Source organism: Hylobates moloch, unplaced genomic scaffold (genome assembly GCF_009828535.3).
Source record: "Hylobates moloch isolate HMO894 unplaced genomic scaffold, HMol_V3 SCAFFOLD_17, whole genome shotgun sequence".
In the NCBI taxonomy this organism is placed as follows: domain Eukaryota; kingdom Metazoa; phylum Chordata; class Mammalia; order Primates; family Hylobatidae; genus Hylobates; species Hylobates moloch.
The window spans coordinates 52,697,914-52,770,002 of NW_026652292.1; the positions used below are offsets into that span (position 1 = coordinate 52,697,914).

A 72,089-nucleotide genomic window follows, 5' to 3' on the forward strand; every position below is an offset into this window, starting at 1 on the left:
GACTTTAAACGCTGACTTCCTGAAGTGAGGAATAATTATTTTCATATGTGAACCTGGAGAAATGTAGATAATGATGGCAATGAACAAATGCAGGTTAAAAAACAAAATTTTCTCACTGCCAAAAGAATTCTTTCAAGATTCTCTCATATTTTCCATGCATTCACACAGCAAAAGAACTTAAGGCAAGGCAAGTTAATTAAGCTAGAAGAAACAACACTTAAGATTTGCTAAAATACAACACGGATCCCAAATCTGGTAATATGCAATACCTAAGAGTACTGAGCTTCCCCGTCAGGTCTCCTGGAATCTACGTTATGACCTTATAAGTTAAAGAGGTTGTGTGAGTGTGTGTGTGTGTGAGTGTGTGTGTGTATTATCTTTCACTGGGCTCAGAGATGACTATTTAATGATTGTACCTACACAAATGATACAAATATTTGTGCTTATCTGATTAATTTAGAATTGTCCAGCAATTCAAGGCAAATGATTCTCCAAGATCTGATTTGCCTCAGCTGACTTTGGTCAAATTAACACAATCACCATCAGTTCTCCCTTGTGTAATGTGACATATGGGCAGAGCTAGAAGTATCCTATCCACATATACCCTAACAGGGTACTATCTGGAAAGTTATCTGTTGCTTTAGTTTAGATTTTCTCCACTTGGTTCTGTTCTGCTCACCCTATGGGGTACCCATAGTTGTAGACTATAAATAATAAGATTGATTTTTCTATAGCTTTTCCCTGTAGTGAAGGACTCTAACTGAAATCCACTTTTCTTCTATTCTAATAACTTTATATGTCACTCCTTACTTTGCAACACACACACACACACACACACGTACTAAGTTCAAGATACTTCAGTGAGTCTGTGGTTGAAAAAGGTTTCAGTCCCAAGATTTAGTCATAGAGCTTTTCAGGCAACCTATTATAGTATTTATAGTAGTTGCAAGAAACGCCTCAAGGATGAGACAGGTCACAAAAAGGAGTAGAGAAAGCAGAAGGAGAAAGCAATGAATAGCGGGGCCACAAAGTCTGACAGCAACGCTGTCCAGTTGAACTCTCTGTGATGATGGGCGTAGTCTAGACCTGTGCCGTCCAGTGCGGTAGACACTAATTACATGTAACTATTGAATGCTTGAAGTGTGGCTACTGTAATGGAGAGACTGGATTTTAAATTTAATTTTAATTTAAAGAGCCAGCTATGCTACTGACTCTCCCATGGGACAGCTTGGGAGAGAACTTTTGCTCTTTGACTCCAGCCCACTGTTGCCATGTATGATTGCCGGTTCAGAGGTGCCAGGTCTTCCGATTTTTCTAGAGAAATTGGAAATCCCTATTTTGATGGGAACTTCATAATTTTTAAAATACCAGACCAGTCAAATCTGACACGACTGTGGTTCGGTTTTGGCCAACAGGCATCACTCATCAGTGTAGGTCCATTCTCCTCACCCTGTTGCCTCTTGTATCTTGTTCCTTATCCCCTACCAGCAGAACGTTTTCTCCATCTACCTTCATCGGCCATTTGCAACTTGGCCCCTGTGTTGCTGCTCCTCCGCTGTCACACACCACACTCTATTGTCAACATTGCTGACTTGTTTCCTGCCCTCTCATCGTCCTTCCCATGACCCCCGCCCCAAGGAAGCAATTCCAGTTTCTCCAGCTGTGTTCCCAGCATCAAGCACAGTGCCCAGTGAAGGGTGAGGAAAGGCCACATTGGAACAACGTGGAGGCAGAAGGGCAGGGAGAAGGCAGAGTGGGGATGGGGAGGACACTTGCCCCTTGGCTAAATCCTCCTCTTCCTGCAGACTCAAAGAACGCTTTCTCAGAGAGCTCTTCCTTGTCCCTGAACTAAATTTTCCCACTTTTATTATTCTCCCAGAAAACTCTATTTTTTTCCATCATAACACATAACAATTGGTAACTACAAGTTTATTGGGCTCCCTTCTTGCTTATTGTCTGTTTCTCCAACTGAATTATAAACTTCAACGGGGCAAGAGTCTGTTCTGTGCTCCATTCAAAATCTCAAACAATGCTTGTAGGTGCTCAATACATATTTATTAAACAAATGAATGGATGCTAAAGTAAGCCTAGTAATTTCCATGGGCTGTGATTGCAGATCCCTGCTCTAAGCAGAAGTTTTGATCACGCCACTCACACTTTACCCCAATCTCCTGCCGGAGTATTCCCACAGCTGTCAGGGAACTACTATGCCAGGTCAGAGTGACACCTCTGATTGGTATTCCTGGGGACACCTGCCAACCGATATAAAAAGAAAGTGTTTACTGGTTGACATACGGTCTTAAAAAATGAGACCATAACCCCATATAGATGAAGATGGTTTCATCTCATATTCATTTTTTAATGAATTAATAAAAATAATGGCCCTCATTTTTTGAGCCAAGTATATGATGATACTGAGTCTTTATGGAGCATGTACCATGTGCCCAACATTTAAAATTACTTCATGTATTATTTCATATAAGCTTTCCAACAACGTAAAGAGCTATAATTGTCACGTGACAGCTAAAACTGAGCTCAGATTAGTTGCATCTTTTGCTCAAGGTCTCACAAATGGTAAGTGGTCATCCAAGGTCAAGGCTCTCTGTCTGTCCTCAAAACCCATTGATACATTTCCTGCCATCCATTTTCAAATCTGCCCTGAGGAGGAGGAAGAGGTACACTCATTCCTAGGTGGGAGGGATGAGCAGTTCTCCCCTTCGTGGAGGTGAAGGAGGGAAGAGGTACGAAAAGGAATATAGGTTAATTTCCTACTTTGTACCAGGCACATGTGACACTCACAGTCAGGAATTACAGTCTGTCTTTTTCTTAGGGGAGGAAACAAAGCCCCACAGGAATTGAATGACTATTTCTAAGGAGCAGATCCAGGCCTTCCTACATTCCCCTTTCACATTTGGATTCACCCTAATGTGAATCCCTGTGCCCAGCTCAGGTCTCAGACACTTTAGGGACAGTCTGGGCCTGAACCTTCTAGTCCTTTTCATGCTTCCTTTGACAGGAGCACCCTGCAGCAATGTGGCTGGGTATCGAACTCTGCTTAGCAAAGTGACCAAAATATATTACAATTCTGACTCCATCTCTTAATTCTAGAGTAAATTCTTTGTTGTATCTCAAGGAAAGTTGCTATTATCCAAACATGTCCCAGAATATACAACTTTGATAATGCTTTTGTTTCTCAGAAACCTTGGAGGTGAGACAAGTAGTGTTAGTTACATGGGACAAATCCTATTTGCTTTGCACATATTATGTCCCTTAAAGTATGGACATTTTACATTTACATCGTATCTTTCCTCTCTTTCTCTTTCCTCCCTCCCTCCTTTTCTTCCTCCCTCCTTTCTTTCCTCCCTTCTTCCCTTCCTTTCATCCTTCCTCTTTCTCTCTTTTTTAAAAAAGATATTATTAAAAGTTAGATATTGTTTGCAGAATATTTAACTTTGAACTGTCTTGACCTATTGAAAATAGTTATTATTAAATTATTGATTTGACCATGTACTGTTAGAACTTTTGACAAGGGCTCTGGCTGAAGTTAATTCTAGATGTACTTATTTCTTTCCTTCTTTTTTCTTTTTTTTTAGACGGAGTCTCGCTCTGTCACCCAGGCTGGAGTGCAGTGGCGAGGTCTCGTCTCACTGCAACTCCACCTCCCAGGTTCAAGCAATTCTCCTGCCTCAGCCTCCTGAGTAGCTGGGATTACAGGTGCCTGCCACCATGCCCAGCTAATTTTTGTATATTTATTAGAGATGGGGTTTCACCATCTTGGCCAGGCTGGTCTTGAACTCCTGACCTCGTGATCCATCTGCCTCGGACTCCCAAAGTGCTGGGATTACAGGCGTGAGCCACTGTGCATGGCTTAATAAAGCCACTTGGCCTGCAGTCTAAGGTGGAGTTCTTAATGTGTCCCAAAATCATTCCAAAGAGTTTCTTCTCAATAATTTAACTTTTCAATGTTTCCTCAGAAAGTTCAGTTCTCAGATGGGATATCTTATCTTTCTGCTCAAATATTTCTCTGTGATTTCAGAGGGAACTCAAACCATGCAAGAGAAACAGCAGGAAGAACAGATCACCCAGATCTGTTCATCTCAAGCTATTCCTACCATACCTTGTCCCCAACCCCCCATCTATCTCCTAAGCTTGATTTCTTCACTGTGTTTCACCCAAGAGACGGATAATCAGCCGGTGGGCTTTCAGTCCTTTAGGCTTAACCTGGAAGCAAGGCACTACCTGCCCCTGAGTTGGCAGCTAGCAAGATAGATGAAAAGGGAAATAATGTCTATTTTATAAAACATTCACACCCCAGTTCACATGAATACTAATCAAAGCATGCACAAATTCATAGCACATCATGTTTGAGAAAAAGATGTGAGTTATAATAGATCCTATTTCCATAATTCTAACATGCTGTAATTTCCATCTGATGAAATGTGACTATAAAATTAAAAGTGCCATTTTATGTGAGAACGTTCTAAACCTAGGCTAAAACTGGAGGAAGATATCTTTTAGAGTTTTGAAAAGAGGGTAGAAATATGGCAGAAATATGAGATACTCTCTAAAATGTATCAAAAATTTAGATGATATAGTAAGAAAAAAAACCAAAACTTTTCATGATCACAAAGAGAAAAAAAAGTCTTTAAAGATGTCACCATGTCACTAACTCTTGGAACAGTGCCTGGCATATAGTAGGACCTCAATATATACTCAGTGAATGAATTCGTTGAGCACAAGTTGGGGAAGAAGGCGGGAGGGAAAGGACAGAGAGGTCTGAGAACCAGACTTTCTGAGAATCAACAAGAAAGGTCTTTTCGGGAACTGAAGAGGATATGAGAGTTGGACTTCAGAAGTAGGGTGGATATATTAGTTTATCAGGGCTGCCATAATAAAATATTCTGCTACGAATTGGATGGCCTCAAAAAATAGAAATGTATTGCCTTATAGTTCTGGAGGCTACGAATAAAAAAATCAAGCAGGGCTACGCTCCTTCTGAAACCTATAGGGGAATCCTTCCTTCCCTCTTGCTGGTTTCTGGTAGTTTGTTGGCAATCTTTGGCATTCGTGGGCTTACATCTGCATAACTCCAATCTCTGCCCTTACTGTAACATGGTGTTCTCCCTGTAGACAGAGGTCTTCAGATGCCATCTTCACGTAAGGACAGTAGTCATGTTGGATTAGGGGCCTGCTCTACTCGAGTATGACTTCATCTTAATTAAATACATCTGCAGCAACACTATTTTCAATCAAGGCCACAATCTAAGGTACTGCAGGTTAGGACTTCCGCGTATCTTCAACTATCTTTTTACAGGCAACATAATTCAACTCATAATAGTGGGCATTAAAAAGTCAAAATGAGGCCCACATTAGGATGGCTATTATTTTTTTAAAAAGAGAATAACAAACAATGGCAAGGATGTGAAGTAATTGGGAATTTCTTCCCAATTTCCTTGTGCATTGCTGGTGGGAATGTAAAATGTTGCAGCCACTGTGGAAAATAGAATGGAAATTCCTAAAAAAAATTCAATGTAGGGCTGGGCACAGTGGCTCACAACTGTAATCCAAGCACTTTGGGAGGCTGAGGTGAGAGGACTGCTTGAGGCCAGGAGTTTCAGACCAATCTGGGCAACACAGCAAGACCTGTCTCTAAAACCTGTGCCCCTCGGCTGGGCGTGAGTTCTCTGATTGAAAGTTGGACCACATGACTTTCAAGATCACTTTTGATTCTTGGAGATTCTATCATTTTAGGGAACTTATCCAAGGCTACACACACTAGGCCCAAACTGGGTGTATTGTGGTTCATGGAAAGAGCCCAGGACTTACATCAGAGCCCTGGTTTGGGTCCATGCAGCAGTTTCTCTGCCTTTAATAACCTGTGTTTCTCATCTGTGAAAGTGTGCTAATAATTCTTAACTTCTCAGGGATTGTGGGATGCAATGATATATATGAAAGCAATTTTTTACCAACTCAGGAAGTTGTTTATTAGACCTTATTTGGGACTATTCATAATTCACCTCAAAAGTTCAGGATATCTAGTAATATATAGCAAGGACAGCAATCTTACTTTACTGAGTGGCTGTAAAGGTAAAATACATATAAATTTTACGGTGAGAAGCACAGGCAAGCCCTAGCCCTGTGGGGTAGGGCTTAGGCATCCTCACAGGTTTCTAGCTTCATTCTACTTGTATGCCATGGATCTATAATTATTCTTTACAGTCTATGGCCCAATAATACGTTTTTGTTTTGCAAGACTAGAACAATGAATTTTCTTCCTAAATGAGTTTTGAGTGAGCAGTCAACACAATGCCTCATCATCTTCATCTTCAGTGTTTGAGTGTGATTTTCTAAGAGGCAAGTACATGATCCTACATAATCACAACACAGCCTAAAAGTCAGAAAATTAACATTGATACATCACTACCATCTAATCCTTGGGCCCACTCAAGACTTGCCAATTGTCTCAATAATGGCCTTTTTAGCAAAAGAATTCAGCCCAGGATCACATGTTATATTTAATTGTCAAGTCTCTTTAGTCTTCTTCCATTTGGAATGATTCCAAGGTCTTTCCTTAACTTTCATGACCTTAATACATTTAAACTTTTAAATAGGACAAATCCAGCCTGGTCACTCATCTTTGGAAATAAAATTTTATCGGAACACAGTCATGTCCATTCATTTACACGTGGCTGCTTTTGTGGTACAACAGCAGAATTGAGTAGTTGCAACAGACACTGAAAGGCCCTCAAAGCCTAAAATATTTACTATAGGGACCTTTACAGAAAATGTATGTGAGAAACGAAAGGCATAAATGTTGGAAAGGAAGAAGACTGGCTTTAATTTGTTTTCTTGCTTAAGTCTTAGGAATCTATAAAATAACTATTAGAACTCTTAAATAAATTTAGAAAAGTTGGAGGGTATAAAACCAGTATTTAAAATATCTATTTCATTTTTGTATGTATTAGCAACAAACATTTGGAAAGTAATATTTTAAAAATATCATTAAAATAGCATTAGGAAACATAAAATACTTAGAAATAAATTAATGAACAATGTACAGTACCTCCACACTGAAAACTAAAGAACATTGCTGGAAGAAATTAAGGGAGAGCTACATAAAGAGACACATCATGTTCACCTATTTGTCAAAATAGATAAGATATCAATTTTTCCCAAATTTATTACAGACTTCATGCCATCCCAGTGAAAATTCCAGCAAGATTGAAAAAAAAAACACTAACAAGCTAATTCTAAGATTTATATGAAAACGCAAAGCAGTCAGGCATAGTGGTGTGCACCCATAGTCCCAGCTACTTGGGAGAGTGAAGCAGGAAGATTACTTGAGCCCAGGAGTTTGGTGCTGCAGTGTGCTGTGATAGCACCACTGCACTCCAGCCTAGATGTCAGAGCCAAACCGTCTTCAAAAAAAGAAAAAGAAAGAAAGAAAGAAAGAAAAAGAAAGAAAGAAAGAAGAAAGAAAGAAAGAAAGAAAGAAAGAAAGAAAGAAAGAAAGAAAGAAAGAAAGAAAGGAGGGAGAAAGAGAGAAGGAAAGAAGAAAGAAAGAGAGAGAGAAAGAAAAAGAAAGAAGGAAAGAAAGAAAAAGGGAGAAAGAGAGAAGGAAAGAAGAAAGAAAGAGAGAAGGAAAGAAAGAAAAAGAAAGAAAGAAAAGAAAGGGAAGTAAGGAAGGAAGGGAGGGAGGGACGGAGGGAGGGAGGGAGGGGAGGATGGATCTAGGGCAGCCAAAACTATCTTGAAAAAGAAAAGCCAAGTCAGATGTCTTACACTACATGATTTCCAGACTGTGGTAGCCAGCTTACAAGATGGCCCCAAACACTGATCCCCACTTCCTGATACTCGCATTCTTGTTTAGTGCCTTTCCACACTGCATCAGGGTTGGTCTGTGTGAACAATAGAATATGGCAGAAATGGTGGTATGTTGCTTCTGAGATTAAGTTATAGAAGACATGGTGACACCTATCTTAGTGTCTCTTTCTATCTCTCATTCTCCCTTTCTGGCCACTTGTTCTGAGGAAAGCCACATGCTCCATCATAAATAGCCCTGCAGAGAGGCCCATATGATGAGGAACTGAAGCCCCTGAACAAGGAGCCAGCAAAGAATTGAGTCCTCTCCCAACAGCTACATTAGAGGGCTTGAAAGCACACCCTCCAGTTTCAGTCCAACGTTCAGATGACTGCAACTCTGGGCAATAGCTTAACTGCAACCTCATGAGACCCTATGAGAGAACTACCCAGCTTGGCTGCTCTCAAATTCCTGACCCCGAGGAACGGTGTGAAATGATAAGTGTTTGCTGTGTTGCACTTTTGAGGATAATTTGTTACATAGCAAATAGGTATATTTGCTATGGACAATGAATATAAAGATTTACTTTTCACCTACAGTAGTCAAGATGGTGTTGTATTGATGTAAGGCTTGGCAAGTAGATCAATGGAACACAAAACAGTCCAGAAACAGATATCACACACATATACTCAATTGATTTTTGACAAAGTCATCAATATAACTCAATGAGGAAAGAATTGTCTTTCCAAAAAATGACTCTGGAAGACAAATGATCTTCACGATAAAACAGAGAGAATATTTTGAAGTAAGCAAAAGTTTCTTAGGATAATAAAGGCACTGTGATGGTTAATTTGGGGTCAACTTGACTGGACCATGGGGTACCCAGATATTTGGCCAAACATTATTCTGGTGTGTTTGTGAGGGTGTTTTGGATTAGATTAACATTTGAATGGGTAGACTGAGTAGAGCATACTGTCCACTCTTTGTAATGCCTTTCATTCAATCGACTGAAGACCCAAATAAAACAAAAAGACTGAATAAGAGGGAAGTTTTTTGACTTGACTGCTTGAGTTGGGACTGGTCATCGTTTGCACTTGAACTAGAATGTAATGCCATCAGCTGTCCTGGTCTCCAGCTTCAAATCTTGGAACTTCTCAGCCTCCACTAATAACATGAGCCAATCCCTTATATTAAATATCTCTCACATGCACTCTGTCTCTCTGGCTCTCCATATATGTGTATACACACACACACATATGCACATGCACACACACACACAAATACATAAATATGCTATTGGTTTTGAGAACCTTAATACAGATACTGATCATAAAAGAAAATAAAATTGCCATATTGGATCTCATCAAAACTAAAAACTTCTACTTCTCAAAAGTACCATTAAAAAATGAAAAACAAACCACAGAATGAGAGAAACATTTACTTAACAGGAGATTTGTATCTAAAATATATAAGGAATTCCAACAACTTAATAGTTAAAAAGATAAAACATTGCATTAAAAAATAGAAAAAAGATTTGGACAGATACTTCATAAGACACAGAAACTGTCAGAAGCATATGAAAAAGTGCTCAATGTAATTATTCATCATGCATAACGAGAAATTATTTCACATTGATTAAAATGGTTAAAGTACACACACAATGTTGAAGCACCCCGATTGGTAAAACAAGTACTTCTAGACCTATGAAAAGACTTAGATAACCACACAATAACAGTGGAGGACCTCAACACTCCATGGAAAGCATTAGATAGATCATCAACACAGAAAACTAACAAAGAAATTCTGGACTTAAATTCGACACTTGACTAATTGGGCATAATAGACATCTACAGAATACACCACCCATCAATCACAGAATAGACGTTCTTCTCATCTGCACATGGAACGTACTCTAAGATCCACCATATGCTTGACCATAAAGCAAGTCTCAATAAATAAAAAAATCAAAATTATACTAAGCATACTCTGATCACAGTAGAATAAAAATATAAATCAATATCCAGATTTCTCAAAAACCACACAATTACGTGGAAATTAAACAACTTGCTCCTGAGTTACTTCTGGGTAAACAACAAAATTAAGGTTGAAATAAAAAATTATTGAAATAAATGAAAAAAGAGACACAACATATCAAAATCTCTGGGATGCAGCAAAAGCAGCATTAGGAGGAAAGTTTATAGGGCTAAATGCCTACACCAAGAAGTTAGAAAGATCTCAAATTAACAACCTAGCATCACACCTGGAACTAGAAAGAAGGAACAAACTACCCCAAAGCCAGCAGAAAGAAAGAAAGAAGTAAAACCAGAGAACATTGAGACCCAAAATGTCATAAAAATTATCAATGAAACCAAAAGTTATTTCTTTGAAAGGATAAACAAGATTGATAGACTGCTAGCTAGATTAACAAAGAAAAAAAAGAGAGAAGATCCAAATAAGCACAATCAGAAATGACAAAGGTGACATACAATTGACCACACAGAAATACAAAAGATCTTCAGAGACTACTATGAACATCTGTATGCACACAAATACTGTGAACATCTGTATGCACACAAACTAGAAAAACTAGAGGAAATTGATACATTCTTGGAAACATACTCTCCCAAGATTGAACCAGGAAGAAATTGAAACCCTAAACGGACCTATATCAAGTTCCAAAATTGAATCAGTAATAATAATAATAAAAACTTACCCACCAAAAAAAGCCTCAGATGAGAGAGATTCACGGTAGAATTCTTCCAGACATACAAAGAACTGCTGGTAGTAATTCTACTGAAATTATTCCAATAAATCAAGGAGGGAATCCTCCCTAACTCATTCTATGAAGCCAGCGTCATTCTGCTACCAAAACCTAGAAGAGACACAATGAAAAAAGAAAACCACAGGCCAGTATCCGTGATGAACCTAGTTGTGAAAATCCTCAACAAAATACTAGCAAACCAAACCCAACAGCACATTAAAAAGTTAATTCACTGGCCAGGCACAGCGGCTCAGGCCTGTAATCCCAGCACTTTGGGAGGCCTAGGTGGGCGGATCACGAGGTCAGGAGATAGAGACCATCCTGGCTAACACAGTGAAACCCCATCTCTACTAAAAATACAAAAAATTAGCTGGGCTTGGTGGCGGGCCCCTGTAGTCCCAGCTACTCAGGAAGCTGAGGCAGGAGAATGGCGTGAACCCTGGAGGCAGAGCTTGCAATGAGCCGAGATCGCGCCACTGCACTCCATCCTGGGTGACAGAGCAAGACTCGGTCTCAAAAAAAAAAAAAGTTAATTCACCATGATGAAGTAGGCTTCATTCCTGAGATGCAAGGTTGATTCAACATACACAAATAACTGTGATTCACCACATAAACAGAATTTTAAAAACAAAAACCACATGATCATGTCAGTAGATGTGGATAAAGTTTCTGATAAAATTCAACATCCCTTCATAATAAAAGAAAACATCAAGAAACCAGGCACAAGAGGAACATACCTCAAAATAAGAGCCATCAATAACAAACCCACAGTCAACATCACACTGAATGGGAAAACTGAAAGCATTCCTCTTGAGAACTGGCACATGACAAGAACTCCCACTCTCACCACTCCTATTCGACATAGCACTGTAAGTCTTAGCCAGAGTAGTCAGTGAAGAGAGAGAGATAAAAGGCATTCAAATAGGAAAAGAAGAAGTCAAATGATCTCTCATCACGGCCGATATGATTCTATATCTAGAAAACCTTGAAGTCTTCACCAAGAAGCTCCTGGACCAATAATAACATGCCAATAATATTCAAGCTGACAGCCCAATCAAGAATTCAGTCCCATTTACAATAGCCACAATAAAATAAAATACCTAGGAATACATCTGCCCAAGGAGGTGAAAGATTCCTTCCAGGAGAACTACAAACCACTACCAAAAGAAATCATAGATGACGCAAACAAATGGAAGATATTCCATGCTCATGAGTTGGAAGAATCAATATTGTTAAAATGGTCATATTGCCCAAAGCCATCTACGGAATCAACACTATTCCTTTCAAGCTACCAATGTCATTTTTCACAGAATTAGAAAATAACTATTCTAAAATTCATATGCAACAACAACAGCAACAAAGGCCCGAATAGCCAAAGCAATTCTAAGCAAAAAGAACAAAGCTGGAGGCATCATATTATCCAATTTCATACTATTCTATAAGGCTACAGTAACCAAAACAGTATGGTACTGGTACAAAAACAGACATATAGACCAATGGAACGGAATAGTGAGCCCAGAAATAAAGCTGCAGATCTATAGCCATCTGGTCTTTGGCAAAGTTGACAAAAAAAAAAAATCAATGGGGAAAGGACTTCCTATTCAACAAATGGTGCTGAGATAGCTGCCTAGCCATATGCAGAAGACTGAAACTGGACCCCTGCCTTTGAACATATATAAAAATTAACTTGAGATGGATTAAAGATTTAAATGTAAGACCTCAAACTATAAGATTCCTAGAAGAAAACCTTGGAAACACCATTTTGAACATTGACCATGGGAAAGTATTTTTGACTAAGTCCTCATGAGCAGGGGTCCCCAACCTTTTTGACATCAGGGACCGGTTTTGTGGAAGACAATTTTTCATGATGGTGGGGCAGGCTGGGGGTGGTTTCAGGATGAAACTGTTCCACTCAGATCATCAGGCATTAGATTCTCACAAGGAGCGTGCAACCTAGATCCCTCTCATGTGCAGCTCACAATAGGTTTCACACTCCTATGAGAACCTAATGCCACTGCTTATCTGACAGGAGGTGGAGCTCAGGTGGTAATCCTCTCTTGCACCTCCCCTCCTGCTGTGCAGCCAGGTTCCTAACAGGCCATAGACTAGTACCAGTCCACAGCCCAGGGCTTGGGGAACTCTGCCCAAGAGCAATTTCAACAAAAAAAAATTTCACAAGTGGGACCTAATTAAACTAAAGAGCTTCTGCACAGCTGAAGAAACTATCAACAGAGTGAGTAGACAATCTACAGAATGGTAGAAAATATTAGCAATTTATGCACCCAACAAAGGTCTAATATTCCAAATCTATGAGGAACTTAAACAATTAAACAAGCAAAAAACAAATAACCTTATTAAAAAATGGGCATAAGACATGGGCACTTCTCAAAAGAAGACATACAAGTGACCAACAAACATGAAAAAATGCTCAACATCACTATACATCAGAGAAATGCAAATTAAAGCCACAATGAGATACCTTTTCGCACCAGTCAGAATGGCTATTACTAAAAAGTCAAAAAACAACAGATGCTACAGAGTCTGCAGAGAAAAGGAAACACTTATACACTGCTGGTGGGAATATAAATTAGTTTAGCCACTGTGGAAAGCAGTTTGTAGATTTCTCAAAGAACTTAAAACAGAGCTGCCATTCAACCCAACAGTCCCATTACTGGATATTTATCCAAAAGAAAATAAATCATTCTACCAAAATACACATGCACGCATGTTCATCATAGCACTATTCACCGTGACAAACACATGGAATCAACCTAGGTGCCCATCAACAGTGGGTTGTGTAAGAAAAATGTGTGTGTATATATATATATATATATACACACACACACACTATGGAATACTGTGCAGCCATGATAAAAAATGAAATAATGTCCTTTGCAGCAACATGGATGCAGCTGGAGGCTATTATCCTAAGTAAAGTAACGCAGAAACGGAAAACTAAATATTGCATGTTCTCACTTATAAGAGTTAAACACTGGGTCCTCATGGACATAAAGAGGGCAACAAGAGAAACTGGGGATTACTAGAGTTGGGAGAGAAGGAGGTGGACAAGGTTGAAAAGTTAACTATTGGGGTACTGTGCTGAGTACTTGTGTGATGGGGTCAATTATACCCAAACTCCAGCATCACACAATATATCCAGTAAAAAAACTGCACATGTACCCCCTGGATCTTAAAGAAAAGTTGAAATTACTGGAAAAAAAATGGTTAAAAGTAAAATACCCAATACCAAGTGAGGATGTAGAACAACTGAAAACTTCACACATTATTGGTAAGAGTATAAAATGTTACAACTCACTTTGGCAAAAGTTGTGGTAGTTTCTTATAAAACTAAACATATACCTCACTACAATTCATCAATTCTACTTCTAGGTTTTTACCTAAGAGAGATAAAAGACATATATCCACAAAAAGATTTGCATGAAAACATTTATAACAACTTTATCATAATAAACAGAACCAGGATATAAGACACATAGCTATCAATAATCGAATAGATAAACAAATTTCAATATATTCATACAAGGGAATACTACTCAGCAAAAAAATAAAAATAAGAAGAAGCAAACAAACCAAAACCCCCAAATCATACTATTAATATATGCAGCAAAATGAATGAATCTCCAAATATTATGTTGCAACAAAAAAGCCAGACACGAAAGAGTATATACAGTACATACTACAATAAGACATTATCTCATGGCTATTACCAAAAGACAAAAGATAAGCATTGGTAAGAATATGGAGAAAAGGGAACTCTTGCACACTGTTGGTGGGAAATTGGTACAGCCATTATGCAAAACAGTATGCAGATTTCTCAAAAAATTAAAAATAGAACTATCATATGATTTTGCAATCTTACTTCTGGGTATAGATCCAAAGAAAATGAATGCATGAAAATGAATGAATGAATGAATGAGAGATGTCTGCACCCCAATGTTCATTGCAGCATTATTTACAATAGTCAAAAGATGTAATCAACCTAATTGTCTGCTGATGGGTGAATGGATAAAGAAAATGTGGTATACATAATGGAGTATTACTCTGTCTTTAAAAAGAAGGAAAAGAAGAAAATTCTGCCATTAGGGATAACATGGATGAACCTGGAAGAGATTCTTAGAGGGTAAGGAGAGTGTAGAAAGAGAACAGCCCAGCTGGGCATGGTGGCTCAGGCCTGTGATCCAAGCACTTTGGGAGGCCAAGGTGGACGGATTACTTGAAGTCAGGAGTTCAAGACCAGCCTGGCCAACATGGTAAAACCCCGTCTCTACTAAATATACAAAAATTAGCAGGGCGTGATGATCGTGCCTGTAGTCCCAGCTACCTGGGAGGCTGTGACAAGAGAATCACTTGAACCTGGGAGGCAGAGGTTGTGAGCCAAGATTGTGCCACTGCACTCCAGCCTGGGTGCTAGGGTGAGACTCCATCTCAAAAAAAAAAAAAAAGAAAAAAAGAAAAGAAAGAGAAAGAAAGAAAGCAGCCCAAATGGAAAAGAAACACAAACGAAAGAGAAAGTTGAATGTTCACTTGGCATTGGATCTTACGCTGCCTTGGATAGTTTATGCTTCTCCTATGTCTTCTCTTTATGATGAGATTCAAACTCTTCAAGGGTAGTGATGTGTCTCATAAACGTTTGTATTTCCCAAAGTTACCCACGCTGTCTGATGTACAGACAGATAGACAGAAATGAGAGGGAGCTGTGATTCAGAATATTTTCCACTGGATTTTACATGTCATGCCTGGAATGGCTGACTGTAAATTTCATGAGAATGAAGACTTCTATGTTTCCCATAGCCTAGCACAGCGCCTAGCACATAGAATAATAAATATTCATTGATTAACTGAAGGGTACACTAGAGAGAAAAATAAATGCTCTCTTCTCAAGGCCCTGTTGTCTCCCCCACCACCATCTCCTAGCAGTGGAAATGTTTAAATATGCTTTTTGTTGTTTTACAGCCTTTTGCATTTAAATTGGGCGTGTCATTATCACGTTTCATTAGCTATTCCTCATACCAGCCCTGTGAGGTTGGCTCTGTTATCCGCATTTTACAGGCAAGGGCACTGAGAGGTAAAACAACTTGCCTGGGTTCAGATGGCAAAGTGAGCTGCTAAAAGTGGATTTCAGTGTACAGCTTTGCCTTCCAGCCTGCTTGGCTGGTTCACAGAGGTCTGTGACTTTGAACATGGTAATAAAATGTAGATTTTCTATATTAGACTTTGAAAATCATTTTAATGACACTAATTCCAGAAAAGAGAATTGAGGTCAGATTTTAACTATTTGGCTTGATTGTTTTTTTATGAGGAGATTTTTTAGATACTTTAACTGGACTGCCTAGACCCGAGGTCCTTGAAATGTTCACCCTGTCCAGAGATGTAGCACCATTATTTCCTGCTCAACTGCACTGCCTCTCAGAAGTCCCTCTTTCTTCAGCAACCTTCCAGGAGAGCCCACCCATATAATGGAACCTGTAAACAATATTTAAATAGGAGTAAAATACTTTTATGAAGCTGGAAGGGATTCAGGGCTTATCTATTTAAGAAAAATGTACCATGGCCCATGAACTTCCTAAAATTCTATGTATAAACATTATGAGTGCAGATGCATATGCCTTTTTTTTTTTTTCCTGAAAAGCTTAAGCTTTTGGACCATTCTTTTAAAAAGTTTTTATGTCCCTAACAGACTGGGAAATTGAAGCTCAGAGAGTTTAAGAAACTTGCATTAAGCATCACACAGCAAGGTGAGAACATGCTCAGTCCAGAACCTCAGCTCTCCCTTGTGACAGCAGAACTCTGACCATTATCTTGATTCCTGGAACATGCGTTTACCTTGAAGAATTACACCCATGGGCTCTTTAAGCCATTTACTTTATTCTAAAGAATAGGTTTCCCCAAAATGGCATCCTCTATCGAGATAAAACCACTGGCACTCCCCTATAGGACAATTGGCTGAGGTAGCTCTTTTTATTAAGGGAAAGGTTACCCATTATTATATATCTCATCATTAAGGGAAAGGTTACCCTTTCCCTTGATAGCAGAAGGGAGCAACCACAGTTTCTAGAATTCCCATTTCTGATAACTCTGCCCAATGTGATTAACAATTCTATTATTGCATCACCCACTAACTCCCTATGTGATACCAGGTGATTCAATGAAGACAAGTGATTTTTGACCTTGGCAGCACTTTAGATTCACCCAGAAGAGCTTTTAAAGATCCCCATGCCCATGACCAGACCACACCCTGGACCAATTAATCCAAATCCCTGGAGGAAGGACTCAGGTCAGAGGGTTTTTTTGGTTGTTGTTTTTGTTTTTGTTTTAAAGATCCTCAAGTGACTCCAATGTGCAGCCAAAGTTGAGAACCACTAATAGAAAGAAGTAAGAGAGGAAAAGAAATCATGTTTCTAAGGCACCTATTACATACCAGGTGCTTTATATTTGTTAGTTCATTTACTCCTCACTGACTCAGAGAGGCTGTATAACTTCTCCAAAATCACACGGCTGGGAAGTGGTAAGGTCCAGTTTTAAGTCCAGGTTATTATAATTGCTAAGGCTTCCTTTAACACAGGAACAGATGGTTTCTTGAAGGCTATTTGTAAAACATAGATTTAGTGAGCATTAAACGAGGTGCCACCCATTAAGCACTTGACACATAGTCAGTGGCCCTGAAGACTCTTTCTGTCTCCATCTCTCAGCCTATGCATTTTTCTTAAATGCTCCTCTTGACCCATGCTATGACACGACACCAAGACACCAAGGTCAGGGAGCTTCATGTTAACCCCAGCAGTTATGCAGTTATAACACCTTCTTTATACACAAACCATGTTTTATTAGAATTTCTTTTTTCTTTTTCTTTTTTTTTTTTTTTTTGAGACAGATTCTTGTTCTGTTGCCCAGGCTGGAGTGCAGTGGCGCAAGCTCTGCTCACTGCAAGCTTCGCCTCCCAGGTTCACGCCATTCTCCTGCCTCAGCTTCCAGAGTAGCTGGGACTACAGGCGCCCGCCACCACGCCCGGCTAATTTTTTTGTATTTTTAGTAGAGACGCGGTTTCACCGTGCTAGCGAGGATGGTCTCGATCTCCTGACCTCATGATCCCCCCACCTCGGCCTCCCAAAGTGCTGGGATTACAGGCATGAGCCACCACGCCCGGCCTATATTAGAGTTTCATTGTATGGAGATGTTAAGTTTTAGGGGACATAAATTGATGGAATGTGTAACTGAAAATATGTCCTACCTATTACACGCATTTTATAGAAGCTCTTGGGTTTATATATGTTAATGTCCTGTAGTCATTATTTCCCTCTCTTGTGACTGTGGGATAAATGGAATTCTTCATTTAACTGATGGGAAAGTTAGCAATGGTGGCATGGCCCTGTTATGCAGTTGAAACCTGGTGTAAGGTTTCATCCATCCATCCATCCATCCATCCATCCATCCATCCATCCATGCATCCATGACTTTCACAGGATAAGGGCAGGGGGCTGTGCCCTACCAATTGTAAATATTTGCTGTCTCTTCCAGTCTATATGAGAGAGTCATAAACCATTAAATTTGTTTTTTTCTGAATTAGTGGTACTCAAACAGTAATGGATGGAGCAGGGTCCTCTGCAGGGTGAGACCTATTTTGGCATCTGAGGAGTGGAGGCAATGACTTTGTCCACCATGTCTCTCTGTGCTAACTAGTGCTGAAGGAATCACAGGCCAAGCATTGTCCTAGATGCTTTGTGGCAGGTGAGTCAGTAAGTATTCAAACCAGGCAGTCTGGATCCAGAGTATGGTTTCTATGTACAGCGCTAATTCTTGGGAGCCACAAGAGAGCTGGGGGACTGTCACAGAGGGAGAACCTCAAAGGAGATGGGCATTAGGCATGTGGCTGATCATGTCCATACCCCTTTCCTTCTTTGTCCCCTGTTCCTCCAAATCACTGTTCACCAACCTCCTTCTGAGAAAGAAGGAACCACGAAGAGTCAGAAATAGTCTTCTCTGAAGAGAGGAGAGGAGAAGGACCAACAATCTATCTCCTCTTCACACTTTATTCATTTCTTCAGCCTGCATTGAGAGCTGGCTATGTGCGTGACATGCTTTTCAACTCTTTGCACACATTAACTTGGAAAAGTGCTGTCACTTGCCTAAGGTTCACTGCTATGAGGGGTGACCCAGGCAGTCTGACCCTGCAGTTGTACTCTGAGCACGGGCTAATGCAGGCACCAAACCTTATCAAACTGATGACGTGCAGTGCCAGGCTTCTGACTTCTGGTAGTTTCTATTCTTTTAAAGGAATTTTTAGTAGAGCTCTTTGGTAGAATATAATAATTCATGTAAACTGAAATTAAATTTTTATCAGAGAAAGATCAGTGGCCTTATGTATTAGTCCACTCTCACATTGCTATAAAGAAATACCTGAGACTGCATAATTTATAAAGAAAAGAAGTTTAATTGGCTGATGATTCCACAGGCTGTACAGGAGGCATGTCAGAATCTGCTTCTGGGGAAGCCTCAGGGAGCTTTTACTCATGGCAGAAGGGAAAGTAGGAGCAGGAGTCTTACATAGCAGGAGCAGGACAGTGCGGGGGAGGCACCACCCACTTTTAAACAACCAGATCTCATGAAAAATCACTTATTGTGCTGTACCAAGGGGGGATGGTGCTAAATCATTAATGAGAGCCTCACCCCCATGATCTTATCACCTCCCACCAGGCCCCACCTCCAACATTGGGGATTACAATTGAACATGAGATTTGGGTGGTGACGCAGATCCGAATCACATCATTCCACCTCTGGCCCCTCCCTAATCTCATGTCTGCCTCAAATTACAAACTACAATCATGCCTTCCCAGCAATCTCCCAAATTCTTAACTCATTCCACCATTAACTTAAAAGTCCAAAGTCCAAAGTCTCATTTGAGACAAGGCTAGTTCCTTCTACCTATGAGTCTGTAAAATCAAAAACAAGTTAGTTACTTCTGGCTGGGTGCGGTGGCTCATGCCTGTAATCTTAGCACTTTGGGAGGCCGAGGCAGGAGGATCACGAGGTCAAAAGATCGAGACCATCCTGGCCAACCAACATGGTGAAACCCCGTCACTACTAAAAATACAAAAATTAGCTGGGCATAGTGGCACACGCCTGTAATTAGCTGGGCATAGTGGCACACGCTACTCAGGAGGCTGAGGCAGGAGAACCGCTTGAACCCAGGAGACAGAGGTTGCAGTGGGCCAAGATAGCACCACTGCACTCCAGCCCAGGTGACAGAGTGAGTCTCCATCTCAAAAAAAAAAAAAAAAAAAAAAAAAGTTAGTTATAGGCATTGGGTAAATACTTCCATTCCAAAAGAGAGAAATTGGCCAAAAGAAAGGGGATACAGGCCCCATGCAAATCCAACTTGTGGTAGTGTAGTCATTAAACCTTAAAACTCTAAAATAATCTTATTTGACTCCATGTCTTACATTTAGGCACATTGTTGCAAGGGGTGGGCTCCCAAGGCCATGGGCTGCTCTGTCCCTGTGGCTTTGCAGGGTTCAGACCCCAAGGCTGCTCTCATGGGCTGGTGTTGGATGCTTGCAGCATTTCCAGGCTCAGGGTGCAAGCTGTTGGTGGATCTACCATTCTAGGGTCTGGAGGAGGGTGGCTCTCTTCTCACAGCTCCACTAGGCAGTGCACTAGTGGGGACTCTGTTTAGGGGCTCCAACCCCACATTTCCCCTCTGCACTGCCCTAGTAGAGGTTTTCCATGAGGGCTTTGCCCCTGCAGCAGGCTTCTGCCTGCACATCCAGGCATTTCCATACATCCCCTGAAATCTAGGTGGAGGCTCCCAAGCCTCAACCCTTGCACTCTGTGTGCCCTGGGGCTTAATACCACATGGAAACCCTCTGAAGCAGTGGCCTGAGCTGTACCTGGGCCCCTTTGAGCCATGGCTGGAGCTGGAGCATTTGGATGCAGGGAGCAGTGTCCTGAGGCTGCACAGGGCAGTGGGGCTCTGGGCCTGGCCCATGAAACCATTCTGTCCTTCTAGGTCTCTGGGCCTGTGTTGGGAGGGGCTACCAAGTAAGTCCCTGAAATGCCTTCAAGGCCTTTTCTTCATTGTCTTAGCCATTTGGCTCCCTTTTATGCAAATTTCTGCAGCCTGCTTGAATTCTTCCCCTAAAAATGGGCTTTTCTTTTCTACCACATGGCCAGGCTGCAAATTTTCCATACTTTTATGCTCTACTTCCGTTTGAAATGTAAGTTCCAATTTCAGGTCATTTCTTTGCTCACACATGTGAGCATATGTTTTTAGAAGCAGGCAAGTCACATCTTGAATAGTTTGCTGCTGAGAAATTTCTTCCACCAGACACCCTAAATCTCCTCTCTCAAGTTCAAAATTCCACAAATCCCTAGGGCAGGAGCACGATTCAACCTAGCTTTTCCCTAAGGAATAACAAAAGTGACCTTTTCTCCATTTCCCAATAAGTTTCTCATCTCCATCTGAGACCACCTCAGCCTGGTCATCTCTGTCCATATCACTATCAGAATTTTGGTCATGATTACTCAACAAGTCTTTAGAAAGTTCTAACCTTCCTTAATCTTTGTGTCTTCTTCTGAGTCCTCCACACTCTTCCAACCTCTGCTCATTACCCAATTCCAAAGTCACTTCCACATTTTCAGGTATCTTTTTAGCAATGCCCCACTCCTTGGTACCAATTTTCTGTATTAGTTTGTTCTTGCATTGGTATAGAAAAATACATGAGACTACGTAATTTACAAAGAAAAGAGGTTTAATTGGCTCATGGTTCCACAGGCTGTACAGGAAGCATGGCAGCAACTGCTTCTGGGGAGGCCTCAGGGAGCTTTTACTCGTGGCAGAAGGCAAAGCAGGAGCATGCATCTTACATGGCAAAAGCAGCATCAAGAGGGAGAGAGAGGAGGTAACTAAATACTTTTACACAACCAGATCTCATGAAAACTCACTCATTATACAGTATCAAGGAGGGACAGTGCTAAACCATTCATGAGAACCCCACCCCCATGATCCAGTCACCTCCCACCAGGCCCCACATCCAACAGTGGGGATTACAACTGAACGTGATATTTGGGTGTGGACACAGACCTAAACCATATCACCTTAAAACATAAGGGCTCCTTCTAGAGAAGCCTCATTATGCACCTTTTTTGTTTCTGTCAATCCTGCTCTGGGTCCTTGTCTGAGCTTTGCACTCATATGTTTGTTCCTTGTATTAATGAGGGTGCCACTAGCTGCTATTGCAAAACTCTGATATATAGATTGCTTAACAGCATCAGCTTTTATTTCACATTTCCATAAACAGCTAAGGCAATTTCAGGTCAGGCAGGGTTGGATGAATCAGGGACTCTGCTCAAATACAGACAGACAGGAGTTCCATCTTTCTCAGAACAGGGATCCTGAGGGTGCTGTATTAGTCTGTTCTCACACTGCTATAAAGAAATACCTAAAACTGGGTAATTTATTTTTAAAAAGTGGTTTAATTGGCTCATGGTTCTGTGGGATGTACAGGCTTCTGCTCCTGGGGAGGCCTCAGGAAACTTACATTGATGGTGGAAGGTGAAAGGAAAGCAAGCACCATCTTCACATGACCAGCAGGAGAGATAGAGTGTCAAGGGGCAGGTGCTACACACTTTCAAACAACCAGATCTCATAAGAATGCTATCATGAGAGGGGGATGGTGCTAAATAATTAGAAACCACCCAGTGATCAAATCAGCTCCCACCAAGCCCCACCTCCAACACTGAGAATAACAATTCAACATGAGATTTTGGTGAGGACACAGAGCAAAATCATATCAGATGGTCTGTTCATTGACATTGAACTGGCAAAGGGGAGACAGCCTGGGGGAATGCACAGGAGAGGTTTATATAGGCCAGGCCTAGAGGTTGTGCTTCTCACCTCTGTTCACATTTCATCAGCTGGCATTCAGTCCTAGGACCACACCTTAGAATGAGGAAGACTGACTGGCAAATGTGCCCAGCCATGTGCCCAACAAGGAAAAACGTTTCATTTTATCCCCGTTCCTTTTCTTTCTTTTGTTTTGTTTTTGGATTTTATGGTTGTTGTTTTATGGCCAATAGTTTGAGGGCTGAAAGTTGCCAGTAGAAAAAAAGATAAGAAGTAGAATCTTCTGGTATGATTTGTGTAGAATATTAATTCTAAATGTGAAATAATCATAACTCATTTTTATTGTGTGCTTACTATGCACCAAACTGTACTAGGCCCTTCCCCTACATGGCTGCATTTAATCCTATAGCAGCCTTGCACGTGGGTTTTGAAGTATATCAACAGTTCATTGCAGGAGGATATGGCTCTGCTCTTCTAAAGCGAATAGGGAGCAAATGGGCTGGAGCACTGCAGGTTCATTCTCCACTCTACTTTCCCTTCTTGTGTGTCCAGGAGGTTGATTTTCATGGACAATACTTCCAAGTTTCATTGTCCTCTGGCTTCTGGTTGGATTTGGCTAATAGGAGGCACCAATAGGAGATCAGAGTTGGGTATAACGTCTGTAGGCTGCTCTGTGGTTTGACAGTACCTGTGACTCTATGGTCACATAGCTGCCACTCTCCCACTGCTGCAGATCTCAGCAGATTGCCAAAGAGGCCCTCTTTCTACCTCTCCAGACCTGGGATTACAGCAGCTTTCTGCTGCTGATACTGCCTTGGTGTTTCTCTACCCCTTGACTGGTCCCTTCTTCCTCCCCACACCTCCACAAATAGTGCTTTCCATGAACTCTCTTCAATTACTCCTTGGAGAGAGCTGTCTCTCTCTCACTGGTTCCTGATTGATTCAACCAGAACTTGGAGAACTTATGTAGCATCTTTAAAAAAAAAAAAAAAAAAACCTTTATTTATTATAGTTTCTGCTTTGGAGTCAGGCAGACCTAGTTATGAACCCTAGTTTGATCACTTACCAGTTTGTGTGATCTTGAACAAGTAACTTAGCCCCTTACTATGAGTAAGCCATAGTTTACTCACTCAAAATAAAAGATAATGGTTTGTGAAGACTTTAGAAACAGGAATATGCAAACTACCTAGACGAGTGTTTGGCACATAATAGGTAATTCATAGAATTGAAAATGGGAAATGATGTCATGGAAATACGTCTGATATGGTTTGGCTGTATCCCCACCCAAATCTCATCTCGAATTCCCACGTGTTGTGGGAGGAGTCCAGTGGGAGGTAATTGAATCATGGGGACAGTGGGAGGTAATTGAATCATCTTTCCCCTGGTGTTCTCCTGATAGTAAGTCTCACAAGAGCTGATAGTTATTTTAGAAGGGAGTTTTGCTGCACAAGATTTTTTTGCTTGCTGCCATCCATGTAAGATATGACTAGCTCCTCCTTGCCTTCCACCATGATTGTGAGGCTTCCCCAGCCATGTGGAACTGTAAGTTCAATTAAACCTCTTTCTTTTGTAAATTGCCCAGTCTTGGGTATGTCTTTATCAGCAATGTGAAAATGGACGAATACAATGTCAAACAATAAATTATTAAATTAGTTTAAATTAATCTATACATTGCGCATTGAGCTGACAGACATTTTTAAATCCCAGTGTTGATAACGATATAACAAAAAGGCACACAATATAAGTGAATGCAGAAAATCTGGTAAAACCTTTATGAAGGGCATTTTATCTATAGGTCCGTAAAGCCTATAAAATGTGCATTCCCTTTAATCCAGCAATTCACTGCAATTTTAGGAATTTATCCTAAGGAAATAATCAGATAAAGATGCATCTACAAACAAGTTCACACTATTATTGTTTACCATGGTTAAAAATGGAAAATAACAAATATTTGACAATAGGGAATTGGCTAGATAAACCTTGGAACATCCATGCAATGATGGGTAGATGAATAATTGATATAGAAAAATGGCCATAGCACATTGGTAAGTAAAATAATCAGTTACAAAACTATTTCTGGAGCGTTACTCCAAATTTTTGTAAAACAATAAAAAAGAGGAAAAATTGAAGGACTATAAGTTGAAATATTGATTTTGGTTATTTCTGGATGGTAGGATTACAGGTGCTATTTTCCCCCATTCTTATTATTTTTCCCGTACTTTCTAACTTTTTAAAATAGTGAACTTTGTAAACATAAGATTGTCCTTGGCTGTAAGTAACAAAAATTCAAACAATAGTGGTTCAGCAGCTCAACAATGCCAAGACCAATGTCTGAAATGTTTATGGCTTTTCTTTCATGGCCTTCATGTGGTCATTGTACCCACCAGTTATCACATATTCATTCAAAGAGAGAGGAAAGAAACAGGAAGGACTGTCTCAGGAAAACACGAACGAGAATGCCATCACAGAGTTAATGTTAACTGGCCAGATTTGTGTCATATGGCCATCCCCAGCTGGAAAGTGGAAGGAGGGATGGGGGTGTGCATGTGTGTGTTAGGAACTGGGGCTGAGTCAGCCACTTTACAATGTCTGCTGTAAAGAGGTATCGCTGGGAGGCTGAGGCAGGAGAATCACTTGAACCCGGGAGGTGGAGGTTGCAGTGAGCCGAGATCGTGCCACCGCACTCCAGCTTGGGTGACAGAGTGAGACTCTGTCAAAAAAAAAAAAAAAAAAAAAAAGGCATTGCTTTGATAATTTTAAAAATTAGAGTTATTAAAATGTTAAAACAAGTTGTTTCTTTTTTTTTCTTTGACTACTTTAATGCTCTCCTTCCTCCAGCCACCCTTCCACCCACTTAGGCTGCAACAGCCAGCAATTTCACATTCACTGAGCCAAGGGAGTGAGGAAGAATGAAGAAACCTGAGAGGAGGCTGCACCCTCTTATGTGGTAGGAGTGGAGAGAGGGCAGTGTGCCAAAGGACTGGAAATCAGCTTGCTTGTTCAGTCAACCTCATCTAGATCTCTCTAGTCTGAGGTTCTGGCAGTGAAAGCTTACCAGCAGAGGCTTTTGCAACTTCAGTACTTCTGGTCCTGCTGTTATTTTTTAGTCTGTGCAGAACTGGCCCTGGTATTTCATTTGGCTGCTTTGGTCTCAGCAGGCCTTCCAAATAAATAACATACCCATGAGACCTACTGAGGGAATGGACTAGATTGTCTGGGTTCAGTTCCTGGCTGTGCAGGTACCTGTTATGGTCCTTGGACGAGTTACTTAAGCTCTCTGCGTTTCTGCTTCCTCAAATGTAAGATGGGAATAATAAATAATAGTATATATTTCATAGGGTTGTTATAAAAGATTGGATGAGTTGGTATTTGCCAAGTGCTTAGAATATGCCTATCACATAGTAAGCATTATACAAGTATTTGTTTAAAAAATAAATAAATATGAGAAAGGCAGAAACAGCCATAAGCTGTCTGGGCCCCATTTGTTTGAGGTTACAACTTACTTAGCATAAAGCTGAGGCATCTAAAGCTACAAAGAGGGTCAAATTTTCTTTTGTTCCATGCTGGCTGAACCACGTGCTCCCAGAAGTAGGAAGGAAAGAGAAGGCTTAGGAAGCTAAGAGCCATGAAACACCTGCTGAGTGGCAGGACTTCCTAATGGCTTTCTGTGTAGCAGCTCAGTTAAGTCTAATCAGGCAGGTGCTATCACTGCCCTCATTTTACAGATGGGGAAACTGAGTCTCAGAGAGGTGAAGTAACTTGGCCACAGTCACACGCTATGAGTGGTGAAGCTGAGGTTGAACCCCAGCAATGTGTGACTTTCAAGTGTGGATATTCCACATTAAGAATGATGTTTACACAGGAGACTTCACTTTACGTGGTTCTAAAAGGTTAAAGTATACATCAATCTCTAGTTTAAAGATACTGAGGGCACTTTTATTTAACAGGCCCTAGTAGCAAATTTTCCTGTAAAATGTTTAATTTCTCTCTGTTTAGTTTGGCAAGTTTGAATTTTTACATGTTGTGTTTTCTTACAGTATAGTGTATCTCTATTGTTCAAAAAAATAAATTTCAGGCCTGGAACTTAGTTAAATTCTGAGGTTTTGTGAGTTGGTCTTTAAAAAAAATTTTTTTTTGTCTCTTTTCTTCCTTTCTTTCTTCGTTCCTGCCTGCCTTCCTGCCTTCCTTTTTCCTTCCTTCCTTCTTTCTTTTCTTTTCTTCTTCCTATTCCTCCTCTTCCCCTCCCTCCCTTCTTTCCTTCCTTCCTTCCTTGCTTAAGTCAGGAATACATGATCTAAAGATCTCTGTGTATCCTTCTAAAATAGCTGAAGCTCAAAGCCAGTAATTACTAGCAAAAAATGACCATTTTTCTTGCCAATTCTGGGCACATTATCTTGAAGCTCAAAGCCTGGCCTAAACCAACTGAAATTATAAATAATTAACATCATGAATACCTCACAGGTCCAAATTCCTCCACGAGTAACCGCAGAATTCCTTTCTGTTCTCTGATCTGTCAATGCTGCCAGTTCCAAAGACATAGAAGCAAATATTGCTCAATGTTTTTATTAATGACTATGATCATGTTCAAGCAAATTGTGAATATTCAAGGCACATTCCCTGTTCTTTCTCTTTAAGAAAAAAATCACTAAGCCCCACCCTACCCCACCCTTAGCTTTGAAAGGTCTGAAGTCAGTGGTGCCTGAGATAGAGCCAAGATAAAACGAACTGAAAACAAAATGAGCTTTTTTTTTTTCTTTGAAACTTTTGTTTCCAGCTTATAGACACTCCCACCTCAAGTTGCTGAATCCCAGGGATCTGACCCAGTGTCACCTTCAGCCCCACTGGGGCCTTTGGGCCTGTCCTATGTAGGCTGAGGCCCCTCCCAGGTCAGTCCCTACCCCCATTGGAGGCAAATTAACTCTTTCAGGGGAAGACATGTGCTGGCTTCCAACAAGCCAATCTTCCTACTCCGTAGGCTAATCTTTTCCCCTTTTATGCTTTTGGCTTCATAATAGTCCTCATTCTTCTGCCAGAGGGTTAGAGGGTGCAAATAGCCAAGAAGCAGTTGCAAGAAGGCTCTGAAGTTCACATCTTGTGGGTAGGGCTGGCAGTAGGCAGGAGAGACCTGGGAGAGAGATTAGGTGAAACATTAGCCACAACCTTTTGGATTCAGTCCAGTGTCTTTCAATTATTTCTTTATGTGCTTTGGGTACTGGGCTTATTTGGCATGAGACAGGCATCCATTAGAAGATTTCACAATGATTTGCCATGTTACAGTTCTAAACATGCGAACTCATCACCAAAGAAAATTTATGTTTTTACCGCCTTTTCCTCCCACCTCTCCCTGGGGAGCTGCAGGAAAAAGCAATCCAAACGAATTAATCAAAATGACTAGGTAATGCTCTAAAAATAATAAACGTTGCCGTAGTCTGGATCTTTTTCAAGTTTGAGCTTATTTTGTGAGCTTGAATATCAATACGTCAAAGCGCATGTATATGTATATATTTTTATTAGAGGGATATGGACTATTGCATGAGGACAGGTAAGTTATTAAGATACACAAATGCAATTGCTCTCATAATACTAGACTGCATTTCAACTAAGTTAATTAAGCTACTTGGCCAATGAAGATGCAAAGGGTAGGTGCCTTAATGATTCCTTAACTTGTCTCATAAGCCAGCCTTGCAAATTAGGATAGGCTACAGAACTTTAGCTCTGAAAACAAAGCAAGACAGAAATTGAGGTGCAGACTTAGAACAATAACAGAAAGGAAAAATACATGTTGTGTCTCCTTGAGCTTCCCCTACCTATTACATAAGACATTGCTAGACAAAAGCAAAAGGACTGGAAAAAGTTGAAAATTTATTCAAAAAAGTTAGTAAATAATAACAGCAAACAAGCAAACAAGAAACTGTTATTATCATCATATTTTCAAAATATCTTCTAAGAGATCAGCTCCAAAAGAACGTTTTAATATAAAAAGAAACCGGCCAGGCACGGTGGCTCACGCTTGTAATCCCAGCACTTTGGGAGGCCGAGGCGGGTGGATCACGAGGTCAGGAGATCGAGATCACGGTTAAACCCCGGCTCCACTAAAAATACAAAAAAATTAGCTGGGCGTGGAGGCGGGCGCCTGTAGTCCCAGCTACTCAGAAAGGCTGAGGCAGGATAATGTCGTGAACCTGGGAGGCGGAGCTTGCAGTGAGCAGAGATTGCGCCACTGCACTCCAGCCTGGGCGACACAGCAAGACTCCGTCTCAAAAATAAAAATAAAAATAAATAAAAAGAAACCTGTAGCTGAATCCTGAGTTTTCAAGGCCTTCATGTATTGTGAGAAGGCAATTAGATCAACATTAGGGTGAAGCCGAGAGGGAAAAATCTGTATTGGGAAAAAGGAAAGTGGTGATGATCGGGGTAGAGTCTCTTCTTATTTTAAATGATGCAGTTACCTGATTTTTAATTGACCTTTTTCCCTAACGTATGCCCCAAATATCCACAAGTAAGATGTTTAAAAATCGAGATCCAAACCATCCACAGCCCTTGATGATAATTTATCCATGTCAGGCAGGGCAACAAGGCCCCTGTGATTGTGATAAAAAATTAGGAGCAAGGATTTCCCAGCTTTATTGTGCAAGTCCTTCTTCTCTGGATCTGATCCCTGATGTTATTGGGCTAAATCACAAGGTTATTTCCCACCTAAGAAATCTCATCTGGCTTGAGAATCCTCCTTAGATAATTTCAGCATCTTTATTCTCCAAAAAAGGTTGATTTCAGTGTTACTAACCCCATCCTACTTTAGCCAGCCTCCATTAATCATGGCTGGCAGGAGAGACTAGAGGGTCATGGGTAATTGAATTCCAGCCAACCTTCAAACCTAATTCAAGTCAACCCTTTGACCTCTTTGCTGACCAAATCTGCTGCCAGAGCTAGTAAATAAATATTGCTTTTTAATTACAAGAAGCCTTTTTCGAGAGCCTACTATGTGTTAGCTTTGTGAGAGAGGCAACTGTTATCTCACTTCATTCATTCTTTCTGTCCACACTTCCATTGGAACCCAGACACAAGGAATTAACAGATAGTGGAGAGGAGTATAAAGATCAACTTGGGGTCAGCCCAGTGGGAAAATATGTGCTCTGCAGACACCCTGATTTCCTATCTTTGAAAGAAGATAGATCATTAGCATGACAGAAAGGCTGAAGCCCTTTCTGCACAGGAAAATGGAATAATAAACATTTTCCCTTCTCTCGAGAAGCCATGTAGGATCTTCCGACTCCAAAGACTTCTATTCAAGTCCTCCCTCCACCATATTTGACATGCAATGTCGGGAAGGTGATTTTACCTCTGTAGGCCTCAGGGCCCTCACCTGTGACATGGAACAGGGTGTGCACCACTAATGTGGCAAGGTCATTGTGATACAATGTGTAGGGAAGCTCCTTGTAAACTGCTAGGCTCCAGCCACACAGGAGATTGCTGCCAATGGCTCTTGCACACTCTGTGTTAAAGATGCCACCCAGCAATGAGACCAGTCAAAGACAGGGCTGGGGAACAGACACCTAGACAGAGAGTACGCACTCATTTTAAATAATGAAATTTTAGCTGGATTTTCTCATGAAATTTGCTTCTTTTGTTTTGCCTGGTCTCTGGGTCATCACCATGCCTAAGTATACACATGATCTGGATTTTTTCTTTTTTCTTTCTGCCAGAATTCTTTTGTGGCATTTAGAAGTCTCCAGAAAATATGAAACTTACTTTTCCCTTTAAGAGGAGGCCACCCCACACTTTATCACCTATTTCTCATCCTCAGACAATTAGAAACCAGCTCACCAAGGACTAGCAGTGTTCCACTATCACCAACCCTCAAATTTCATAATAAAGCTACCACTGAGTTGCTACGATTAATATTCTCAGCAGCAATACTTTTGGGGGGAAATGATGAGTCAAAGATGTGCAGAGGTTTGCTCAGAAAAAAACCAAATGTGCTTGAATAATTTACTCTCTCATTTTAATTCCAGAATGATATGAGGCCCCTAAGGCTTAGCAAGCAGCCAGGGGACCTGAGCAGCCTGGAAAGGCTGTGTTTAAGTGGTAATGTTAATGGAATTATCCGTTGCTGCTGGAGAACTGTCTGCTGTCGAGAGATAATTACCCAGGCAAAGATGAGGTATCATTGAAGATAAACGCTGAAGCAGGGACGTCAATGTTTATTTTCCATGCTAGGGCGTAATCTCCTCCGTTGTTTAACTTCATTAGCATCCCTGCTAACCCCGGGCCACACAATTTCACTTAAAAGAAAGAAATTAAATAACCCGAACATACATGTAATTGTAAACAAAGTGGCAGAATATGTGGGTTGGGCTGTTTTTTCTGCTACAATCAGTGGCAAACAAGCCTTCTCGTTTACCCTATCCTTCTCCTGTGCAGTGAAAATGACAGCAATGTTTGTTGAGTGCTCACTGTGGGCCATATCTTGTGCTAAGCATTTTACATATGTTGTCCTATTTAATCTCCACACATAACAATTCCAGGACATGAGTACTAGCAGAGGAAACTGAGTGTCAGAAATGTTAAGTGACTTGTCCAAGGTCACTGGACTAGTGAGCCATTGAGTGAGGGTTTCAACCCTGGCAGACAGGTCCCAGCTATTCACAGAAAATCACTGGACCACGCATATTCCGCATGGAACTTTAGCTTGGTCTTCTTGACTTTACAGCAGAGTCCAGGCGATTTTATCACCACTACAGCTGCCACTGCTAACTTTATTGGAAGGACTGCCAAATCTCCCATCCAGTCCTTGAGTCCTTGGTCCAGTTCTGTATTTCTGTTTCATTGAGAAAGAATTTGCATTCAACCCCATGTGGTCAAGACCAAGCTTTTTAACTCATCCCTGAAGGCCCTCACATTGGCCAAGTTCCCGGCCTTCTTTGGCCAATCTGTAAGCAATCACTGTCTCCTCACCCCAGGCTCTTTCACCCAAAACTTATTATTATGAAAATTACATGCAGAAAACCTGAAAGAATATTTCAGTGCACAGCTGTCTAGCCTCCACCAGATTCAGATTCAACAATTGTTAACATTTGCCATGTTTAACTTACAAACCAATCTTTCTATTTTTCTTTCTGAACCATTTGAAAATTGGTTTCAGAAATCATGACACTTTGGCCCTAAAAGCTTCCCGGTGCATCTCCGAAGATTGTAGGACATTTCCTGCATGACCACATTAGCATTATCAGAGCTGAGAAAATTAACAATAATTCCCTTGCTATTATCAATTATCCAATTCATAATCATAGTCATTTCTTAACTGTTCTCCAATTATCTCTTATAGCTGTTTTAAAAAAAAAGAAGTATCTGCATTGTATTGGTAGTAATGTCTCTTTAGTCACTGGTAATCTGGAACTTCTCCCCAACACCTTAATTTTTTCCCTACCATGTTTAATTTTTAAGGAATCACTAGTTTTTGAACAGTTGAATTGCTTTCTGTTCTGAAGGGTCTCAGGTGGTCTTTAACTCTCAACCAGCCCTTAGCAAGATGGTGGCTACAGAATCTCTACATGGGAAGGGCTTGAGGAGAGATGCAATCTGGTTAAGGAGTCCTGGTGGAGGCCTTTTGCATAAGAAACATATGTTGTAAAAAACTTAGATTGTTGAATTTTTTTTTTTTTTTGACATGGCTGCTGCCCTAACGTAGAGGCAGTCTGTGCTATAGGAGAGGTGATGAATAGTAATTTGTGAATGGTGCAGATTCTGAGCAAATTGCCTAGGTTCAAACATCAGCTTGGCTACTTCCAAGATGTGTGACCTTGAACAAGTTACTTAACCTCTCTGTTACTCAGTTTTATCATTTGCAAAATAGTGATGATAATAATAATAGAATCTAAGTTAAAGAGTTGTGCTGAAGTGAATTAGTAAACACAAAGCAGTGAGAATCCTGCTTGGAACAGAATATTATCTATAAATGGTAACCATTATCATTATTAATATTCTTTCCCTACTTTCTATCAACTTCCTTCTCCACTTACTTCTTAGAACTGGAGCACCTAACATTTCTGGCTGCCTGCTAGTTTTGCCTATTGCCTTTTTACTTATGTTCAATTTATTCGGGTTGGCCAAAGGAATTCCTGTTTGCCTTCAACTTCATCTTCATTCCTCTGTCTAATCCCCTGTTGTTGTTATTTCCAATCAAATTATTTTAAAAATATCCATTTGTTTCTAGTTTCTTCTATCATCTTGTATGCCTGGTTTAACTTCTGCCCTTTTTGCTCTGAGACATAGATTCATCCTTGGATTTAAGATGTGTTTAAATCTGGTGATTCTAATCCAGGAGCACTTCCCTACCGAAGTGACCCATGAAGTTTCTGGTTCCTATTCATTCATTCACTCACTCAGTCAATTATTCAACACACTTCTGAGCCCCCATGAGGAACTGGGCCCTTGGCTCGACACGAGGGATACAGCAGTGAACTAAATGTGGTTCCGGCTGTGGAAAAATAACCAACTAATTGCTGAAAGTGAATCTGAACCAGGTAGTTCTGAAAACTCCCTGCACCTCACCATGTTTGATAATTCTGGGAGAGTGATTGAAGGGGAGGTGAATAGGTTCCTTTCCCCAAAGTATCCTCCATAGTCCTGAAATTTCTCCTAATAAAGTACGGTCATGCGTTGCATAATGACATTTTGATCAACAATGGACTGTATATACCATAGTGGTCCCGGTGGTCCCATAAGATGATAATGAAGCTGAAAATTCCTATTGCCTAGTGACTTTGTAGATGACATACTGTGGTAGCGCAATCATTTAATTTTTAAAAATATATTTAGTGTGGCCTAAGCATACAGTGTTATAAAGTCTACAGGAGTGTACAGTAGTGTCTTAAACCTTCACATTCACTCACCACTCACTCACTGACCCACCTAGAGCAACTTTCAGTCCTGCAAGCTCCATTCATGGTAAGTGCCTATACAGGTGCACCATTTAAAAAATCTTTTATACCATGTTTTATTGTACTTTTTCTGTGTTTAGATACACAAATACTTAGCATTGTGTTACAATTTCCTACAATATGCAGTACAGTAACATGCTGTCTAGGTTTGTAGCCTAGGAGCAATAGGCTCTATCATATAACCAAGGTGTATAGTAGGCTATGCCATCTAGGTTTATGTAAGTACACTCAGTGATGTTTGCATAAAGATGAAAAGGCCTAACAATGTGTTTCTCAGAATGTATCCCCATCATTAAGAGACGCATGACTATACTACTAAATAATAGTAGCTCGGGTCACTTCTTGTTTTCCTCACAAGTCCTTTAAACATTTTGAGATCAGCCTGTCCAACATGGTGAAACCTTTGCCTCTACTAAAAAAAGAAAAAAACAAAAGATTAGTCGGGTGTGGTGGGGGGTGCCTGTAGTTCCAGCTACTCGGGAGGCTGAGGCAGGCAAATCGCTTGAACCTGGAAGGAGGAGGTTGCAGTGAGCCAAGATTACACCACTATACTCCAACCTAGGCAACAGAGTGAGACTCCATCTCAAAACAAAAACAAAAATAAAACAACAACAACAAAAAATGTCTAGAATCATTTAAAACTTTAGCAATGACTGCTTATTTTCACAAAAGTATGTGTATCATATTAGAATAACCATTACTTGGCACAATATTCTCATCTGAAGAATGGGTATTGTAATAGTACCCACCTTATAGGATGTTAAAAGATTAAATGTGTTAATATTAGTAAAATGCTTAAAACAGAGCATGGATTTGTGTTTGGTAAATAAAAATAAGTTTGTTGAGAGATCTCGTGATGGAATCAAAAGAGAATACGACTCAGAGATGAGCTTTGAGAGGGGTAAAGGGAGGAAGGTAGAAGCTTGGGCTTCACTCAACTGCCAAATGAGTTAGGAATCATTTGAAGAAATTCTGGAAAGGTCAGAGGGAAAGTAAAGATTAACTCTGACTACTTTATAGTTTTTTTAAAATGACCTTCTTTATTTTCTTTATTTTGAGTTCTGGACTCTATAATCAGCCGATTCCAGAACAAGCATGCCATCATGTTGTGTGTATTGGGAAAGAAACTTGTTGGGAGACAATTTTCCGTGAGTTTCTCTAGTTTCTACACATCTTGTAAGCAGAGACACTGAGTATCTTTGCTCTGAAATATCTTTTCAGGAATGTTTGTATAGTGAACAGCCTTGGAAGAGGAAATAGTCTCTCCGTCTCCAGGCAAAGGGCAGAATTTTTACTGCTATTACAAAAGATTCAGGTTCCCTAAGTTCCGGTTCCTCTTCTGTAACAAAACTCCCTGTGTGAATGGTGTCACCTGGCCCTTTTCTCTTCACCCTGTGAGAATTGGGTATCAAGAAGCTAACAAATGTTGATAGTGTGGCTGCTACTATTGGTGTAAGTACTAAGGGAGATTTCACAATCATATAAAGGAATTACTATAGTCTTCCCCATCCCTTCTTTCTCTTCCTCACGCAGTTAGGCTACTACCTATAAATAATAACTTTTTTTCTCTCTTCTTAATCTCTTCCTTACCCTCACCTTACCCCAGTTCCTGCATAATTTCAGCCCCATGCCCCATTTCAACAAGAACACAGACTGTGCATTTGACCTCCCAACAAATGGGCCCATTTGTGATCCTGGACTGGGAAAAGGAACCTCACAAGGGAGTCCCTCCTTTTTGGCTTTTTCTCTCCCTTTCTGGCTTTCCAAAGTATTCCTATTTAGTGACTTCCAAATGCGTATGGACTTAGAAGGTCTCCATTTGCTGCCCTTTTACTATCTTCTTTTTTTGCCCTAATCCTTCTCTCTGTTGTCTTTGATCTTTTCTAAGCCTTCCCGAGGCCTTTTTCATGAATGGGGAGTGTATCCGAGCACCTGGCCCAGACCCTGGCTCATGGCAGATATCCAGTCACCCTAAATTCCCAAACTCTTGTGCTCTACACTTCTCCTTTTCTGGACCATCCTAACCTTTCTCTCCTACACTGTCTGCATCTCTTTTCACTCTTAAAACACTTCAAGGAAGAATCTAGAAGATAAAAATAAAAGCAAAAACTGAAACACATTAAACACAACTTAACTTTATTTTCAAGATGAACAATAAAAATACAGAATGTGTGTATTTTTTTATAAATGTTTTTCCACAGATGACAGTAGTAATCTAATAAATGTTTACAGGACAAACAATTGTGGTTTCACAGCCTTCTACTCCTTGAGCATTTAAACATTTCTACAAAGCAATTTCTGTCACCAACATCCAGCACAAGGGTAGTTTTGGATGATTACGTTTAGACCTTCTCTACTAAAAATATAAAAAATTAGCCAGGCGTGGTGGCGGGCGCCTGTAATCCCAGCTACTCAGGAGGCTGAGGCAGGAGAATGGCGTGAACCCCGGGGGGCGGAGCCTGCAGTGAGCCGAGATCGCACCACTGCACTCCAGCCTGGGCGACAGCGAGACTCTGTCTCAAAAAAAAAAAAAAAAAAAAGTTTAGACCCTGTTGTACAGCATTTTGGGACTGATATAAACGCACTGCTGTGGTAAAATGATCTTTTCAGCTTGTGTGGTTGTTGAAGTATGAGTCAGTTGGGGGAGCTTGGGGGAAAAGACTGGGAGATACCTGGATGCCTATGCATGTGGCAAGCTCTCGGGGGAAGGGAAGAGGGAGGATAGAGACCCGGTATGCCCAGACCACTTTCTCAATATCAGACAGCTGATTCATGGGGTCTCTGGGCCAACAGCAAGACCCAGCTCACCTAGGGACTGGGAATTAGAAACAGGGAGCATCATTTTTTAAGAAAAGCTAAATCCACATTAGGAATTTGTTAATTGCATAAATTATGTGTGAACATTGTAAAGACATCAGAAGATATAACAAGGAAATTAATAAATAAAATTATGCATGATTTTGCTACTCAGGTGTAATCACTGTTAACATTTGGACAGTAGTTTTATTTTCAATGCGTATGTATATTTTACACACGTATATACACCACATAAATGGGGGACATATTACGCATTCTCTCATAGATTCTTTTTTGTTTTGCTTACATTGTCCTGTGACCAAAATTATATATCAGCAGCAAATTTTTCTTTCATGTCACTGTCCCAACCACCTCACTAGATAGGTGTTATTATTTTTCCCTCTTTTTTCAGTTTTTTTTTTGAGGCAGGATCTTGCTCTATTGCCCAGGCTGGAATGAAGTGGCATGATCACAGCTCACTGTAACCTCAAGCTCCTGACTCAAGTGATCTTCCTACCTCAGCCTCCCGAGTAGGGAGTACTACAGGTGCATGCCACCATGCCCCAGCTACTGCAGCATGGTTTTAAATGGCTACATGGTATTCCATTGTGTTGATAGTTTCTAAGTTATAATACCTACTGCCTATTCTATCCATTTTGGTTGTCTTCAAGTTTTAATTTTTTACTGTCATAAACAATGCCATAAGAACAGCAAATTTAAACCACAATGAGATATCATCTTATTCCAGTTAGTACGGCTATTACTAAAAAGAAAAAAAAACAGATGTTGGCAAGGATATGGAGAAAAAGGAACGTTTATACACTGTTGGGAATATAAATTAGCACAATCTCTATGGAAAAAAGTATGGGGATTTCTCAAAGAACTACAAATAGTACTACCATTTGTTCCATCAATCCCACTACTGGGTATCTACCCAAAGGAAAAGAAATCATTATATCAAAAAGATACGTGCACTCATATGTTCATCACAGCACTATTCACAATAACAAAGGTATGGAGTCAATCTAAGTGTCAATCAGTGGATGGCTGGATAAAGAAAATGTGGCATATATACACAATGAGATACAATTCACCCATAAAAAGGAATGAACTCATATCTTTTGCAGCAGCATGGATGGAACTAAGGCCATTATCTTAAGTGAAACAACTCAGACACAGAAAGATAAATATCACATGTTATCACTTATAAGTGGAAGCTAAAAATGGGTACACATGAACATAAAGTATAAAACGATAGACAGTGGAAACTCTGAAGGGTGAGGGGTTGAGGGGGAATGGATGATGGAAAAATTACTTAATGGATACAATGTACATTATTTGGGTTATGGATACACTAAAAACCCAGACTTCATCACTACACAATATAGCTATGTAACAAAATTGCACTTGTATCCCTTAAATTTATACAATAATAATAATAACCCAATGCTGTAGTGCACATCCTTATCATACTTCTTTGAACGCTTCTCTGACTATATTCTTGAGATAAATTTCGAGAAAGGGAATTTTAAACCAAACAGCATGCATATGCTTAGAGCTTAGATATGTATTACAACCATGCCCTCCAGAAAGTTTCAATCAATTTACAGTCCCACCAGCAGTCAGATTGGGTTTTTGAACAAAGTTCAATCTCCATTCTAAGGAGGAGTGTGAGAATTACTTGCCACTGAAAATCACAAGATGGCTTGAAATATGGGCAGAAGGAGAAATACTGTTTACTTGTACAAGGCTCTTCTTTAATGCTGTGACCTAAGTTACTTCTACAATAAAGAAAAGAGTATCCTTGTTTAGGTGGATGTAATATATATTGATCATGAAAACAACAAAAGACCAAGAGTTTTCAAACTTGTGGAGAGATAAACTCAGTACAAGAATACTGGGTCAGAAAAGTAAGTTAGCAAAAGCAAGTGTATCCATTTTTAAAAAATTATGGCTACATAACAAATTACCACAAACTTAGTGATTTAAAACAACACATATTTACTATGTCAGAGTTCCCAGCACAGCTAATCTTGGTCCTCTAAAAGGCTGCAATAAAGGTATCATCCATGGCTAGGTTCTCATCTGGAGGTTCAACTGGGGAATTGTGTGCTTCCAAGCTTATTTAGTTTATTTACTTAGTCGTTATTCACTTTCTTGCAGCTATACAACTCATGGGAACTTGATTCCTCAAACTCATCAAGGAAAACAAGACACTATAGCATGTCTGCTAACAAGACAGTCTTACATAATGTAATGTGATTAGAGGAGTGATATCCCACCAGTTTTGCCATATTCTACTGGTTAAGAGCAAGTCACAGGGCCTAACTATGCTCAAAGAGAGGGAATTATACAATTATACAAGGATGTGGCTGGGCGCGGTGGCTCACGCCTGTAATCCCAGCACTTTGGGAGGCCGAGACGGGTGAATCACGAGGTCAGGAAATCGAGGCCATCCTGACTAACACGGTGAAACCCCATCTCTACTAAAAATACAAAAAAATTAGCTGGGCGTGATGGCAGGCCCCTGTAGTCCCAGCTACTCGGGAGGCTGAGGCAGGAGAATGGCATGAACCCAGGGGGCAGAGCTTACAGTGAGCCGAGATCCCGCCACTGCAATCCAGCCTGGGTGACAGAGCGAGACTCCATCTCAAACAAAACAAAACAAAACAAAACAAAACAAGACAAGGATGTGAATTCCAAGAGATGAGGATCATGAGGCTACTTAAAGTCTGTTCATCATAGTAAACAACTCTGAAATCTCTCTCCTTAGAATGCTTTCCATGTGAGTAATCAAGGAAGTTGAAAACTTGGGAAAATGTAAAATCCAAAACTCGTTGACCAAAAAATATTTATCCTAGGTCTCTCATTTCAGGTGGCGGTAGATAACACAGTATTCTATAAATAAAATGTGGCCTATGATAAATGTGGTATTTTCAAAGGTGTACAGAGGAGCATGTGTTTTGTTTTTTGGGGAATTCACTTCCACATCCCTATGACTAAGATATTTTCTCCCAGCTTTGTCTTGTGGAATGAGGTGGCGTATTCCCAAACCCATGTCGTGATGACCACAGTTGAGACGTTTTCCATATGAGAAATTGTGCTAGCTATTCTTATGTCTCTAATTACTATGTCTCTCCAAGACCTAGCCATACGTCTCCATGGCCTTCTAAAAAATACAAAGGGAGCCAGGCAGTTAAAAATATTCTTTTAAAAAAGTAATATGAATCATGTTATTCAAAAGGAATCCTAAAGGAGGTCCCTACCGATATCTGCGTTTTTCTCTTTTTAAACCTCTAAGGAAAGTTCATACTCTGTATTTCATACATTCCTCTTTAGTCCACTTAATTATAGCCTGAGTTGTAAAGTAGCTATAATACATTTTCTCAGGAAAACATTGTGCATTTGATGCACCTTCATGTTACTGTTTGTAATTAACATTATTTGACATAGCATCAAACACTTGGAGGTGAGAGAAGAGAAGGGGAGAAAATTCCTCTTTCAGTATTTAATCTTTAGTCCCCTTCTCCAATTCCAACTGATTTCCTTCCTAGACCTTCAGTTAGAGGAAAGCAAACTGTGATGGTCCATGAATGAGTAATAGATGACCGAGAAGGAGTGTGAGCTTCTCATTCAATGAATACTGCAGAGGTTTCTGAAGGCTTGAGTTCTGTGTATCTGCTTCATCAATTAAATTATTCCTTCAAAGGAAACAAAAAAGATAATTTTTTAGTCACAGTGAAGATGGTGATGGTTGGATAAAAATGTTTCCTGGGTGGTGGTCAGAGATTGTCTTCTTCCCCTTCCTGCTTAACTTCCGCCACCCCACCCCACCCCACCCACCCCCACCCGCCCATTCTCTAAGGCAAGGAAGCTGTCTGGCAGGCAGATTAGCCTGAGAAACCCTGAAAGGAAGTAGAGGAATTACATTCCCCAGGGGACTGGCAGTGCAGAGTGGACCTGGCCGGAAACACCGTTTTGGGTGTTGTGCTCTCCTTGGAGAGGAGAGGTGAAAGGAACTAAGGAGGGGAAATAATATGCTTGGATTAAAGGGTCTTGGACTGGGAATGGGGTAGGAGAGCTGCAGAATAGGGCAGGGGCAGGCTGGACCTTCTAGTAACAATTGCTGTAGACTTTACACTTGGGCCCCTTTAAATGTTAGAAGGTGTTATTGTTGAAGACTGGTGTTCCCATTTAGCCTGGGCTTATTTAAGTGTTCTATCATTCTGACCCCTTATAAGCATGTGTGAGTTTCTCAGGGCTGCTGTAACAAAGTTCCACAAACTAGGTGCCTTAAAACAACAGGAATTTATCGTCTCAAATTTCTGCGGGCTAGAAATCTGAAATCATCCACCCTCTGAAACTAGGGAAATCCTTCTTTGCCTCTTCCTAACTTCTGGTGGTGGCTGGCATTCCTTGGCTTGTAGACACATCACTGCATTCTCTGCCTTTATCATCACGTGCATTCTGTGCGTATGTGTATTTTTGTGTGTGTCTGTGTAGGTGCGTGCATGTGCGTCTTCTCTTCTTATAATAAGGATGCAGTCATATGGAATTTAGGGAGTACTAACCCAGTATGACCTCATCTTAACTAATTGCATCTGCAAAGACCCTGTTTCCAAATAACATCACATTCTGAGATTCTGGGTGAACATAAATTTTGGAAGGATACTCCAATCCAGTGCAAAGCAGAACATATATACACACACAATTAAAACTACTAGCCAATTAACTTGAGTTTTGATGCCTAATGAGTTAGACTTGGAAAGAAAGCCAGTAGTACTCCACCTCGGAAAGGAACTGAGCTGAAATTTTCAAATGCTCTAGGTTTTTCCAAGCCAGTAGACCTCTCCTTAAGCAATGTGCTCTATTTTCTACTGATTCTATTCTCCAATCACCTCCTTCCTACACACACTTACGCTCCATCGCTAGCAAGGAGAAGCAAGACTTTGATGATTATCTCCATCTTTATCTCCAGCACCCACAGACAAAGCATTTTGCTTGCCCTGTTTTGAAGAAGCAGGACACTGGCCCCATCAGCGTCCAGCATCACAGAGGTAAGGCTGGCCAGAAGCAGTGTTGGGGGACTGGAAAACCAGGGGCTACTGGGCTATCTTGCCGTAGGAGCCCAGGAAGGTGAAAAGAGTACAATGATGTTGGAATACAACTCCAGTAGTTGAAAACTCCCCACTCCCTTTAGCTAAGGAAGACTTACAAGAAACTAATTTACCAAGTGCCAGAAGATGTTTAGGGCCATATTTTGCCCAGCAAAGCAGTCTGCATGATTCAGGACAGGTAGAGTTCAGTCTCAGACTTACTCACTCTAGGCTCAGATGTGCAAAGAAAGTGTAGCTCTATAATTTTATGGTCTTTAAATGTTTCCTAACCCCCACACCACTGACTAATGAGAGATTCTGGTAAACTGAATTTTAGACCAATCTGGTATACTCAGGCTATTCCAGTAAGCAGTCTCTTTTGAGTGAGTCATTTTTTCCAATTTACAATATTCTTCCTGGTTCTGTCTAAGATGGTATCTGGGAATGTGGAAGGAAGGCACTTTGGGCCAGTAGGAGAGAGGGAGGCCCCTCAAATTGTGCTAGTGCATAGCTGTGAGCTAGCTGGCATTTGTGGGTGTGATTGGACGGCTATTCACACAGGCTGCTCAGAGGAAGTGTCCTGCTGACGTATGCAGCTGGGGCACTTGTGGTCTGTTTTCTCCTGGCTTGGACAGGGTTCAAGATCCTCCCGGCTGACTCAGTTCCACCTCAGCCCTCTCTGGCACTCTGGACTAGCTGGGATCTAGCTGGGATTCCTTTTCAGGCCCCAGCTTGGTGGACAGATCCACAATATACCCTAGCATGGACATTCTTCCCTCTAGGGCCAGGCGACAGGTACAGCAGGGCTCTTGAGAACAGAGCCTATGGCCCCGTTTGTCCTAGTCTGAGCTTCTTCACCCTGTCTTTGATATTCTTAGTTATATCCTCTGGTCTGGACCAAGATAGAAGCCTGAGAAGGATGCAAAGGAGGTACAGCGTTGCTGGACTGCCTTGGCTGGCTCCACTCTCAGAATCAGGGAAAGGTCAGGGACTGGAGATGGAGTAAAGGTTTAGATGAAAAAGGAAAGCAGCAAGAATCTTAAGATAAAGTCACTTTGTCCCCACCCCATCCCTAATATTACTGTTTGAATATGTAGTCTATAGTATTGGGCATTGAGAAGAGACAAATTATGGCAGTAAAAAGACAAATCAGAAATTAAGCACTGAGCTCCAGAATATGATGGGCATATGCTGAATCTGCCCTGCCCTCCATGGTAGCCACTAGCCACTTGTGGTTATCGAGCACTGGAAATGTGACTGGTGTTACTCAAGACTGAAATTTTGAATTTTATTTAATTTTAATTAATTTAAAGTTAAATTTAAATAACTGCATGCGAGCTGGGTATGGTGGCTCATGTCTATAATCCGAGTGCTTTAAGAAGTCAAGTTGGGAGGATCCCTTGAGACCAGAAGTTCAAGAGCAGCCTGGGCACCATAGTGAGACCCCTGTCTCTACAAAAAACTAAAATATAAAATAAATGAGCAGGGCATAGTGGTACAAGGCTGTAGTCCCAGCTACCTGGCAGGCTGAGGCAAGAGGATTGCCTGAGCCCAGGAGTTCAAGGCTGCAGTGAGCTGTGATCGCCACACTCCAACTTGGGTGATTGATTTATATTGATTATATGATTTATATTGATAATAAAGTCATGTAGTGAGACCTTGTCTCTAAAATAATAATAATAACTTTTAAAAGTACATGTGGATAGTGGCTACCATATTTGACAGTTCGGTTCTATACATTAACCTTTTACGTGCCCTGTTTTGGTGATCTGGCAAGGCCCATAGATACCTCCTCAGATTGTGAGTTTTTAAAATTATTATTATTATTATTTTGCGGGGAGGAGGTCTCTCTCTGTCACCCAGGTTGGAATGCCGTGGCGCAATCACGGCTCACTGCAACCACTGCCTCCCAGGCTCATGCAATCCTCCCACCTCAGCCTCCTGAGTAGCTAGGACCACAGACAAACGCAACCACACCTAGCTAACTTTTTGTATTTTTTGTAGAGATGAGGTTTTGCCATGTTGCCCAGGCTGGTCTTGAACTCCTGAGCTTAAGCAATCTACCTTGGCCTCCCAAAGTACTGGGATTACAAGCATGAGCCACTGCACTCAGCCAGATCAATGTTTTTAAATGCATAAAATAAAATATATAGGATTACAATGGAAATCAATTAATTTAATATTTGTATTGTTCTTTGTTTTTTATTAGATTTTTAAAATTAATTAGAAAGTTCTCATAGTATAATACTCTATATTGTTCTTTATTAATGCATTAAATATCAATCTAGCAGTGAACCTAATAACTGTCACAATTTTGAAGTAGCAATGAATATAAATGGTATCTTGACATATCTGATACATATCATAATGTCATGTGAAAGTGCCTATGATTTACACTGACAATAAAATCATGCGTACTGCTAATACTACTGTGGTTTAGGTTCAGTTAGGAATTAGTGAAATAAACATGTGATTTTTTTTCCCGTCTAAGTTCACAAGGTCCCTGAATTCTCTTCACAGGTGAGGGGTACATGGACCCACGTTAAAAAGTCCCACTCTAGATTTTTGTAGATAAGACAGGTTGATGAATAAGGTTAATTCCTTCTAGAAATATGTATGGAATGCCTCCTACATGCCAGGTACTGATCTAGACACTTGGGCTGCAGCATGAATAAGAGAGACACAGTTGGAGTTTTCAAAAAGTTTGTATTTAAGTGGAGGAGGACAATAAATCAACATTCAGATAGTTTTAAATGGTAGTAAATGCTGTGAAGAAAATATAATAGAGTGATCTAATAGAAAGTGACGGGAGAGAAAGTGGCTATTTTAAATTGGGTGATGAGCAAGGTCTCTCCAGGAGGCCATTTGAGTTGAGGCTTGATTGAAAGATGGAGCCAGCCTCGTACAATCTGAAGGCAGCACCTTCTGAGCACAGAAGGCCCTGTAGCTAAAGGCCCCATAGCTAAAAGGGGTGGGTGTGATTGGAACAGGATAATGGACAGAGGGAGCACTGTAGAAGATTGAGTTCAGAGAGGTGGGATGGGGTGGCAGGGGGAGGCCAGGTCAGTGCTGGAGCACTGGGTTTGTGAGTACTCATCGTAGACAGCTGGGAATTTAGATTTTATTCTAAATCCACTTAGAGTCGAAGGTGGATTACGTGACACTCTTGGTAAAGGATGGATTAAATGGGGAAGTGGAAGCAGGGAGTTCATGCAGAGCCTGATGTAATAGTGCAAGTGTGATAGTGGCTGGTGACTCAGGAGGGCATAATGCAGAAGGAGAAAAGTGAATGAATTTAGAGAATCTTTTCAAGTAGGGCTTATTAGCCACAGGAAGGGAGCAAGAATCCCCAGCCTGACTCAGGGCAGTGTGAATTTCTGAAATGAAAGAGTGGTAGGGGAGGCAGATTTAGGGGCAGAGTGAAGATTTCTGTTTTGGTTTAATTAATGTCTTTCAGGTATTAAAGGGGAGAGGTTTGAATCTATAAATCTGAAGTTCACCAGAGAGGTTAAGGCTGGTGCTATGAATGTTGCATTCACCATCATCAAGATGGTATTGAAGCCAGGGGACTGAGAAAGATCAACTAATAGCAGAGTTGTACAGAAAAGAAAAGGGTGGGTCTGAACCCTAGGGAAACCAAGTATTTAGGATTCATTTTTTGATTATTTACTGTGCACCTATTCTTGGTCCAGACTTTCTGCTTCCAAAGGCAGTGCACCATTCTCCAACCAAAAGCAGCTCTTCTACTGAACTGGTAAATTGACTATGGTTAAGATTATGACCCCCACAAAGACCTCTAACAAAGTATAATTGCACTTTTGCAAGGATCCATTACCAAATATTTCCATAACTAACATCAAAATGAGGCTTCCCAGGCATTTGCCTTTTCTTTTGTTGTTGATTCCAGTATCTGAATCTCCTTCCTACATTTGAAGATTTCCCCCACTTTATGAGTCCCATCTTTCTCTGTAGATTTCCCAGGGAGCTGTCTTAGGGAGTGATCTGAGGCTTTGTTTCTTAGAACGCATTCTCCACGCCTGGCTTGCTGGCCTTCCTAGAGATCCTATGAGCTACTTATTATCCTTTAATAAATTCCTTTTCTGCTAAGCCAGTGTTGATGTTTGGGTTTCCCAGGAAACAGACTCTCAGACAGAAATTTGTGTGCAAGGAGGTTTTGGGAGGAGTGTCCTCTGGATCAACATCTGTCCCCTGGATCACAGGGAAAGGGACACAGGAGAGGGCAGAGAGAGAACTTGAACTGTGATGACGTTCCAGTAGAATCCTCATCTGATACCATGGGGAGCTCAAGAGCTGGAGGGCCCTTTAGGGGACTGGGATATTTGCATCCCTTCTCTTATCCCTGGTCATTGAATACAGGCTGCCCCAGAAAGAGGGCAAGCCCTTGGATGAGATGACTTTCTTAGGCTAAGAGCCACATCAGGTCAGGGATACAGCTGAGACCTATCATCCACTTGCACTCCCAGTCTCCACAACAAGCTTTACAGTTTACAAATCCATTCTTCCCCTGGATTCTAGCAATAATCCCATCATTTTCTTCATAGTTTGAATGAGAAACTGAGGCTCAGAAATAATAAATGAACATCTAGAACAAGCTTGTCCAACCCATGGCCCACAGGCCACATGTAGCCAGGATGGCTTTGAATGCTGCCCAACACAAATTTGTAAATATTCTTAAAACATTATGAGGTCTTTTTTGCTCATCAGCTATCATTAATGTTAGTGTATTTTATGTGTGGCCCAAGGCAATTCTTCTTCTTCCAATGTGGCTCAGGAAAGCCGAAAGGTTGGACTACCCAAAAGCAACCAAAGTCCCACACTAGATATTGCTGACAGTAAACATCTACTCCTACCCTCCTAGCATCTGGAAGGCAGCCAGGGTTCTGAGTGAGATTTCAGTTCTGCCAGTGAAATGCCTTTGATCTAGAAAGAGGTAGAGGTGAAATGCAAACCCTCGTCTTATGATTCCAAATGCTGTTTCTTTGCCTGCACCATATTGAACATTGTTGCAGAGAACAAACCGTTGAGATGGGCAAGCCATCCAAGAGCCTGAATAGGGCCTGGGCAGTTCAAAAATCTTGAGCCGTATTACTTTTGGATCTTTCCTCAGGAGTTCTCAGAATTTGGGACAATGAATTCCAGTTGGAGCCACCATTTGTGAAGGAATCTCACCTTATCCTCCTATGGGAAAAAGAAAAAAAAAAAAAAGGTCACTAAACAGCAACCAAAGTGCCATACTAGATATTATCTGTTGACAGTAGACATCTACTCTACCCTCATTTGTGTTTCCTCCGAGGGTCTGGAAGGCAGCCAGGGTTCTGGGTGAGATTTAAATTCTGCCAGTGAAATGAACTTTCATGCCATTTGGAAGGCAGAGGAGAGGTGGAGACTGTTTTCCCACAGCTGTGACAGCAGACAAGAATGTGCCAACAAAAGCAAGTAGCAACAACTGGGCTCTGCAATCCACTCTCTGGTCACCAGTGTCTGGAACAGAGGTGGCAGGAGCTCAGGTTTTGTGACCTCTAGCTTATAGCAACAGTGGTTGATCTTGAAACCAAAACACCAGAAGCTGATTTTTACTACTCCTCTTCTAAAATGTTGTGAGCACTGAATTTCCTAGATGAAGCCAATCTCTTTCTGCTTGGAATATTATATTTGTAATGGTTTTCTTTTTTCTATGCTGAACCTGAGATAGTACCCCAAGCGTGAAGCCAGAGTCAGTGACTCCCCTTTCCACACCCAGACATGATATAACCAGAAGAAAAACGCTGTTTTACCCAAAGCGCAACATGGAGAGTACCGTAAAACAAACTGGATCTCAAAGTGCTGAGATGACTCCTCTGGGGAAACTAGTGACTGTTGGCCCATTGGGGATTGCTTCTTAAAGTAGGTGGGATGACAGCCTTGTCTTGCTGTGTGGATTGTAATACTCAACCTTTACCACCATGCACTCAGTCCCAGCACAGACCTATCTTCTACCTTTTTCATCCACCATCCTAATGTCATAGAGAGGGAATGCATGAAATCTCACCAGGATGTTTGCTGGCCCACCATGTTGACAAGATGCCTCACTAACAGAGCAGAGGCACAAGAGCCCATGACCATGGCATGGAGCCAAGTGTCAGCTCAAGTCGGAGACAGCAAAAGGAGTGTTAACAAAGGAAGAACACTTTACAGGCATCATGAATCCCACACCCAAAAATGCAGACAGGCAGTGGACTTTTGGAAATGGAATCTCTTGGATTTGTAGCCATCAAAAACAAAAAGGCTTTTCAAACAAAGATGTCATTTTACAGAGGCAGAAAAAGCCAATGCTGCAAAGAGTCTTTAGCCCTGCAAATTCAAGCATGAAATGGATATTCAAGGATAGCTTGCCCACAAATGCAGAAGCTGGGACACAGAAGATGCATGAAATATACAAAATACACCTTGAATGAAATAAAATGTAAGAAGGAATCCAGAGAATGTGCAAGCACCTTCATTTTTAAGAAGAATCACTATAATATCCAGTTTCTACTTCATAAGGCTCTTTCCATGTTCCAGGCAACAGCTGGTCCCACTTTATTGCTGTGGGTACAATGAGTTCTAGTAAATCCTGTGTAATAGATGTATTCATATGCTCCATCCTTTTAACAATCTTCTTAATTAGGGTGCTGTCCTTTTAAGCAAAGCATTTATATAGTTATTTTATTGCATTTGAATACAGTGTTAGCTTCAATAGACTTAATATGATTTTATGGGTTTTTTAAAAATTGCTTTACAATGAGGGGAATTTATTTTATCATCAGTGTGGAGTTATTCCCATGGACATTTAAGAGCCTTTGGTACAGAGGTTTATGAATCACTGTAGAGGAGAAAGGATCCTAAAGATGTGGTAGATGGTGGTGGTTCTGCCACTTACCTTACTTCTGAGAACCTCAACTTTCACGTCCGTAAAACAGAATCAGAATATTCCTGGCCCGCTTCATGGATAAATTGTGAATATTAAATAAGCTATTATATATGAAAGGGCTTTACAAGGCATCGAGAGTTACGTACATTTCAGGGGCTATTACTACCCCCTTGGAAGGTCCTGTCCTCAGTCCCATGAGGAGATGGTGCTGGTGCATGGGTTTTAGGGTAGACTTGGACTTTCAGGATGCACGAACAGGGGAGAGCAGAGAGAGCCTGGGTTGTTTAAGATGCTGGGGGTATGCAGAAAGGAGAGCCTCAGGCATTGTGGGATTAAGGGCAGAGGGCCAGGAACAACAGAGGACAGATGTGGAGTTAATTAGGTGTTAGCTATGGGTACCTGCTGACATTCTGGTACCTAAGGCTGGGCCTCCTCTTCATTACCAACAACCACCAAGTTATTTTCCAGGCCTCCACCTAGTCAGTATCACTCAAAACCTCATTCTCTCTTTCATTAGAGTTCAGACAAACAATTCTTCACTTAAGATACCGAAGGTTCTGGAATATCCTCTGTGTACCCTAGAGTACTAAGATTCCATTTATTGGGGTCAAATGTCCTAATCCCCACTTACATGTAGATGAAATGGAACGTGGCCAATATCAGGTTTCAGCTACCCATGCACAACACAGACATATCCTCAACAGTATAATTTGCAAATGTGAATGACAAAGATTTATGAAGTAAGCCCTAATGTCTTTCAAATGATACTACATCACCATTATTTTCTTTTCCTTTTTTTTTTTTTTTTTTTTGAGACAGGGTCTCGCTCTGTCAGCCAGGCTGGAGTGTAGTGGCGCAATCTTGACTTACTGCACCTCTGCCTCCCGGGTTCAAGCTATTCTCCTGCCTCAGTATGCCAAGTAGCTGAGACTACAGGTGCCCATCACCACTCCTGGCTAATTTTTTGTATTTTTAGTAGAGATGGGGTTTCAGCATGTTGGCCAGGCTGGTCTCGAACTCCTGGCCTCAGGTCATCTGCCTGCCTCAGCCTCCCAAGGTGTTGGGATTACAGGCATGAGCCACCACACCTGGCCTGCATTACTTTTTTTATCATTGTGCATCACAGAACCAAAGGAGTGTTAGTTACCTTTCAAATCATGTCATGAAATCCATTATGTTGTCCACCATACATTCAATAAGAAAATTCAATTATGTCAAGCCCAGCTGTTTTATCTACTTCTTTTAAAATATATTAATGTTTCAGTTTATTCTCAAGTATATAGGCTGAGAGGCAGTAGTAACAGAGTAAAAAGACCACCGTACTTCGAGTCAGAAAACACAGGTTTTGTAGGGGAGTGAAAAATTTCTCTCTTTTGGTTTCCTTGGCTGGGCTACAAATTAAATGGACATATGACAGATTAACAGAAGGAAAACCATATTTAATTATGTGCATACCCATGGGAGATCTACAAAATATGTCTCGAAGAAGGGTCAGATGATTGATGCTTATATAGCATCCAGAACTACAGAAAAGAATAGAGGCTTGGGGCTTCTAGGGGGTAGTGGAGACACAAGGAATGAGGTTCCTTGGCTGGGCTACAAACTAAATTGACATGTGACAGATTGACAGAAGGAAAACCACAGTTAATTACATACATACACATGGGAGTTCTACAAAATATGAGTTTCAAAGAAGGATCAGATGATTGAAACTTATATAGTATCCAGAGCTACAGAAAGGAATAGAGGCTTGGGGCTTCTACTGGGTGGTGGAGACACAAGGAATGGGAAGGTGAGGGCAGGAAATACAAGGTGAATAAAGCTTGTCTTGTCATGCAGATTACAAGCCTCTGCACCCCTCAGAAGAACAGTCTATCGTCAGGGCATGGAGTTAATCTGTAGTCTCTTTTCTTGTGATTGAAATTAATCTTACCTGGTTGATAAGATTCCCAGAGAGAGGAAGTAACGGTTGCGTTCCTTTTGGAGGATCTGTCTTTAGGCAGATAAGGGGAGCTCAGAGAAGACCTCTGCCTGCACCACTGTTCTCCAAGTGCCCTCCAGTTCAAAGTAATCGGCATACCAAAATGTATTTTGTGGTGGCGTTTCCTGACCTCCTTCAGTTTGAATCTGATTTTAACACGCTGGAGAAATTTGAGCAAATTACTCTATCCCACTGGGCCTCAGTTTGCCAAACTCTTAAAATGGGGATGATATTATCTACCTCACAGAGCAAGGATCAAATCTGATAATGTGGATGAAAAAGTTTGGGAACAGTTAAAGTTAGGGCCTTACTTTATCGATTGTGTGTTATGGTCATGGACACATGTCCTAATTTATTGGTATCTCATTGATACTGTAAACTCTCAACTATATTCTTCCGCAAATACTGATTTACAAACTTCTTAGCTGCAGATCAAGGGGGTTAGAAGGTGACTTTCCTTTCTTGGCGTCTCTCTCCTCTCTAGTTTTAATATTCAATTTAATCGCGGCCATGCCCTTCTTGACTGACCTCGCAATTAAAGATCAAAGCAGAGTCTCATTGCCAATTTCAAGTCCATCTAACTGCTATCCAGATAAAGAAGCTTTTATTTATTTTTTTCCCCCTTTTTTTAGAGGTGGGGTCTCACTCTGTTGCCCTACTGGAGTACGGTGGCTATTCACAGGCTCAATCACAGCACACTGCAGCCTCCAACTCCTCAGCTCAAGTGATCCTCCCACCTCAGCCTCTGGAATAGCCGGGATTACAGGTGTTTGCCACTGTTCCAGGCTTAGACACTTTAATATTCTCTAATACAATCCTGAGAATGTACACCACAGGAAGAACAAAAGGAAACGTGGACAGTCTTGGACCTCTGAGTGAATGAAGAGGAGTGTGCAAGGCCTAAGGCAAAATGTCAAGGCCAAATGATGTCCCATGTCACAGTCATATGATTCTGCAGCCTATTTGTTTACATAAGTCCAAAGCTGAATACCAAGATGTTTCTTTTAATCCAGTGCAAGGTGAAGGAAATGCTAACGTGAAAGGTAAAGTAGAAAACAATGTGAAAACATATTTCCTATCAGATGAAACCCGCTACTGGCTGAGCATCTGTTGAGGCTTGTGGGGGGCCTATATTAGTCTGTTTTCTGTTGCTTACAACAGAATATTTGAAGCCGAGTAATTTATAAGGAAAACAAATTTGTTTCTTACTGTTATGGAGGTTGAGACGTCTGAGGTTGAGGGGTCATATCTAGTGAGCACCCTCTTGCTGGGGGAAGATCTCTGAAGAGTCCTGACGTGGCTCAGGGCATCACGTGGCAAGGGGGCTGGGCGTGCTAACATCCTCACTCAGGCCTCTCTTCTTCCTATAAAGTCACCAGTTCCCCTCCCATGTTAACCCATGAGTCCATTAACCCATTAGTCCAATCTATCAATGAATTAATTCATTCACAAGGACAGAGCCCTTATGATTCGATCACCTCTTAAAGGCCACATTTCTCAACACTGCCACACTGGGGATTGAAATTCAACGTGAGTTTTGGAGGAGACAAATATTCTAATCAGAGCAGGAACCACTAATTAACACCTCTCTTCCTTGCCTATGTTTTTGTTTTGTTTTGTTTTTAGAGACAGAGTCTGTCTCTGTCACCCAGGCTGGAGTGCAACGGCACAATCTCGGCTCACTGCAACCTCTGCCTCCTGGGTTCAAGCGATTCTCATGCCTCAGCCTCCCAAATAGCTGGGACTACAGGCACACACCACCATGCCTGGCTAATTTTTGTATTTTTAGCGGAGGCAGAATTTCACCATGTTGGCCAGGCTGGTCTCAAACTCCTGACCTCAGGTGATCCACCTACCTTGGCCTCCCAAAGTGCTGGGATTACAGGCGTGGGCCACTGTGCCTAGCCCTTGCCTATATTTTGAACCAATTGAGAAATAAATAGAACCCAAACATCACTCTTATTATTGATTATGTTAATATTATGAACATGGCTAATAGGTACAAATAAGTGGCTTCCTAATGCTAATATTTTAGAACGTGCCTTATAGGTACAAGCAGGTGGGCTTCCTACTGTAGACACACATCTAGTCATGGCCAGGTCTCCCCTGAAGGTTTCTCCCATGGAGACTTATTTTCTCTGCAGGTGGGCTCACTCCCAGGAGAAATAGAAGAGGAAGAAGCTCAGGAATGCATGCCCAGGTCCTGCATCAAACCCACCCTGAGGAAGAATAAAGGATGGAAAGCAGAGAAAACCCAAGACTATTATGTTAGTAGAAGTCCTTCTGCAGAGATGGAAGCTTCAATTCTGGGAGAGAAGCATTTCTGTATAGCAGAATAGTCTTTCTTTCAGCCTAAAAGTAGATTCCTGTAAGAGCAGTTAACTCTGAAAGTCCACAATATGTAGCAATTGTGTTTCTTAAAGATGATAACTTGGATAGAACACCCATATTTTAAGAATAGTTGTGTATTGAAAAATATTTGGCTGCCACATCTTTCATCTCCCTTCTTACAGTGGTTTCTCCTCCAGGCCATCTACCCTGCTAATTATAAGCCCATCTATCAACCCAAGACTGGGAAGACAATAGTTGATGAGCAGTTGGAAACAGAGGGATTGAGAGCAATGGCTGTTTTCCAGATCACAGAGTCAACGCTATGAAACACTTTGCAAGATGGCATGTTGTTTTTTTTTCTCCCTCAGCCTGGATTATTTCTTAGTGTTCCTGATTCTGCTGGCAGGAGTCCTGTTGAATTCAGGAAAACCATATGAAACCCATCCCGGGTGTTGCCAAAATAAATTGTTAATCATATCAGATGTAGCACCAAAGAGTCTTCCATCATAGTCAATTTTCTGTTTTGCAACTGTTCCCCTTGGCTCCATTCAGGATCTGCCAAGAGAAAAGGAAGCTTCCATTGTGCATGCCACATCTTGTTATCTGCTGGAGAAGAGAGGCCAGTGGGGAAGGCTCACTGGGTCAGGATGAGGGTACCTCTAACACTAACAAGAGGTGTTTACTACAGCCCAATTTCAATGATCCTTCTGGGCCTACTGAGAGCATGTGATCCTCAACTGTATCCATTAAAGCTTGGGAGCATGAGAATCTCACGAAGGTTCAATTTGCGCAGAGTGGGATGGCCTGTAGGATTTGTACCCGAATATTTCTAAATGGCTTCTTTAGATGCAAAAGTTATATAAAATGACTACAATTGCCTCCACTTTCTGGTGCAATTAAATGAAACCAACTTACCTGAGCACATAGTTATCTGGACTGTTGTCTAGAGGAGAAAGAAAGAAGCAAATGACAACCAGGGAAGCCATGATCTAGATTTTTTTTTAATGGAACGAAAGCCAATAGGTAAGCAATAAATAAAATCTGTCCTAGAGTAGGTCACATCAACACATTCAGTCTAGTCATAACAGATCCTTGGGAAACATACTGAATTGCTTTGAATTGAATCTGCACCCCCTCCTCATTTACAGTATTCTACAGGTGTTGACATGAACATGCTGGAGGGCTAAGCAGTTCTTGAATGTTAATCGTGGCATAGGTCCTTTATATGTACCAGGGCTAGAAAATGAACTGATATGGTTCAAACAGGAAGGAGATTTTTTCCGAACCTCAGATATTCAGATGAACAAATTCTGCATCCCTCTTTGGCTTCCATTTAACTGAAGTTCAGTTGCTTTGCAAGATAAACACAAAGGTTGTTCTGCTGTCATTCTCAAAGCATGCCAGTTCTAGTGGCTCTCATCAAACCTACTTCTGGATATAAGTCTTAATTTCAGTCTTAATAAAGCAAGTTCTAGTCAACAAGCTTTATTTCCCATGACTCATTTAAAGAGTGGTTTTTGAGTGCCGATTTGTTTTGATCTATATATCTCATTGTTCTTCTGAATTCAGAAAGCCATCTTACCTGAACAAGGATCAAGCATCCAAGTCTAGAGCTGAACTGTAACATTAGAACATTTCTGACACTCCACAAAGTCAATCTAAGTGTATAAGCATACCGAAGGGTTGAAAAAGTGACACTTGAAGATGGTTAGCTGTTATGTGAGGAGACATTTATTTATTAAAACATAAAGGAAAAATGAATTCCAGAAAGCAATGTGGATACCACTTTGCTGTATTTTTAACTTGAAATTTCCAAATATGAAGTTTTAATCCACCAGTTTAGGTTCTAGCAATGATGTTTCTGTATATCTGGTGTGTATGTGTGTGTGTGTGCGCACCCATGCCTGTGTGTGTAGTGGGGGGGAGTAGGTGTACATTTTCTGTGGAGAATTTGAAAACGATAATAAAGCCAATTAAGAGATGGTTACTTTTTATTATCACCACACGATGAACAGTCTTCAAACATGTCAGAGATAAAATGCGTTTCCTCAAAAAACTTGTATTAGTGTAAGTTCTATGCAATTATAGCTGTTACCTTTGGATTTAATAATATATAGATAAGCCTCAAATTAGCAAATGTTATTATTTATCCATTTCTCTTCTGGCTATTATTATTCATTTTATTTCACAATTATTCCTGAAATAATGTCATCAATATACTAAGTACATCACTGGGTTCTAGGTAAAAATACAGAGTGTTTCTACTTTGAAGAAGTACAAAAAGTGATCAAGGGGAAATAATGACTTATTTGCAGATGAAGCAATGAATGAATGAATCCTGCCTTGTTATACAAATGTTTGAGGTAGCTTTTAAGCAATGCCCACATAAAATAGCAAAATGCAAACAAAACATCAGATCTATAGGAAATATGTCCGAATAAGGAGGTAGCCTAGGGCAGAGGAGAGAAACACGCATGTGCGTGTTGTAAAGTCTTCTATGGTGGCTAACATGAAGCCTCTATTTTCAAAGAAAATATGCAAGCAGAAACAGACACACTACACCAGGGTATGACTGATGTAATATAAAGTGACACAGCACTGGCTAGAAGTATGCAGCAAGCATGTATGTTCCTTGCGGTACTATGATCTGTAAGCTGTGATCACATCGATGGTTAATTACAGGTTAATTAATGAGTAGTTACAATGCAATGGGATAAGTGTTGCCAGTAGCTCACACGGAATTGTCTGCTCTCCATGGGAGTTTCCTAACCTCATAATGGAGTGAGAAAAGATGCAGAAAAGCATGCAAACAAAACATATAGACTATGCAGAGCCTCAAATAATTAAAAGAGCACTTGAGTTTGAAAAGTATAAGAACTTCAGTGTGACTAGATGGAGTATATAATTTAGGGTGCAGCAGCTTTTGAAGAACTGCAGGGGTAGGCAAACTATGGCCCTCAAGTCAAATCTGGCTCCGTACTTGTTTTTGTAAATAAAGCTTTATTTAAACACAGCTGTGTCCATTCTTTTACATATTGTTTATGGCGGCTTCCTCATTCTTTTTGGTGGTGGTGGTGGTGGGTTTTTTTTTTTTTTTTTTTTTTTTATACAGAGTCTCACTCTGTTGCCCAGGCTAGAGTGCAGTGGTGCAATCTTGGCTCACTGCAACCTCCGCCTCCCAGGTTCAAGCAATTCTCCTGCCTCAGCTTCCCAAGTAGCTGGGACTACAGGTGCACACCACCACACCCAGCTAATTTTTTGTATTTTTAGTGGAGACAGGGTTTCACCATGTTAGCCAGGCTGGTCTTGAACTCCTGACCTCAGGTGATCCACCCGTCTTGGCCTCCCAAAGTGCTGGGATTACAGGCATGAGCCACCATGCCCGGCCTGCTTCCTCATTCTTTACTACAAAGGTGAGCAGTGGACAGAAATCCTATGGCCAGCCTAAAATATATACTCACTGATCCTTTACAGAAAAAGTTTACCAACCTCTGGTGTAAAACATACCAAGGAGTTTGAATTTTATCCTGTAGATGAAAGGGAAACAGTGAAGGATTTTTAAAAGTTAGGAAAGTTAGGAAAACCAGAAGGGTGGCCCTGGCAAGTTTGCTTCACAAATATTCGTCTTAATTCCTTAAAGGTAAAAATGATTTGATGTGTCACCTAACCCATGCACCTTAAGGAAGACAATGTCATGGCAGAGTACATACAAGGGTCTCAAAAAAGGTTAACTGGACACCAAGACTTGAGTTGGGATCAAATGATCTACTACTCAAATGAGCTCATTTGAGATATGCTCAAGCCCACTGTGTAAGGATGTGAGAAGTGAAGAGAGTGGCTGGAATATTTTTATCTGCATAAAAGAATCATTTTGTACAGCTTTTTGTATGTCCAAAAAAAGAAAAAGAATGGTAATAAAAAAATAAATTCCTTTCCTATATCCTGTTTCCTTCTAAAAGTAGTATTGTTTTACATTTTACATTTGAATGCATAAATCTATGACTCATTGTGAATTCATTTTTGTATAAGTTATAAAGTTTAGGTCAAGATTCTTTTTGGAGGGCTGTGTGTGTGTAATGGCAGCAGCACCACAATGTTGAAAAATGAAAAATATTGCTTTTTAAAAAATTAAGACATGATATACTTCTGCTGATTAATTTTCTTGTGGATAGTTTTCTTTTTTTTTTTTTTTTTTGAGACGGTGTCTCGCTGTGTCGCCCAGGCTGGAGTGCAGTGGCGCAATCTTGGCTCACGGCAAGCTCCGCCTCCCCGGTTCACGCCATTCTCCTGCCTCAGCCTCCCCGAGTAGCTGGGACTACAGGCGCCCGCCACCACGCCCAGCTAATTTTTTGTATTTTTAGTAGAGACAGGGTTTCACCGTGGTCTTGATCTCCTGACCTCGTGATCCACCCGCCTTGGCCTCCCAAAGTGCTGGGATTACAAGCGTGAGCCACCGCGCCAAGCCTCTTGTGGATAGTTTTCTATGCATATGTGCCTGCTCTGCCGCTTTATGAATTGAGATTTTTTCCCAGGTCTTAATTTGCCCATATTATATTGCAGCAAACAGAAAGAATAGTTTTTTGTTGTTTTTTAAAGAATCATTTTGAGTGGCATTCCCATGTTTACAAGGCATATAGGTAACCTAGTGGTTAGGAGCACAGGCTCTGGAGTCAGTTTCTTGGTCAAACCCTGTCTTTGGACATTTACCAGCCATGTGCCTTTGGAGACAAGGTTCAGTGTCCTCGTCTGTCAAATGGTAATAATAATAGGACCTGAGCTGGGCACGGTGACTCACTTTGGGAGGCCAAGGCGGGCGGATTGCCTGAGCTCAGGAGATCGAGAACAGCCTGGGCAACACGGTGAAACCCCGTCTCTACTAAAATACAAAAAATTAGCCAGGCATTGGGTGTGCACCTGTAGTCCCAGCTAATTGGGAGGCCAAGGCAGGAGAATTGCTTGAACCCAGGAGGCGGTGTTTGCAGTGAGCAGAGATTGCACCACTGTACTCCAGCCTGGGCGACAGAGCAAGACTCCATCTCCAATAATAATAATAATAATAATAATAATAATAATAGCACCTACCCTATCATAAGGTTGTTGTGAAGGTTAATGAGTTACACAGTTCTGTTCACACAGGAAGCACTCAGTAAAGCTTCATCGTTCCCCTTACTAGAAGCATTTAGGTGGAATTTAACCTTGACTTTAGGATATGACATTACATCATATCACATTACTTTACGTTACATCTCACAACATTTTAATGTAAAACCAGAGATTCTCTTCTGTTCTAGTCTCTTGGCAGCTACAGAAATAAGAAACTGGTTATAAAATTCCCTGAGAACAGAGGGGACAGGAATTGATATTTGAAAACAAATGATTAATCTTTTTTGATCCAAGACCCAGCTCCCAGGGTTTTTTTGTTTGTTTGTTTTTTGTTTTTAAGCTATTGGATTAGTTTCCTAGAGTTGCCATGACAAATTACCACAAACTTTGTGCCTTAAAACAATAGAAATTTATTCTTCTGTAGTTCAGGAGGCTAGAATCTGAAGACGAGGTGTTGGCCCTACTCCCTCCAAAGCTGCTCATTTCAGCTTCTAGTGGCTTCCAGATATTTTTGGTGTTCCTTGGCTTTTAGCTGCATCACTCCAATCCCTGCCTCCATCCTCACATTCCCTTATTCCTTTCTTTGTGTCTTATAGGGACACCAGTTATTGGATTTAGAGCCCACCCTGATGCAGGAAGACTTCATCTTCTTTGATCCTGTCACCCACGTAGTGAGCATAGTATCTGATAGTTTTTCAACACTCGCCCCCTCCCTCTAGTAATCCCCAATGTGTATTGTTTTCATCTTTGTGTCCATGTGCATTCAATGTTTAGCTCCCATATGTATGTAAGAACATGTGGTATTTGGTTTTCTGCTCCCGTGTTAATTCACTTATGATGTTAGTGTCCAGCTGGAGCATCCATGTTGCTACAAAGATACGATTTTGTCCTTTTTCATGGTTGCATAGTATTCCATAGTATATACATACTATTTTCTTTATCTAGTCCATCACTGATGGGCATCTAGGTTGATTCCATGTCTTTGCTAGTGTGAATGGTGCTGTGATGAACATGCAAGTGCATATGACTTTTTGGTAGAATGATTTGTTTTCCTTTGGGTATATACCTAGTAATGGGATTGCTGGGTGGAATGGGAGTTCTGTTTTTAGTTCTTTGAGAAGTCTCCCAAATGCTTTCCACAGTGGATGAACTAATTTACATTCCCACCAACAGTGTATAAGTGTTCACCTTTCTCTGCAGCCCTGGCAACACCTGTAATTTGACTTTTTAATAATAGCCATTCTGACTGGTGTAAGATAGTATCTCATTTTGGTTTTGATTTGCATTTCTCTAATGATTAGTGATGTTGAACATTTTTTCAAGTTTGTTGCCTGATTGTATGTCTTCTTTTGAGAAGTGTCTGTTCATGTTTTATGCCCATTTTTTAACAGGGTTATTTGTTTTTTGCTTGTTCAATTGTTTAAGTTCCTTATAGATTCTGGATTACACCTTTGTTGGATGCATAGTTTGAGAATATTTTCTACCATTTTGTAGGTTGTCTGTTTACTCCGTTAATAGTTTCCTTTGCTGTGCAGAAGCTCTTTAGTTTAATTAGGCCTACTTGTCAGTTTTTATTTATGTTGCAAACGATTTTGTGGACTTACTCATAAATTCTTTGCCAAGGCTGATGTCCAGAATGGTGTTTCCTAAGGTTTTTTCTAGAATTACTATAGTTTTAGGTCTTATATTTAAATCTCTAATCCATCTTGAGTTAATTTTCATATATGGTAAAGGCAGGGGTCTAGTTTCAATCTTCTGCATATGGCTATCCAGCTATCCCAGCACCATTTATTGAATAGGCAGGGAGTCCTTTCACCATTGCTTGTTATTGTTGACTTTGTCAGAGATTAGACGGCTGTAGGTGTGCAGCCTTATTTCTGGGTTATCTATCCTGTTCTTTTGGTCTATGTGTCTGTTTTTATGCCATCACCATGCTGTTTTGGTTATTCTAGCCTTGTAGTATAGTTTGAAGTCAGATAGTATGATGCCTCTGTCTTTACTCTTCCTGCTTAGAATTATGTTGGCTACTTGGGCTCTTTTTTGATTCCATATGAATTTTAGAATAGTTTTTTCTAATTCTGTGAAAAATTATGTTGGTAGCTTGATAAGAATATTATTGACATCATAAATTCCTCTGGGCACTATGGCCATTTTAACAATATTGATTCTTCCAACTCATGAGCATGGGATGTTTTTTCATTGTTTGTGTTGTTGTCTGATTTCTCTTAGAAGTGTTTTGTAATTCTTGTTGTAGAGATCTTTTGCCTCCTTGGTTAGTTATATTCCCAGGTATTTTTTTGTGGCTATTGTAAATGGAATTGCATTCTTGATTTAGCTGTCAGGTTGAATGCTATTGGTGTATAGAAATGCACTGATTTTTGTACATTGATTTTGTATCCTGGAACTTTACTGAAGCCATTTATCAGTTCTAGAGGCCTTTTGGTGGAGTCTTTAGGGTTTTCTAGGTATAGGAATCATATTATCTGTAAAGAGACATAATTTGATTTCTTCTTTTCCTATTTGGATGTTTTATCTTTCTTTCTCTTGCCTGACTGCTCTGGCTAGGACTTCCAGTACTGGGTTAAATAGGAGTGATAATAAGAGTTGACATTCTTGTCTCCTTCCAGTTCTCAAGGGGAATGCTTCCAGCGTTCAGTATGATGTTCCACCACTCAGTATGATGTTGGCTATGGATTTGCCATAGATGGCTCTTATTATTTTGAGGTATGTTCCTTCAATGCCTAATTTGTTGAGGGTTTTTTTAACATGAAGCAATGTCAGATTTTATCCAAAGAGTTTTCTTCATTTATTACACTGATCATATGGTTTTTGTTTTTAATTCTTGTATGTAGTAAATCAACTTTATTGATTTACGTATGTTAAACCAACCTTGCATCCCAGGAATGAAGCCTACTTGATCATGGTCAATTAACTTTTTGATGTGCTGTTGGATTTAGTTTGCAAGTATTTTGTTTAAGAATTGTTGCCTTTATGTTCATCAGGGATATTGGCCTGAAATTTTCTTTTCTTTGTTGTGTCTTTGTCAGGTTTTCATATCGGAATGATGCTGGCTTTATAGAATGAGTTAAGGAGGAGTCCCTCCTTCTCGATTTTTTAGAATAATTTCTGTAGGATTGGTACTAGCTCTTTTTGTACCTCTAATAGAATTTGGCTATGAATCCATCTGGTACAGGGCATTTTTTTATTGGTACTTTTTAAAATTACTGATTCAATTTTGGAACTCAATATTGGTCTGTTTAGGGTTTCAATTTCTTCCTGTTTCAATCTTGGGAGGTTGTTTTTATTTGAGGGGGGGCGGAATTTATCCATTTCTTCTAGGTTTTCTAGTTTGTGTGCATAAAGGTGTTTGTAATAGTCTCCGAGTATTTTTTGTATTTCTGTGGGATCAGTTGTGTTGTTAGCTGGTTTTTACATAGACTTGATAGTGTAGTTGTTTTATAATGTCAGTGGGCTATATGCTGAAGTGTGTTTTTGTGGTGGAATGTATCTTTCTTTTATTTCAATGTTTAGCACTCCCTTAACGACCTCTTGTAGGGCAAGTTTTGTAGTAACAAACTCCCTGAGCATTTGTTTATCTGAAAAAGGTTTTATTTCTTCTTCTCTTATGAAGCTTAGTTTGGCTGGATATGAAATTCTTGGTTGGAATTTCTTTTCTTTAAGGATGCTGAATATAGGTCACTAATCTCTTGTGGCTTACATGGTTTCTGTTGAAAGTCTGCTGTTAGCCTGATGGGATTCCCTTTTTGTACATGACCTAACCCTTCTCTCTAGCTGCTTTTAATATTTTTTTTATTTCACATCGACCTAGGAGAGTCTGATGACTATGTGTCTTGGGGATGGTCGTCTCATATAGTATCTTGCTAGGGTTGTCTAAAGTTCTGGGATTTGCATGTCCACTTCTCTAGCAACGCTGGGGAAATTTTCATGGACAATATCCTCAAATATGTTTTCCAAGTTGCTTGCTCTCTCTCCCTCTCTTTCTGGGATGCCAATGAGTCATAGGTTTGGTCTCTTTACATAATCCCATATTTCTCAGAGGTTTTGTTCATTTAAAAATTTTTTTTTCTTTATATTTGTTTGCATTGATTCAAAGGAACGGTCTTTGAGCTCTGAGATTCTTTCTTCAACTTTGTCTACTCTGTTGTTAATACTTCCAATTGTATTATGAAATTCCTGTAACAAATTTTTAAATTCCAAAAGTTCAGTTTTGTTCTTTCTTAAAATGGCTGTGTCATCTTTCAACTTTGGGATTGTTTTACTGTTTCCTTTGGATTGGGTTTCAACCTTCTCCTGTATCTCATTGAGCTTCCTTGCCATGCAGATTCTGAATTCTATGTCTGGCATTTAAGTCATGTCATCTGGTTAAGACCCATTGCTGGGGAGCTAGTGTGGTTGTTTGAAAGCAAGCAGGCTGGTGGATGGGGTGGTGTGCAGATCAGACTTGCTCCAGTCCCATGGAAAAAATAGCCCTACTCTCTCTAGATCTGGCAGTTAGCAAAGGTCAGAACCACCTGGAGGAGTGTGAAGAGCCTTTGGGGATGGGTGCCTATGATCATGTTCCTTTGTACCTGTCCCTGTGCCAAACTCCCTGGGCTCCATAGAGAATTGTGCTCTGTCTCTACCAACTCATCAGGTAATTCTCTCTGCCAACTCAAATGTCCATGAGGCCATGGGATCTCCCACAACTAGATCCCAGAGGTCCATGGTGAGAGTGGGCTGCTCTGCAGTTACCTCACTCACCCCTTCCTCAGGAGCCATTTAGGGCCAGAAATGAGTCTCAGTGATTGGCAACCCCATGCAGTGTTCCTAGCTTCCTCCCACTTCAGCCCTGGTGTCCGTGTAGTCTCTCCATCCACTCTGAATGCATTCTCTCAAAAGATCTGTTTGGAATATGCTGGCTCACTTGATATTCTGGTCTCTCTTGGTGGGAGAAGCTCTTCCTGGCTGTGTCTATTTGGCCATCTTGTCCTGCCCCCAAACTTCATCATAATTTAAGGAATTACATGTGCAAAAGCATTGTCTCCAGATAAGGTCACATTCTAAGGTTCTGGACAGACATGAATTCTGGGATGGTGGGGGGCTATCTAACCCAGTACAGTTATTTATAGACTTATTTTCCCTTCCATAGCTTCTGGACATCACTATCATTTATTGTCCTCTGACATTGGCTCTCTCTGTCCCTCTTGCTCCTGATGCACCTTGAAGCATAGCCACCTCTGCCATGGAGAACTCCCAAAGCCCAATCCCTCCTGTTTCACCCCTTCCTTGGCAAAGCAGAACATGAGTGGATAATTCTTTGCATTGGGGCTATGCTTTGCCATTTGGAACAGTATCTATTGGAAAATGCAATATTTTCTCTTAGAAAATACATGAAGTTGCAAACAGTCAATTTAAAAACTATTTTTAGGAATGCTGTCAGCTTGATGTTGGGGGATGCATGCATTGTTAATGAGATATCATGCAGGGTTTTAGATTGTGATTGGAGTCACAGTGGGGTTCCTGCTTTAGGATAATCCATACAATTAATGTCTGTTTGATGTTTAAGAGCTGAGTATCATCATCAAATATCAAATTTTGTTTTTGAAAGACCCATAAACTTAAGTCAATTTATTCAACAATATTCTAACTTACATGGAAATGATTTAAATGTTAGATTTCTTGGTGTGGGTTCTTCTAAAGAGTCTGGAATAAGATCTTGGGTCTAGATGGTTTACTTGGGAAGTGATCCCAGGAAGTAGGCATGAGTGAGCAGGGAGAATGAGAGAGACACACTGAAGGAAAAGCCACAATGAGGACGCAAAGTGAAGATCAAAGTCACTACTGTGGGCAATGGAGGCGTGATTCCCCAAGACTCTGGAAAAATATAGAGAAAACCCTCCCCAAATCATCCTCCTGAAAGACTGGAGGCTGGAACATCCCCTTAGCTTCCTCTCTCCACGAAATGAGGACTGTCTTTGGGGACGTTAATTCTCTCACACTTGCTAACCTGTGCCTGCCTGGGAGAAGATGCTACAGCAGAATATTCTTAAGATGGGGTGCTGGCAACAGGTGATAAGACTGAGCTCATGTCTTTTTAACTTTTTATTTTATTTTATTTTTGTAACAGGGTCTCACTCTGTTGCCCAGGTTGGTATGCAGTGGCACAATCACACCTCACTATAGCCTCAACCTCTTGGGTTCAAGCAATTCTCCCACCTCAGCCTCCCAAGTAGCTGGGACTACAGGCATATGCCAACAGGCCCAGCTAATTTTTTTTTTAGAGACAGTGTCTCACTATGTTGCCCAGGCTGGTCTCAAACTCTTGTACCCAAGTGATCCTCCTGCCTCATCCTCCCAAAGTTCTGGGATTACAGGTGTGAGCCACCATGCCTGGCCCAAAACTCATATTTCAATGTCCACCACATCTTCAGTTTCAGTCAGAGGTGGGCTGAGGAAAGGTGGCACAGGCACCAGCAACATCTGCTCTATTAGATTCCTTCTTTTTGTAGAGGATATGACCTTCATCGTACTCATCTCTAAAATTTAACTGCCCTATGAATTAGGAATGGCATACCGTATGCTTCTTTCACAAGTAAAATATAATTAAGGCATTGTAACCTGAACATAATTTATGTACTGTTATACCAGCTAGTATGCTTTAGGCTGCAAATACAAAAAGACTCACCTCAAGATGGTATAAAGAGAAGGCTACAGTCTGCTATGGTACCCTGTGCTGTGAGAACATGATCTCTCATCGTTGGGTAGCCAGATGATAGAATCCTTGGGCAGGTTGACTCCTACTACAAGCAGCCTTTTGGGGGCTTATCACAGGGTGGCCTAAGTGGGAATGGTTTCTAGACCTCCACCACAACATGTTAAGTGTAGCCAAGGAGGCGTTGTACCAAGACATGGACTTCTCCAGTGATGCTGCTGGGAATTTTCATGTTCTAGGTTCCTAAAGAATGTGGCATGGAGTCCAAGCTTTGGGGAGTGGAGTACAGGGTGATGCAGATACTCCTGGCAGGCACAACTCCAGATGGTGGTGCTAACATTTGCCTTTATGTACATTAGACACTTATGTCCTTTTATAGCTGATATTACCATTTAGTGGCATCTGAGCTAGCTGCAGTGTCCCTATTTTAACAGTGAATCTATAAATTAGAATTTTAAACTGTTTTGACATATTTAATGTAAAAAATTACATGAGATGAGAAATTCATTTGCATTAATATAAGAAATTTTAGCATTAAATTAATGAGAGAAAAATTAGTTATTGAACTTGTCAAATATATTTCAACAATTATATATTTTAATAGTTTTTAAATGTTTAACTTCTTACTTTTGCAGTTTCTTGTTGACAGTCATATTCAAGTATTTGAAGCTATCATCATCAAAAATTTTCATCAGTAATTTCAGGTAGCCATTTCAAGCATAAATCTCTGATTTTGTTATGTTGTATTCACAGACGCAAGCAGCTCAAGTTCCTCATTAAGGAAACTTGAAATTTTTGAAATTTTATTTGGAAATTTTATATAAATTCTGTATTCTAAATATTCCTTAGTAATTTGCATTTTACTTTTCCTAACTTAATTGTACAGTATAAACTTCCACAGTGCACATATGCCAGTGTGACATGCAAACATTATCGACATGCAAACGTTATCATCATGCAAACATTATCTATGAGCAGTGATATGGTTTGGCTGTGTCCCCACTCAAATCTGGAATTGTAGCTCCCATAATTCCCACCTGTTGTGGGAGGGACCCAATGGGAGGTAACTGAATCATGAGGGCAAGTCTTTCTCATGCTGTCCTCATGAGAGTGAGTCTTACAAGATCTGATGGTTTTATAAAGGGGAGTTCCTCTGCACATGCTCTCTGTCTTGCCTGCCACCACGTAAGATGTGACTTTGCTACTCCTTTGCCTTCCACCATGATTGTGAGGCCTGCCCCACCAAGTGGAACTGTGAGTCCATTAAACCTCTTTTTCTTTTTAAATTACCCAGTCTTAGGTATGTCTTTATTAGCAGCATGAGAACAGATTAATACAAGTGCCATGTCATTAAAACCAAGTGAGAACCCTTGAATAAATATTTACCTTACATAAGAAGTTTTGGAGAAGTGCAGTTCCTGGATTAAGTTGGATGCCTAATGACATCTTCATGTACCCTCAGTTCTTCACTCTTTGGCTCTGCCATCCCCTATGCTTTAGCCTTTGTCCTCAGTGTGTCCCCCTCATGGTTGCATGATGGCCATAGCAGCTGCAAATGTCGTATCTTCATGCAACAATATCCAAAGTTTAGAAGAGAGAATTCCTCTCCTTGGGCACACTCTAAGGGTGAGGGAGGCCTTTGTAAAAGTTTCCCAGCAAACTTCTCATCACTTCTCAATGGCCAGAATGTACTCATGTACCTTTTCAGGAAGGGAATCACCACATAAATTAGTCAGATCTCTTCACTGTAGACCTCAGAAACTGATTCTAGCTGATAAAGACAGTTTTCTTTAAAAGATAGTGGCCAAAGCCCACTAATCAGTGTTAGCAGCACTAAAAGGAAGACCCACCAATGTTCATCTTGTGATACGAGGCAATACAAGTACTTAGCACTTCCTAGAAAGTATTCTTGCCGAAACATAAAATTGAACCTGAATCTTGTCAAGTCTTCAGATCCAATTACCAGTTTAAAGGAAATGCTGTGGGTAGAGGAACTAGCTAAGCATCAGTGCAAGGGGAAAACTCTCTAAATCTGGGATATAGTACATTCTACAGAGCAAATCATCTGGTTTTTCCAACAAATCAATGGTTTCAGAAAAAAAGGGAAGGCAACTATTAGAATAAGAGAGAATTAAGAGACGTCACCATCAAACACAATGTGAACCTTTTTGGATCAAGCCAGACAACTATAAAAAGACATATTTAAGACAATCAGGCCTGGCGTGGTGGCTCATGCCTGTAATCTCAGCACTTTGGAAGGCAAAGGTGGGCAGATCACCTGAGGTCAGGAGTTCGAGACCAGCCTGGCCAACATATAGTGAAACCCTGTCTCTACCAAAAAATACAAAAATTATCTGGGTGTGGTGGCGCATACCTGTAGTCCCAGCTACTTGGGAAACTGAGGCAGGCAAATAGCTTGAACCTAGGAGGCAGAGGTTGCAGAAAGCTGAGATCACACCACTCTACTCCAGCCTGGGTGACAGAGCAAGACTCCATCTCTCAAAAAAAAAAGAAAATCAGGGAAAATAAAACATAGAATGGATATTAGATAATATCAAGAACACTGGATACTGTTAATTTGTGTGTTTAAAATGGCATGGTAAGATATTTATTGGTGAAATGGCATGATGCCTGGTATTTGCTTTAAAATAAGCAAAAAAGTAGTGAAAGGGACTAGATAAAGCATGAATGACAAAATTGTTGATAATTTTTGAAGATGGAAATGAGTATATGGGGCTTATTTTATGACACTTTCTAATTTTATGTAGCTTTTAAAGTTTCTATAATACAGTATAAATATTAAACAAATACTAGATAGCTCTCATTATTTGGAGAAAGGCCTTGTATTAGTCTGTTTTCATACTGCTATAAAAAGCTGTCTGGAACTGCATAATTTATAAAGGAAGGAGATTTAACTGACTCACAGTTCAGCATGACTGGGGAGGCCTCAGGAAACTTACATTTGTGGCAGAAGGAGAAAGGGAAGCAAGGTACCTGCTTCACAAGGTGGCAGCAAGGAGAAGTACAAGCAGGGGAAATGCCAGATGCTTATAAAACCATCAGATATCATGAGAACTCACTATCATGAGAACAGCTTGGGGGAAACCATCTCCATGATACAATTACCTCCACCTGGTCCCACCCTTGACATGTGGGGATTATGAGGATTACAATTCAAGATGAGATTTGGATGGGGACACAAAGCATAACCACATCAGGCCTGAACACTTTGCTGGAAGGTAGACTTCCATCAACAAAGTCTCTAAACGATGACTGAGAACTGGCCTACTGAGGAGGCAGCCCCAGTGATTCCACCCACTGAGCACCAGAGGAAACTGCTGCCCCCAACCTGTGCCTCTTCTGCACTAGGAATTCATCTTTGAGACCACAGATAAACTGATGCTTCTGATGCAGCAGCCCTTGAAAGCCAGACACCTTGATTACTCCTTTAAGCCTGTAAAAGATGGAAATGCCAAACAGAGTCTGTTTCCCCGCACTGCTCCCTTCTCAACTGAAGACTTATACAGGTGCATCTGAGAGATGGAGTCTGTATTGTGTCTTAGCTGCAAGGGAGTCTGTGAATTTCTATTCTGGATTATCCATGAACAAACCAGAATTTATAATTCCACCATGTATGTGGCATGTCCCAATTTCCCCCAAATATAAAAAAGTTATCCAAAAGATGATGAGCAGCCATACCCATGACAGATATCTACAATCCACTACACCCTAATCTTAATCCCTGGAGCTTGGGAGGGACTCAACCTTCCCTGAAACACATGGATACCCCATACCTGATTAATACAGGGTACTGATGGAAAGGAATAAAAGGAAAGGGGCATGGAGGGCAGGGCAGGGGTGGCTATTGGATAGGCGCCCAGAGCATGTGTCACAGATGGTAATGCATCTGCATGACACAACTGCAAGTGCCCTGGTCAGGAAACAGAGACTTGCTAATCCTGAGTTAGTGATAGCCTTGGGTTAGTTATTTAACCTGTCTGCCCTCAGACCCAATAGGAGAGCTGACTTAGATCAGTGGCTTTCCTTTCTTTCTTCCTTCTTTCCTTCCTTCTTCCCTTCTTCTCTTTCTCCTTCCCCCCTTTCTCCCCTCCTGTCTTCCTTCCTTATTTCCTTTCTTTCTTTTTCCTTTTCTACCTTCCTTCCTTCCATCCTTCCTTCCTTTTTCCTTCCTCTTCCATTCATTCCTTCTTTCTATTCAACAGGACATGCTTTTTACATTAGCTAACCATAGATAAAACCATAATCTACAAACAGATCATAAGCAAACTGTCGTAGTGGAAGCTGAAGGGCAGAACAGGGTGAAAGGGGAAGGTCCCACAGCCCTGTTATTTCTCCTTCTCTCCTTCACCTCAGAGAAACCCTTGGAAGCTACATCAACTTCTAAAAAACTTGCTATACTAGGTGATATTTTAGTTACTTTTCCTCCTGTTCTAGCATTTTATTACTCAGTGACTCCCCCTTGGATCAATTGATAGTTTATACTTTGCTTTACATTAAAGACAATAGAGTAACAATAGAGCTCATTGTTCTATTAAAATAATATCTAATAAACTAGAGGGCCACAGCAGTTCAATTTTATGCTGTCCTGACACTGCTTACTGTGATGAGTCATTTGTCTGTTCTGTATCTCAGATTTTCAGGCAGTAAGGTATTCAGGTCCCCAAATTGTCAGAATGTAGACTATACATATATATGCTCTCTATCCATACTCTCAGTTTATAAACTCCTTGGGGAAGAGGTTCTGCCTTATGCAAAAGAAAGATAGAGCCTCTCCCTATCTGTCAGTCCTCCATAATGACTTATACACAGAATATGCTTAGAACATGTTAGCATATCATTTGATAATATATAAATATAATATTGATGTGCTGGGTAGTTAATATCCTCTTAAATTGTCACTAGTACCTGTACCTATGGAGATTGTCTTGGGAGAGTGTTCCTCCAAGCCATGGGAGCAGAGCCAGGAGCCCATCTGAAGCCACTGACACATAGAAGCATTTTCAACACTGGAGAGGTGGCAAGCAAAGCTGCATCTCTGACCATCTCCCTCACCTCCTACCCTATCCCTTGGAAAACTGATTTGTAAACTCTTTTGCCTATTTCCCCAGATCCTTTTCTTTCTAGTCCACACATCTTCCATGAGCAGCACAACATTTTTCCTACTTAGAATCAGTGAAAAATTACATAGATGGGTGAAATTCAAGGAAAGACTCTCTTCATCACCAGGGTTGATATGGCTAGCATTTTTCTTACAAGAGTCAGACATGTCAGGAGGCATTAAGATGCTATGATGTCTCTTTGATAGTCTTGCCTATCACAAAGAAGGGAGCAAAGGTTATAAAAAAACTACTTAGCATTCTGCAATAGGTAGTCCTTTCAAATACAATTAGTTTCACACAGTATTCATCTGTTCTTGTATTCGCTAAAAGACAAAGTGGCCTATTAGTCCATCGTGTCTCTCCTCTGCCTTTCAAATCACGTTGAATGTTTTAGCAGAAGAGCTGAGCTGCACTCTCCCCTATAAATTGTATAATTGGAAAGCAATAAATTTAAAGATCTAAAAGGAGCAGAATAAAGAAAGTGTCAAACAATGACTTACTCTAATTAATAACCATTTAGGTCTCCCATTTGGTAAAGTGCTTTGCAATTGTCATCACCTTTTACCTTAAAGCCTATTCATTTTGTGAGTATAATATGATTTCATTTGTGAGTATGAGAATTATATATGGCTTTTAAACAACCTGGAGCTATTTAGTATTTAAGAGCTCACTTCTGAAAATTACATCGGCACAATGAACAGTTAATTTGCTACATTGTTATAAAAATCTAATCTCACCATGGAAGTTAATGCTTTATTTATTTCTAATTGATAAAAGAATTAAATATATACACACATCATACAGTCAACCCTTGAACAATAAGGGGATTAGGGGAGCCAACCCACCACACAGTCGAAAATCCACATATAACTTTTGACTCTCCAAAAACTTAACTACTAATAGCCTGCTGTTGACCAGAAGCCTTGCTGATAACATAAACAGCTGTATTTTGTATATGTATTGTATACTGCATACCTATAACATACATGTAGACTGTATACATTGTATACTGCATTCTTATAATAAAGTGAGCCAAAAGGAAAATATTATTAAGAAGATCATAAGGAAGAGAACATATATTTACTATTTATTAACTGGAAGTGGATCATCATGAAGTGTTCATCCTCTGCAGGCTGAGAAGGAGGAGAAAGAAGAGGGGTTGGTCTTGCTGTCTCATGGGTGGTAGTTACTCTACAAGTTTTTCAAATTGTCACAAATATCCATACAACTTTTTAATACATTTATTGAAAAAAATCCACATGTACGTTGACCTGCACAGTTCAAACCAATGTTGTTCAAGGGTCAAGTGTATATTAAAACTGTTACAGTGCCTAAGTTTCTCAAACGCTAGTGGTATTTTGGTAAGTCATATCTTTAGTCATGACTTGATTTTTGTGATTTATTGTCTTAAGTACCAAGCTGCTCTAATTATAACCAGCCATACAATTGAGTTCCAACTAAGGAAAATTTCTAAAGATATTGCTAATACGAATAGTTTCACATTAATGGCATGAAACATTTAATATCTGTCCTACCAGGGACAAAATATCATTTTTTGAGAAGGTTAATGATATTGTTTCTAACTTACAACTGGCTTGCAGAAATCTTTGTTTGAAGTTTGTTTGTAAAAAGTACAGCCTGGGCGTGGTAGCTCACACCTATAATCCCAGCAGTTTGGGAGGGCGAGGCAGGCAGATCACTTGAGGTCAGGAGTTTGAGGCTGGCCTGGCCAATATGGTGAAATCCCGTCTTTACTAAGAATACAAAAATTAGCTGGGGGTGGTGGCACAAACCTGTAATCCCAGCTACTTGGGAGGCTGAGGCACAAGAATTGCTTGAACCTTGGAGGTGGAGGTTGCAGTGAGCCAAGATCGTATCACTGTACTCCAGCCTGGGCAACAGAGCAAGACTCCATCTCAAAAAAAAAAAAAAAAGTATGTACTATGTTGGAGTTGGGAAGATGTGGCCACCTGAATGCTGGAACAGTGACATATGGGAAGGGCTTTATAAGCTTTCCTAGATTCTCATTGCTAGTGTGTCCCATGCAGAAGGAAGAAGAATTTCCCTTTTTCCCTTCAAGGTTTTATTATTAAAATCTGTAGACATACAGAGAAAGAGTTTTACAGTAAATACCTACACATCCATCTCTATATTCTACAATTAAGACTTTCTATATTTGCTTTTTCACATAACTATCCATCTACTCATCCCTCTCACCATTCATCAGTCCAGTTTAGTATTTTGGTAAAATTCAAAGTAAGTTGCAAATGCTAGTGCACATTGTTTTAAATACTTCAGCATACATATAATTAGCTAAGGTTCTATATTTATTTACAGTTCTTTATGGCTGTTTTCTGTAAGACGTATGTATGTTGAAATAAACATACATCTTAAGTGTTCCTTTGATTAGTTTTGACAAGTGCCTGTACCTGTGTATCTGAATAAATTATCAAGATAAAGAACACTACCATCGCTCCAGAAAATTACATCTTGTCCCTTTCCAGTCAATTCCTGCCTGTACTCCCCAATCCCAGGCAATCATTGTTTGGATTTCTTTTCACCATAGTTTTGTTTTACCTACTCCAGAACTTCATATAAATAGAATCATAGTGCACATATGTTTCTGTGTAAGGCTTTTTTACTCAGCATAACGCTTTTGAGATTCATCTATATAATTG

General features: G+C 40.5%; 1 long non-coding RNA gene across 1 annotated transcript; it reads right to left on the reverse strand.

Annotated features, from left to right (window-relative positions):
* Nucleotides 1-27,176: 27,176 nt before the first annotated feature.
* On the reverse strand, nucleotides 27,177-46,410 carry LOC116457022 (uncharacterized). The gene is made up of 2 exons (XR_004244883.1): nucleotides 46,294-46,410; nucleotides 27,177-27,547 (listed from the first exon to the last, which is right to left on the reverse strand). It is a non-coding gene; the product is annotated as an uncharacterized LOC116457022 (long non-coding RNA).
* Between the last annotated feature and the right edge of the window lie 25,679 nt (nucleotides 46,411-72,089).